The 65,270-nt window shown below is 64.9% G+C and overlaps 1 protein-coding gene across 2 annotated transcripts; it reads right to left on the reverse strand.

Annotated features, from left to right (window-relative positions):
• Positions 1 to 18,344: 18,344 nt before the first annotated feature.
• KIF26A (kinesin family member 26A) lies at positions 18,345 to 60,597 on the reverse strand. Of its 2 annotated transcripts, none has more exons than XM_066342195.1 (16): positions 60,460 to 60,597; positions 57,569 to 57,814; positions 45,023 to 45,475; positions 37,498 to 37,688; positions 29,441 to 29,630; positions 25,599 to 25,811; positions 25,031 to 25,124; positions 24,471 to 24,733; positions 24,192 to 24,375; positions 23,935 to 24,097; positions 23,488 to 23,650; positions 20,141 to 22,889; positions 19,313 to 19,515; positions 19,187 to 19,207; positions 18,754 to 18,904; positions 18,345 to 18,592 (listed from the first exon to the last, which is right to left on the reverse strand). In XM_066342195.1, the coding sequence occupies exons 1-16, from the start codon at positions 60,595 to 60,597 to the stop codon at positions 18,411 to 18,413; spliced, it is 5,604 nt and encodes a 1,867-aa protein (XP_066198292.1). In that variant the 3' UTR covers positions 18,345 to 18,410. The 2 variants fall into 2 exon arrangements, with proteins under 2 accessions (XP_066198292.1, XP_066198293.1); XM_066342196.1 differs by lacking the exon at positions 60,460 to 60,597 and adding an exon at positions 58,171 to 58,356.
• Between the last annotated feature and the right edge of the window lie 4,673 nt (positions 60,598 to 65,270).

Genomic DNA, 65,270 nt, shown 5'->3' on the forward strand with positions numbered 1-65,270 from the left:
AAAGCTTTATAACCGGGCCCCAAGCTCTGCTTACACAGAGCCACAGTCACAGACACACCTTCCTTTGCAGGATGTCCCTGCGTTGACCCCGAGCGTCAGCCGGGGGCTGGGATCCAGAGGGGCCCCCCGCTGGTCAGCAGATGTACCAGGCATCTCAGTTCCTGACAGCTGTCCCTTCCGGCCGCGCCACCACCCTGCTGTGGACAGGGCTCTTCTCCATCCGCCTGCCCACCTGCTGCTTCAGGTCAGGAGCCAGAGAGTGACCTTTGCTGGCAGTGGGTTTACACGAGGCTCTGGGTGCCAGTCCGGGGGACTGAGTGGTCAGGCTGCCCCCGCCAGGGCCCTGGCTAAGGAGCAGTGTTATTGGGCATGAGAAACAAAGCCTGATTTTAAAAATCAAGTATTTAGATGCATCTCTTTACACTTCAATACAGTTCAAGGTCCTTGTGGAAAATCCAACCAATACAGAAAAGACAGCAGACTGTCCATGTCCCCAGACACTCGGAACCCCCTGTGGTCCGTGCACCCCAGGACCCAGGACTGGGAGGGTGGGGCCCCCTCTCCCGTGTCCTTACACAAGGGGCATCGGGGCCATCATTCTGTGCATGAGAAGCACCTAAACCGCCCGGGCCCAGAAACAAAGGACGGGATCCGGCCCGGGCCTCACTCCCTGCGCAGCAGAGGCCGGAGGCCCCCGAGCCTGTGACAGCGGCTCCATGGCAAGCCCCGGGGCCGGAGGCCACCAGACCTCCCGCCCAGCAGTAGGCAGACAACACAAAGGACAGTGTGGGACCCCTCTGTGTCCCTGGTGGGTGAGAGGAAGGCCACACGCACACCCAGCCACACTCTGCACGTGCCCAAAAGGGCCACCCACCTGCACACCCCCCAGCCCCGGGCCAGCGTGCCCCTTGGCTCAGCCCCAGGCTGAGGAGGAAACAGCAGTGTCAGAACAAAGACCCTCCCGGCCCCGGGGTCAGTGCCATGGGGGCTGGGCTCTCTGGGTGGGAAGGGGATCAGGGGAAGCCTCCCAGAAGGGCTGAGGCTCCACTCAGGCACCCTGTGCACCCCCAGCCAGCTCCAGCTCCAGCGCCTGCCTCCCAACCACCTGGGGGTGCTGCCCTCTCTACCACACCCCCCCTCCATGCCCACCAGCACCTTCTGCATCTCGGGGTCCTTCCACGCCCTCCCCTGGCCTTGGAGAACCTTACTACCCTCTCAGGGACAGAAACAGGGGAGACAGCCCTGGGGTGGAGAAGGTTGGGCACCTGGTCCCGGGGGCACATGGCCTCAAGAGAAGAGGAGACTGGGACACAGGGACGCCAAGTCCCAAGTCAGGCGCAGAGTGGAGGTCATTCGAGGACGTGGCGGGAAGGCAACCGTCTACAGGCCACGGAAGAGAAGGCCTCAGGGGACACCCAGCCCGTCCACACCCTGATCTTGGACGTCCAGCCTCCGGAACATTGAGGGAACGTCTGCTGTCCAAGCGGGCCACTCTGGGCAGCGTGACGGCAGCCCGAGCACACTAACGCAGACCCTGGGTGCTGAGAAGCCAGGCGGAGGCAGAGGCCGGGGCACACAGGGTGGCACCTCTCGATGCCCTGGGCCTGAACTGCCCGCTCCCTCTCTCTCCTCCTGAAACCCACCCCGGGTCGGCCCTCACTCTCTCTCCCTGCTCCACGTCCGCCCCCTGCCCACTGCCCGCTGCCCAGGAGCCCCTTGGGGAGGCGGAGCCAGAGGCTGCCCACTGAAGACCCTGCCCAGATCAGCCTCCGAGAGCAGGGGACACCCCACCCCACCCCCTTCCCAGCCCGCCCCAAACCAGCCTCGTGCCAAACACAGTCAATAAATTATTCAGTTTGCAAAATGCCATTATGTGTGAGTTTACTTAATTGAATAGAATAATTTATGGTAAAACCTGGGGAAAGAAAGATCGATGAGGAACGGAGCGGAAGAATGATTGAGTTTCGGCGAAGGCAATTTGATTTTTATCCCTCATTATAATAACGTTAAAGGGGGAAACATCAACTTGGGTCAGAATCAATATTTGCCGAGTGGCCATACCATGAATTTTCACTGGAGGTGGCGAAGGGGGGGGGTGGGCAGCGCGTCAATAATTAATGCCGTGTCTGCCACCGCGCACAACAGCCGGGTTTGGGGACGGGTGCCCCCCCAGCCCACCCACCGGCAGAGTCGCTGGTGATCGTAAAAGATAATTTAGGAACAAGTCTGTTCGAGACACATGTGTGACACCCCGGACATGATTCAAGACCAGTTCCACGGCGGCTTCCCAACAAATCACCCCAGAGACAGATGGCGCTGAGCTCCTGCCCCTTTCCTCAAGGCTCTGCATCGAGGTGGGGGGTCCCAAAGCCAGGGCCAGGCCAGGCTCCCCGGGCCCCAGCCAGCTCAGCCTGTGGTCAGGCCATGCCCCCCTGACCAGCCGGGACCCCTGACACCCAGGACTAGTGCCTCAGGGAGACAGCACAGGCTCAGCCACCTGCTGGCCGTGGGGCCCTGAGCACGTGGCCGCTGGGAGAGACGGCAGCGTCCTCACGGGAAGCAGAGCGGAGGTCTCCGCAGCTCTGGGTTCTGCTGGGGGGGACTCGGGGTCACTGTTTTCCTCTTACTGGAAGGGCTCCTTGATGTGACATGTTCAACCCAGACCCTGGCCCCATCCGTGTCCCCAGACCTGTGTGTGGACACCCACAGCCCGCTCTGCCTGTAGAGAAAATGTCTGGCTCCAATCCTGGAAGTCTGGGGTGGGGGAGGAGACAGCTCCCAAGGCCCCTGGGCAGCTCCTGAGCCTCAGTCCCCAAGTTTCCGGCAGCTCGACTCCAGAGCCGCCCTGAGCCTCCTGTGGCCCCACTGTGGCCCCCAACACACACACAGGGTTCCCTCCAGGGAACCCAGGGCTGTGCACATGGACTCCAGATCGCCAGTCCCATTTGATAGAGAGAAAACTGGAGCTCAGAGAGGTTGAGGGACTTGCCTAAGGTCACACAGCCAGGTGGCAGAGCCAGGTCCAGGGCTGCTTACACTGATTTCCCCCTTCAGACAACCCGGCCACTTCTAGAGTCTGGCCTCTCTGCAGGATAAGGCCCCCTAGGGGCCTGGCAGGGAGCCCAGGGCGCGGCCACCACTTCAGGCCCCTTTGGGGACCAGGGACATCTGTTCTGAATTTAAGTGGCAGCCAGCTATTGGCCTGAGAGGCAGAGGGTGGTACCAAGGACCTGGCTCACTGAGTGACTTTGGGTATGGTCCTCCTGTCTCTGGCCTGACTCCCTATTTCTAAGGGTCTGTCCAAATCCTCAGTGTCCCTGGGCTGAGTGGCAGGGAGGTGGGCTGTGGGCCAGGACCCCCCCACACACACTCTGAAATGCAGAAACCACAGTTACTGCCCCGCTGGGAGCCACGTCCATCACGGCTTCTCCCATGCAGTGCGGGCAGCTTGGCCGGAGCCCAGCCCGGGCTCCATGAACACCCAAGTGGCCTGAACCCCTTCTAGTCCACACAGACCCTGCAAACATACTTCCCACAGATGCCTCTCCTGCAGGCACAGGGGTCTCCAAGGGCAGAGACCATGTCTGCCTCTTCTCTGTGCCCCAACCCCAGCCCTGAGTCCAGCACCAAGCAGCTCTGCCTGCCCTTGGATAAGAGGGTGAATGGGCGGATGGAAGGATGGGTGGGTGGATTAATGGGTGGGTGGATGGTTGGGTGTTATAGATGGATGAGTGGGTGGGTAGATGGATGGGGTGGGTGGATGGATGGATAGATGGATAGATGGATGGATGTGTGAGTCAGCAGGTGGATGAAGGATGGATAGGAGGATGGGTGGTTGGGTGGAAAATAGATGGATGCATGATGGGTGGGTGGGTGGATGGGTGGATGGGTGGATGGGTGGATGGATGGATAGATGGATAGATGGACGGATGGATGTGTGAGTCAGCAGGTGGATGAAGGATGGATAGGAGGATGGGTGGTTGGGTGGAAAATAGATGGATGCATGATGGGTGGGTGGGTGGATGGGTGGATGGGTGGATGGGTGGATGGGTGGGTGGGTGGATGGGTGGATGGGTGGATGGGTGGATGGGTGGATGGGTGGATGGGTGGGTGGGTGGATGGGTGGATGGGTGGATGGGTGGGTGGGTGCATGAGAGAACCAATAGCTGAATAGACAGGTAGGGACAAGGAAAGTAGGCAACAGATAGCTGAACACACAGCTGGGTGTTCAGGAGCTCGGAAACCATAGCGAGACAGGTGGGGTATCAGTGGATGGTGGACAGAATGAGAGGAAAGGAGGGAGGCTGGACAGGTGGGGACACAGGGGACGCGGCCCAGGAGGACAAGGACCACAGCTGTGCTGGTTCCAATGAATGAACGAATGAGGGAACAGGCGGAAAGTGGTCACTGGAAGAGCAAGCCCACCCTCGCTCACTGCACTAAAACAACAGAAGGACCCACAAGGTTCTGACCCCGCTGTTTCTCCCATTTCTCCCAGCATCATGGAGGCAAAGCTGGATGAGACCTCAGGGCCAGCACCCTCAGCCCAGTCACCCGGTGGGACCATGAGCTCCCGACAAGACCGCGGGTCTCTCGGCCGGCCCCGGTCCAGCCCTGCCTCTCTGTCCATCTGCACTCAAGTTCCTCTTGGTGTAACAAACTCCTGGGGCCACGGGCAGTGACCCCTCGCCCACCCTTCTCGCCCCCCGGGTCTCCGGCTCCAGGCAAGCAGAGGTCTGATCCCCAGACCCGCAGTGGTCAGCATTTATGTCCACGAGGAGCACTGCCCGACTCCCCGCCCTGACTGACAACCACGTTCAAGTTTCACCAAGGCTCCGACGCTCTCACACCAGACATCCCACTCATAACGGGGTGCCCAGTGGGGGCCCGTTATCACAGACAGGCAGAGGTGGGCTGGGGGCGGCAGCTGATAAAGGGGACTCTGACAGCCACTGCCTGTCACGCCAAAGGACAAAAGGTGGACAGAAATGGCCTGAAGGGAAATTGGATGGAGCGAGCACTCCCGTTTCATAAGGAAAGGTAAGCTGCTGGACGAGAAGAGTGCCACCGCTGACCAGCTCAGGCCCTGCCCCGCGCCCCCCCAGCCACGACCAAAGCCACCCCTCTGCATCTTGGCCCCTCTCCTTGGCAAGTTCTGTCCTGATCGAGACCCGCCCTCCCCCCACCCCCATCCCTCTGCCTCAGCCCGCCTACAGGTGTGCTGTGTAGAAGTCAACAGCGGCTCAGAGAAAACACGTCTAGGCACAGGCGGTGTGCGGTGACTCTCACGGCTACAGAGGATGCGTCTGCACGGTTCACGCCAGCACACCCCCGGCGCTCTGCCCTGCCACTCTGCCCCGCCCTGGCCACCCACACAGCGGACTGCCCATGCCTCGCCCCCTCGAGTCTCCAGCCACGCCCGCCCCACAGCTGCCATTCCCACGACTGGACGAATGAGCCTGAGCCCCACAGGTGGGCCTTTCCCAGGAAGCTCACTGTCACCAAGTCCGGGCATGGCCCACGCCACAGCTGCACAGTGTCTCACGCTTCCTCATATGAATGTCACTCACTCAACAGAAGCCTCCTCCTCCTCCTCCTTCCCCTCCCCCTCCCCCTCCCCCTCCCCCTTCCCCTTCCCCTCCCCCTCCCCCCTCCCCTTCCCCTCCCTCTCCCCCTCCTTCTCCCCCTCCCCCTCCTCCCCTCCTCCTCCCCCCTCCCCCTCCCCCTCCCCCTCCTCCTCCTCCCCCTCCCCTCCCCCTCCTCCCCCTCCCCCTCCTCCTCTCCCCTCCCCCTCCCCCTCCTCCCCCTCCTCCTCTCCCTTCTCCCCCTCCCCCTCCCCCTTCTCCCCCTCCCCCTCCCTCTCCCCTTCTCCTCCTCCCCCTCCCCCCTCCCCCCTCCTCCCTCCTCCCCCTCCTCCTCTCCCTTCTCCCCCTCCCCCTCCCCCTCTTCCTCCTCCCCCTCCCCCTCCCCCTCCTCCCCCTCCCCCTCCTCCTCTCCCCTCCCCCTCCCCCTCCCCTCCCCCTTCTCCCCCTCCCCCTCCTCCTTCCCCTCCCCTCCTCCTCCTCCTCCTCTTCACCTCCTCCCCCTCCCCCCTCCCCCTCCTCTTCACCTCCTCCCCTCCTCCCCCTCTCCCTCCCCCCTTCTCCTCCCCCTCCCCCCCCTCCTCCTCCTCCCCCTCCTCGCCCTCCTCCCCCTCCTCCTCCTCCCCCTCCCCTCCTCCTCCTCCTCCTCCCCCCTCCCCCTCCCCCTCCTCCTCCTCCTCCTCCTCCTCCTCCTCCTCCCCCTCCTCCTCCTCCTCCTCCTCCTCCCCCTCCTCCTCCTCCTCCTCCCCCTTCTCCCCCTCCCCCTCCTCCCCCTCCTCCTCTCCCTTCTCCCCCTCCCCCTCCCCCTCCTCCCCCTCCTCCTCTCCCTTCTCCCCCTCCCCCTCCCCCTCCTCCCCCTCCTCCTCTCCCCTCCCCCTCCCCCTCCTCCTCCTCCTCCCCCCCTCCTCCTCCTCCTCCTTCTCCCCTCCCCCTCCTCCTCCCTTCTCTCCTCCTCCTCCCCCTCCCCCTCCCCCTCCCCTCCTCCTCCTCCCCCTCCTCCTCCCCCTCCCCCTCCCCTTCTCCTCCTCCCCCTCCCCCTCCCCCCTCCCCCCTCCCCCCCTCCTCCTCCTCCCCTCCCCCTCCTCCCACTCCTCCTCCTCCCCCTCCGCCCTCCTCCTCCCCCTCCTCCCCTTCCTCCTCCTCCCCCTCCTCCCCTTCCTCCTCCTCCTCCCCCTCCTCCCCTCCCCCCTCCTCCCGCTCTTCCTCCTCCCCCTCTCCCTCCCCCTCCTCCCCCTCCTCCCCCTCCCCCTCCCCCTCCTCCTCTTCCTCCTCCTCCTCCTCCTCCTTGGCAGCACCAGCAGCCGGGCTGGCTTTCTCCTTAGCGTCTCCTACCTCTGCAGCAAGAGGGACAGGATGACATGCTACGGTGTTTCAGGACGGACGTGCTGGACAACGGACTCGCTGAAGCCTGGAACCGCGGCCGCCGGCCCTCTCGCTGGCCAGAAGACAGGGCTCCCAGCAGCTCCCCCACCTCGTGGCCCAGATCCAGTCTCAGCCCAGAGCTTCCATCCAGCGCTGCCTGCCCTGCGCCCCTTGGCCCAGTGACAGTGCCTCGGACTGAGCAGGCCCCCCCAACACGGCCGGCGGGCAATCCTGCCTCACGCCTCCTCAGCCCCACCCCCAGGCTCCCCAGGTTGGATGCTGAGCTTGTCCTCTCTGGACCAGTCCTGTCTGGTGGGGGGGGCGGTCCACGCCATGCAGGGAGGGCCATGGAGAGACCCGGGACCACAAAATCCACTCCAGGCTCATGCTGGTCCCCGTCGGGAAGGAACTCAGCAAACAGCAATGACCCAAAGCAAGCTAAAGAGAGCGGCTGGGGCTCGTGGGAAACAGGACTCCTTAGTGATCTCTGAGTGTGAGCACAGGGGACCCTCTGGCCTGAGGGTTGCTGGCAGACACCCCCCCTTTCACAAATTGGCCCCCCCAGGACAGAGAAGCCCGAGAGCCTGGCGGTTGGGACTCTGGGGTTGGACGGAGGCCTGATGTGGGGGGAGCCCACGTCACACCCCGGTTCTGGGATGGGGAGGAGATGTCAGGGTGGGGGCGGCACAAAGAGTGAGAGCAGGTTTTCAGGGAAGTGAGGGGCTTGATTTTGATCCCACAGGTCTACAGAGTCCGCAGGCTAGGTGGGGGTTGCTGGTGGAATCACAGACCTATAGCTTGGGGGCTCCGTGTTTAGAGGGGATGTGAAGCCACCGGTGGGAGGCGGTCCCCAAGGGAGAGTGTGGGGGGAGGAGGGCCACCAGAAGGCAGACCAAAGACCCCCCGGGGTGCTGAGGAGCCTCTAGAAAGAAGAAGAGAGAGGAGGGCCCGCTTCCTGGAGGAGGCGGCTGTGGCCACCCTCACCCGCCGTGGAGAGAGCACAACTGTCAGCCACCTCGGAGAGCGGGGAGGAAGGCTGGGCCACCCTGCAGCCTTGCACTGGGTGACGTCCCTGCCAGCTGGATGGGGGGTCCATTTGCAAGTCTAATCGCCCCGCCCCAGCCCCGTCTTCACACCCCATGCATTGGCACTCACAGCCAGGGGGCCTGCCACCTGGGTGAGCTGCCAGCCCCTCCTGACCCGACTCACAGGACAGGGGGGCGTCCCAGCACCACCCTGGCCCCGGCTCGGGGAAAATCCTCTGGGATCTGAACCAGGGAGGCCCCAAGGGCCAAGCAGGAAGGTGGGGCAGAGGGCCCAGGCCAGGCTGGGGCTCAGGGGACTTCCTGAGCAGGAGGTGGTGGAGTAGAGCTCTCTCCCCCCACTCCACCTCCCACAGCACACAGTGGGACCACATCCCATGACCCCCAGGAGTGGGAACCCCACCCACTCAGAGCACAGCCCTTGCCCTCCCCCTGCATACAGCCCTCCAGCTCCCACTCGCAGCCTTCCTGGCCCCACCCCTCCCTCAGCTCTGGCCCCCACACTGGCCGCTCCCTGCCCCCAGGGCCCAGGTGCTCTGACTGGCCCAGCTGCAGATGCTGAGCTGCTCTGAGGACAAAGGGCCCAGGGATCATGTGAGTGAATGTGCGTGTGTTCATGTGCATCTGTGCATGTGAATGCATGTGCATGTGTGCGCGCACATCCATGTGTGAATATATGTGTGCATGTGTGTGCATGTGAGTGTGTGTGCGAGTGCTGCATGTGTGTGCGCGTCAGTGTGTGTGCATGTGAGTGTGTGTACTTATGCATGTGTGCATGTGTGTGCATGCATGTGTGTGCATGTGTGTGTGCGAGTGTTGCATGTGTGTGCGTCAGTGTGTGTGTATGTGAGTATGTGTACTTGTGCATGTGTGCATGTGTGTGCATGCGTGCATGCGTGTGTGTGCATGTAATAGTCTGGCCTCTGGGGCAGGCGTGCTTCCTGCCAAGGTCTATTCTCCTCAGCAGCTTATTAACAAATTACATGGCCTGACACGTGTTTCCCCCAGGACTAAATCTCGCCACCAGATAAGCATAATGCGAAGTAAGTGAACCCTGGGATGCATTATCTGCCTGCTTGGCCAGCCGACCACTTCCTTGTCCTGACCCCATGCTTCTGAGCCCCCGCCACAGACTGGCTGAGCCGTGACCCTGAGGGCTCAGAGCTATGCCAGGTTCCCAGCCCCCGCTGCCGGGGACCCTGTCAGGGCCTGGGCGCCCCCGGGACTGTGCCCAGGACTGCCTGGCTCTCCTCACCCTGCAGCCCCCCATGGGAAAATGACTGGGGGTGCTCAGGGCCACCGTGGTGTTTGTAAGGAACAATGAACTGTGCGGAAGGGTCCCAGCTCACACAGGGACCCCACCCAGGCCAGGTAGGGTACATGGCTGGTCCCAGACAGTCCTCCACTCTCTCTGCCTCCCGGACTCCTGCTCCTTTCCTCTGTTGGAAGTCTAGATGTTTTCTCTCCAAGGGCCAGCACACAGCAGTCTGCACAGTGACCAGCGGGGACACAAATACCAAGCATGCACCCCGGGCAACCCTCATCTGAGAGGACCCCAGGTGGGTCCGTCTCCCTCCCCAGGGCGACTTCTTCTCAGCTGCGTGGGCTGCACTGCCTGACCCTTCGGGTCACCCCCGGGACCCTCGTAAGAGGCTGCCCTGGACCACCCCCCCCCAGCCCTGCCTCTAGCCACCCGCCCCATCCGGCCTCTCCCCTCCCCCTGTATGAGCAACTGCCTGGCGGCACCTTGTTAGAATTGTGCCCACTGCTGTGCACACCAAATAGCCGATGATGGGCCACCAGAGAGTGGAGCCAGGACCTTTGCCTCCGGGAAGGAAGCAGCAGGTTCCCGGGGGACTACAGTCACACGGAGCAGCTCCCCGCACCCTAGCCTCAGGCGGGGTGCCGAGGCAGCCCTGGTGTTAGCACAGAACTGGCGCTCGCTAAACACACGACACACACTTGCAACGTGCTGGAGAGTTGAACGTACAGCCCTCAGACCCTCGGCACCCCGTGTGCCCCGGTTCGGAGCTGGTGACCCCAGGGCCAGAGCTGGGATTTGAACCCAGGCCTTTCAGGGCCAGTGCCCAGGTTTCTGCTGTGGCTACTCTCAGAAGCACAGTGTGATATGAGGTGTGCACCTTCAGGGCCAGGACCCCGGATCCCTCCTGCCATAGCTGACAGGTGTCACCTCCCGTGACACCTGTCTCCCTCATCTGTCCTCATTGGCTCAGCCCAGGCAAAGGCTGGACACAGGGGCTCAGGATGTCCCCACTGATGACTGTGTCCCATGAAAACCCCTTCCTGAAGCTAAATTTCAAGGCTCCTGGGGCAGCAGAAGCCTGGTCCCCTGAGTCAGGGGCCTGGGTCACAGTGAGAGCTGTGGACGGGCAGGTGGGGTGCTCGGGAGCCCTGGGCATGAGTGGAGGACGGGCAGGCAGGGTGGGGGGGCGCTCAGGGGACCCGGGCATGACTGCTGCATGAGCGGGTGGGCGGCCCAGCCATACATCACCCCCATCCCCTCCCAGGTTCCCAGCCGAAGCTCATCCCGCCTCATAAAGATGCCAGCGCATCCGAGCCAGCTCAGGCAGGCCCACCCATCAGTGCCAGGGGCTGGATTTAGAGCCGTCACCTCTCCGCCTGGTGGGGCAGCTTTCCGTCTCCCAGATGGCCGGGGCGGCTGCGAGAAATACGGCCCGCCATCTGCGTGGTCAGGGGAACCGGAGAGATTTATTCCAGGCCAGAAAGACCTGTGTCCGACGTCTGGGACCCACTCAGACACGGCCCGGCCGCGCCTGCTTCTACAGAAGGGGACATCGAGGTGCAGGACGAGGGCCTCTCGGGACCCCCCGTGCAGTGGCTGCTCCGGGGTACAGGCTGCACGTACCCCAGGGTCCCTGGTCCCTGCAGGGCTCCCTGGGTGGTGGCGGTGGCGGTGGTGGTGGTGGGCGTGCTGCAGGGGCAGGTGTATCACTGCCTGGACCATGTTTTCCCAAATGGCTGGACAAAGCAGAAGCTAGGAGTGGCACCTCCCTGCTGGACGGGGGTGGGGGCAGACAGCTGTCACTGGAGGGGGCTGGGAGGCCGGCGGAGCAGGACGGAGGGCTGAGGGCCAACAGAAAGAAAGCAGGAGGGAGGCCTGGCTCCCTAGGGGCAGTGACATGTCCCAGCTGACCCAACGTTCCCCAAGTGATGACAGTGTGAAGGCAGGTATGGAGTGACCTCATCCCGGACCCGCCCTGTGGGTTCTCAGCAACATCCCTGTCTGCCCCTTCTTCAGCCCGGGGGCCGGGCCGGGTCACCCCGGCAATTACCGTGACATCATCAGCACCGTGGCCACAGCGCTCTGCTTGTGGGGGGCCGACAGGCCTCCTCCCGCACACCCACCCCTCACAGGCTGCCACTGAGCCCTGTGACTGCAGAAGAGACCCACCCAGCCTTGGGCAGCCCCCAAGGGCCCCCTGACCACTCCAGTCTCTCTCCCAGTCTCCAGGGCTACCCAGAGATGGGGAGGGGTCCCCTGCCCGCGGGCCCTGGGCTGCCTCCTGGGCACGAGCCCTGCTCCGGAGGAAGCTCTGGTCCCTTACGGAGCCCCAGGAGAGGCCTAGTCCACTGTCACTCTGAGCCCGCACCCCCCAGTGCTGGAGGCCCAGGCCCAGGGGCGCGGGCCATCAGGTGGGAGCCCAGAGAGGACAGGGCAAGGCCACTGACGTGGCAGAAAGGCCGGGCCGGGCCGGCGGGGATGGCGTCTGCCATGGAAGGGCGGTAGCACGCCCATCCCAGACGGGGCCACCCTGGCAGGGCTCGAGGAGGAGGGGGCTCCATGCAACCATGGACTTAAAATGACTGGCCAAGTGCAAGAGCTGTCCAGTGGCCAACGCTGGACCAATTATTGTAACAAAATCAGTAGCACTGGATTATAACCCCCCCTCCACCCCCTTGGGACAGCCGCCCTGAGGCCACGCTGCTGGTGACAGCAGTGACGCAGTCACACGGGAGAGGGGAGCGGGCCTCCCTCCCGAGTAGGGGCCCCCTCCATGCGGGGCCCGGGTGAGAGCCTGGGCCAGGAAAAGGACACCAGGGGGAATCTGAGTCAGGCAGAGGCTTTGGCCGATAACAAGGTGCGGACGCTGGCTCGCTCGCTCGCTCTGACCTGTGACCTGTGACCTGTGACCTGTGAGGAAGGTGCCCCCTGCCCACACTCACCCGAGCTGCCCTGTGAGGGCCACGGGCTGTGAGGACCCGGGAACCCTCTGCACTCTCTCCACAAGCTCTCTATTTAAAGGCGGTTTGTCTTTCAAGGGTGGCTCTGAACTACAGACCAGCAAAAGGGTGCCGCTGGGTGGTGGGTGCCAAAGAAATTCTGCTTCTCTCTGGGGGGAGGGCATTTCAGAAGGGGAGGGAGAGGGAGGGAGGGGAAGGGGAAGAGGGAGAGGGAAGGAAGACAGAGGCCTGAGGACCTCCGGGGCTGGGCTGAGAGCTGGCTTTTGTCTAGATTCTAGACTGAGGAGGATGTCTGTTGGGTTTTATCCTGGGAGGAGTGGCCTCATCAGAAGGGCATTTCAGGGGGACCCTCGGGCTGCCCCCAGCCGGTTCCCAGCTTGCCTCACCCTCAGCTCCCACCCTTCCCAGAAGGCCCTCTCCACCTGATCTCAATGACTCTGTGCTTTCTCCCTGCACCCCTGTGCCAGACCACACTGGACTCCGGGGGGACCCTGTCCTGTCTGGTGGGGAGATGGTCCCCAGGCCTGGGCTTCAGTGTCCCCAGGCACAACATGGGATAGGGACACAAGGACTTCTAGGACAGCCCAGTCCTGAGCTTGGGGGCCCGCTGGGCTCTTGGCTGCCCCTACCCACCCCCTGCTCCGGCCCCCCTCGGCCGGCCTGACCCACAGGAAGCGGCTTCTTGGCCAGCCTGGGGAACTCCTCCCTGCCCCCTCCCAGCCTCCCAGGTTTCCTGTGTGGAAGTGAGGCCTGGAGCTCGCCTTGGTAAACACAATGTCAGGAGGGAGAAATCACCCTTCCAGCTTCCTGTTTGCTGGGAGCAACTCCAGGGCCAAGCCCCAGCCCCCCCCCCCAGGGCTCCTAGGCCCCCAGTTGGGGTCCGGCAGGATGGGTCCGCTGTCCCCCGAGAGAGCCCTGCCCCAACCCAGGGCTGCGGGGATGTCTGACGAGGCGGGGGAGGGGGCTCAGACTCCCCTGGGGCCACAAAGCTGGGGACCCTGTGGCCTTTTAGATGACTCCAGGTACCCAACTGCTGGCCAAGGGTGGGCACAGGAGGGAGACAGGTGGGACAGATGCCCAGCCGTGAACACAACAGCATGGACAGAGAAGGAAGCTGAGGCCCACCGCACTCCACAGTCCCTCAGGAAAGCCCGGGGCCCAGAGGGCAGGGTCACTGGTGCTGAGCCCTGCTGTTGATTCCGGACCCCTCACCTCAGGCTCCCCCGGCCACCCCCTTCCCTGACACCTACCCGCAGGGCTCAGGCCTGGTGGGAGCCCCACAGAGGGTCTGCTGTGACCTCACCCCCAGGTCTGCTGAGCACGGGGACAGGAGAGGACAAGGCCCCACATCTGACTCCCCGGGGGGCAGAGCCCAGGAAACAGACACCGGGCGGAGCAGGGCCACAGGCCCGCAGGACGCGTGAAGAGGGGACATCGGGCTGTCTGCCAGGCTCACCCGTCCCTGTGCCCCTGTCCCCAGGGTCACAGCCACCCCCGTCTCCATCACCCTCTCCACAGCCACTGCTGCGGGTCACTTTCGCCACCTGTGTGACCGTGACCACAAGAGGAGGCTCAGAGCCAAACCCACCCTCAGAAAGCTCCATGCCATTGTTCCCCTGGCCCCTGATAGGCCAGGACAGTGATTGCCACGCCCCTTCCCCCAGATGGGGCCCAGGAAGGAGGAGCCGGGACTCTGGACCCAGGGAGAGGTGGGCCCCTGGGAGCCAGGCGGGTGGGGCAGCTCCAGACCTGCAGGACAGGCACTCAGCTCCTGCCCACCACCCCCCTGGCTCCAGCCTGTTCCTAGCCACCCACCGGCTGGGCCCTACCCCTGGTCACCCAGCCCAGCCGGACCCCCACCTGGCCCTGCCTCCCCACATGGCCTGCCAGTGCCCAGGGCTGGGGTGGACAGAGCGGCAGAGCAGGTCTGGACACGCAGAGTGAGTCAGGCGGGCACCTCGCCTGGTGAGCCGGCAGCCGTGAGAGACAGCGCCTGGGCCAGCCCATGTCCTTGTCCCCGCACGGCCCGGGCAGGCGCCCCGGCCTCTTCCTACCCGCTCCCCCGGGGGCTTGGCTGATCCCCAGCACTGGGAGCCCCGTGAGTTCTGAAACTGTCCCTCCTCCTAGGAGAAGGGACACCAGGGTGGCCTCTTTGGGTCTCAGGTTCCCCAAACGTTCGCTACCAGGAGGCCCACAGACCCGTGCCGGGGCTACTGCACGGGACTGCCTGGGCTTTGGCCACCAGCCGGCTGCCGGCACCTTGCCCATCCATAAAATGGGCATCTGGTCCTGGAAGCTGCTCCCCGCCGGCTCCCAGGCTGTAATGACAGGGCCGAGGGCTTTGATGCCCCAGATGAAAGGCAGCCAGGCTCCAGGCTGGCCCTGGAACAGGGGCTCCCTACAAAAAAGGTGTCGCCCTCCTGGGCCTGCCCCAGACCACGGGAAGGGAACTCCACTGGGCAGTTCTGCTCCAGAGAGGTCCGCAGCCAGGAAGGACAGTGCTGGGGTGGGCGGTCTGGTGACCACCAAGGACAGGAGGCATCCCCCTTCAGCCAGATGCAGGCTCTGGGCCTTTCCAGTGATTGACTCAGGGGCCAGAAGGGAGCAGGAGTGTTCCGAGCAGGAGGCAGGGCCTCGCCCAGCAAGCCCCATGCAGCACCCTGTCCACCTGCCTCGCCCAGCAAGCCCCATGCAGCACCCTGTCCACCTGCCTCGCCCAGCAAGCCCCATGCAGCACCCTGCCCACCACACAGCCCAGGTGAGACTCCACTGGGCATGCCGGGAGCTGACGTGCAGACCTCGCAGGGGAGCCAGGCTCGCTGGCGGGCTGCCACTAACTCCTGCAAGGCCCCTGCCTTCCCCCAGCACCCCCTGGCCCCTCAGGATGGAGGGGTACCCCTAGGCCAGGCAAGGTCCCTGCCTTCCCCCAGCACCCCCTGGCCCCTCAGGATGGAGGGGTACCCCTAGGCCAGGCAAGGTCCCTGCCTTCCCCCAGCACCCCCTGGCCCCTCAGGATGGAGGGGTACCCCTAGGCCAGGCAAGACCCCTGCCTTCCCCCAGCACCCCCTGGCCCCTCAGGATGGAGGGGTACCCCTAGGCCAGGCAAGGCCCCTGCCTTCCCCCAGCACCCCCTGGCCCCTCAGGATGGAGGGGTACCCCTAGGCCAGGCAAGGTCCCTGCCTTCCCCCAGCACCCCCTGGCCCCTCAGGATGGAGGGGTACCCCTAGGCCAGGCAAGGTCAGACACTGGGTCACGGGCAGCTGGAGAAGGTGGGTCTCCCAGCTGGTCCCCTCAGAGAGCAGGTCCCCCTCGCACCCCAAGGCCCATCACACCCACTCACCCTCCCCCAACCCCTAACTCCAATGACAGAGAAGCAGGGATGAGCTGCATCTGCCGGGGAACCACGTCGGACCTCAGAACAGAAGGGCGGGAGAGGGTGGGAGGGAGGGGTCCGGCTCCCTGGTGCCTCCTCGCGGACCCGTGACCCAGCCCCCAGGCCGGGGACCCAGTGCCATCGGCAGCAGCGTGAGGGGGCAGAGGGCTTGGCACAGATGGCTCCGCGGCCTCGCCCACGAGGCCACGTGGCCACACAGAGGACCAGGCCTCTTTCAGGCCCAGGCCAACAAGGAGGGTCCAAAAGGGCCCTTTGCAAGCTGTGGAGCACTGTGGGTCTCAGCCCTGCTTCTGCCCCAGTGGGGCCTCTTTGAGAACCCTCCTTGTTCCTTCCTCCTTCCTCCCATCACCTAGCCCGAGCCACTGCGGGGGCCCAGCCCTGCACCCCATGTGGGGCTGCAGTGATGACTCAGCCCCCGCCCCACCCGAGTGCCCCACTGAGGTGGGAGACAGGCCAGACCACACAAGCTGTGCACTCACCACCTGGAGGGTGAGTCCCAGGCCCAGGGCTGGGGGTGGGGAGGAGCACTGAGGTGCCTGGAGCCGAGGGACCAGGACCCAGATGAGGTGCGGGCAGCCCTGGGGTGGCCAGGGCCAGGCCCACAGCTAGAGCGGCCTGTGGCCAGCATGTAGGGCAGGGAGGGTGCCCAGGTGCAGGCTGCAGAGGATGGGGGTGTGGGCAGAGACACGGGCTTGGGGGGGAAGCTCAGCAGTGCAGCTGGGACACAAGGTCCCACAGGAGCTCCACAGAGACCAGGGGGCCACCAACGCCAGGCGACAGATGCTGGGGACAGTGACCCCTGTGGGCCCTGTCTCCCCCCAAAGGGCCCAGGAGCTCTGTAGTCAACACAGAGCAAGGGCTCGGTCCTCCAGGGAGGAGCCCCGCTAGTCCTAACAGGGGCCAGCTGTGCTGGGTAGGGGTTCTAACAGGGGCCAGCTGTGCTGGGTAGCGGTCCTAACAGGGGCCAGCTGTGCTGGGTAGGGGTCCTAATGGGCCAGCTGTGCTGGGTAGGGGTCCTAATGGGCCAGCTGTGCTGGGTAGGGGTCCTAACAGGGGCCAGCTGTGCAGGGTAGGGGTCATAATGGGCCAGCTGTGCTGGGTAGGGGTCCTAACAGGGGCCAACTGTGCTGGGTAGGGGTCCTAATGGGCCAGCTGTGCTGGGTAGGGGTCCTAACAGGGGCCAACTGTGCTGGGTAGGGGTCCTAACAGGGGCCAGCTGTGCTGGGTAGGGGTCCTAATGGGCCAGCTGTGCTGGGTAGGGGTCCTAACAGGGGCCAGCTGTGCTGGGTAGCGGTCCTAACAGGGGCCAGCTGTGCTGGGTAGGGGTCCTAACAGGGGCCAGCTGTGCTGGGTAGGGGTCCTAACAGGGGCCAGCTGTGCTGGGTAGGGGTTCTCGCCCTTCCAGGGTCCTACGCCTTGATGTGCCCCCAATGTGCCTGCTGAGAAGGCAGTCAGGGGCAATGGGAAGAAACCAAGAGTCTCCAAGGGTGTCCCACCACCCCTACCTCGAGTTCCCCTAGGGTGGGAGCCAGCCTCAGCCTCATGAGTCCAGGAGTGGCTGGGGAAGGGGCACAGAGAGGAACCCTGGCCCTGCAGAAGGGTCCCTCTGACCTGCCAGGCTGGTCCAGCTCGGTGCTGCAGGGTCTGTAGGCCGAGGACGTGTGCCCTGCTGTCCGGAAGCCCCCAGACCCCCAGGCACATCCGCCCACCACTCCGAGGCCCTCGCTGCCTAGGACCCTTGGAAGAGGGCAAGGCGCCCAGGAAATCAGGAGCCTTGCGAACAATCAGTCTCTTTTATTCACAAATAAAAGTCATGGCCAGATGTTATCTACACATGTGTACAAAAGGTGCGGACACCCCCGGAAAAACACACAGTGGTCAGTAAACAGCCCGTCATGACCGGACACTGCACGTCGGTAGGCTCACCCCCAGCCCCCGGCCCTGCCCAGGGCACCCCGTCCCCCCAGAAAGAGCCCGGCCTGAGAGACACCTCCCATAGAAAAACCATAAAAACATAGATCATCTTGTCTTCAAATTCCCACTGCAAAGACTGCATTTATAGGCAAAATGATATAAAAATACAAACCCAACGGAACCTTTACAAAAACCCTCATCCCCTTCCCCCATCAGGCATGTGTGCTGGTTTTTTATTTTTTTTGCTTGTGGTTTTGGTAAGAATTCCTGCCGTGGAAGAAGACGCCGTGTGATGTGACTTGGGCTCAGGCCTGGGCACCGCCCTCCCATGTCCGGGACAGAACAGGTCCTCGGGGCAGGAAAGGCCAGCTGACAGGACCTGCCCGGGGACCTGCACACAGACCGCAGGGCCGGAGACCCCCAGGCACTGCCCGGAGCAAACGGCCGTGAAGGGACAGCGACCCTGAGCCCTGCAAGGAGCTGGGGGGGCCCGGGCTGCAGCCACGTGAACCTGCTGCAGAGAGGAGGCCCCAGCAGACGAGGCCGCTCCCACAGCCCTACCCCTAGGCCACGGCCGCCCCAGGCCCAGGGGCCCAGCGCAGCGGCTGCTGGTGTCTCAAGTCCTTAGCACCAAACGTACAAGGAAGAGAAGTCCGTTTCCAGGTTAAAGGCACTTGCGTTGCTGTCCGGGCGGCGACAGTCCCCGTCCCACGCGCCCTCGCCCTTCCGTCCGCGCCTCTCCTCCTGCTCCCTCGCCTCCCACCCAGTCCCACTCCTGACCAGGCCTCTGCTCCGTGCCCCCACCCCCGCCACACATCCCCCGTCCCTCTCACGTCCCGTCCTCACGCACTCTCCGCCCGTCCTCTTCCCCGGCCCCGGGGCCGCCCGGTCTCAGACGTCCACCTCCTGCGGCCCCGGGGTGGTGGCCGGGGTGGTGACGCTGATGTCGAAGCAGGTGACCATCATGACGTGGGCCTTGCACAGGTTGACGTACTGCTCCAGGGCGGCCGTGGTGCGCTCCAGGGCCGCCAGGTACTCGGCCGACTCGGGCTCCAGCTCAGGGTCCACCTCAACTGGGGAGGGACCACAGACCGCTGGTCAGGCCCGGGATGCCTGGAGCTTGGGAGGCCTGGGGCTGGGGCGCACGGAGAGCTCAGGGGAGCCAGGGCAGGGATGCAAGCCTGTGCCCCCAGGCAGGGGTCTCCCTGCAGGGGTCGGGCTGGGGGGGACTCACACTGGGCCAGCCAGCGGCTGGGCTGCACCATCAGCCGGCCCTGCGTCTCGGCCAGCTCCGCGCAGAGGAGCTCGCGCTTGGTCTGCACGTCCCACAGCCTCTGCCGCCTGTGCTCCGCCAGCCGCAGCTTTGCACCAGTGCACGCCGGGGCCTGGGGGTGGGGGAGGGTGGCAGGGTGGGCTCAGCAGGAAGGGCTCCCAGGGGCTCCCTCCGCCTGCCAGGCCTGGGCAGGTGCTCAGTGGGACCTAAAAGCTGGGCAGAGGGAGAACTCAGGGCCATGTCTGGAACCTTGGCCCAGACCGGGCTGGGCATGTGGGAGCCCACTACTGAGTGTGACTCCAGGGAACAGAGGTGGCCTCAGGACCCCTCCGGCCACCCACGCGTCACCCAAGGCGGGCACTGGGGTCCCTGTGGGCTCAGGGCCAGTTCCTACCTTCTCTGTGTCCTGGCAAGGCTGTGGACAAGACGGGAAGGGGAAGTCAGACGTCTGCCCAGCCACACCGCCAGGACCCCACCGACCCCCCACCGGGGCCTCCCGCCACCCATCCCAACCCCTGACCTCCAGGTCCTCCCGAGGGGGCGGGCGGTGCCGCTGCAGACGAGCCACGTCATCGATCTCGTACACCTTGATCTCGAAGGGCTCCTTCAGCGAGGCGCCCAGGGGCGGGGGCAGGTCCACCCACTGCCCAGGAAGGCTGGGCTTGCGGCCCAGGGCAGCGGCATCAGGCAGCGGGGCTGGGATCAGCCGTCTCCTCTGCAGACCTGGAACAGACCCGGGCGCTGGGTGAGCGGAGGCCGGAGCCAGCCGAGTGCCTGGTCGGGGTCCTGCAGGGGGTGGGGCGGGGGCACAGGCTCCCAAACCAGAAACGCCCGGCCCTCCACCCTGTGGAACACAGACCCCTATTCTCCAGCCCCTAACAACTGCCCTAACTGGCCACGCTGTGCATCGCTCACCACCCTGCCTGGCTCTGCTGCCCGGGGACAGCGACCGGGTCCCCCAACCACACGCAGCATGAGGAACGGGCCTATCCCCCACTCAGGTCCCTAGAGACAAAGGGTCCGGGGGACAGAGGTAGGGAGCTTACAGGCAAATGGGCACTGGCCCAGAACCCAAGTCCTCTCCCGGGTCCCCATGCCCTTCAGAGGGGTGACTGGCGCGACCCATCCTTGCCAGGCAGCCCACTCGGGCAGAGCAGGGCACACCCTAGGAGGGTTTCTAACTGTAGAGAGCTGTGCCCGTCAGCGCACTGAGAAGCCCCCACGTGCCTGTGAAACTGTCACAGGCTGTGCCCGTCTGGGGCCGACGCGGGGCGCCCGGCCGCCGAGCGCCCACCCCACCCCACCCCACTCCCAGCTTCCCACCCGGCGAGGGCAGGCCCGCGCCCACCTGTGGCCCTCCTCTTGGGGGACTTGAGGCTGCGGGCGCGGGAGCCCGGGGAGGCGGCCCCACTGTCGCTCATGGAGTCGGGGGCGGAGGAGGCGCTGCCCGTGGCCTCGCTGTCACGCATCATGCTCTCGTAGCCGCTGCTGCCACCGCTGTGGTAGAACAGCGCCGTGCGGCCCATGGCGGGCGGCAGCTCCCCGCTCAGCACACTGCTGTTGTCGCTGCCGTGGCCGCTGCTGTAGCGCTGGGGCCGCCGGGGGGCCGTCACCTTGCTGTAGGGGGAGGGCAGCGAGGGCCCCGCGGGCGGCCGCTCCTCGGCCACGTTCACGCCGCTGTCGTTGCCGCTGTCGGAGTCGGCCGAGCCCTGGGAGGGGCCGGCGCGGCTGGGGGCCCCGCTGGCCGCCAGTTCGTTCACGCGGCTGTGGGCGGCCCGGAGTGCCTGCTTGGTGCCCATGATGGTGCCCCGGCTGGCCTTGGGCCCAAGGCTGGGAGTCGCGCGTGGCACCGCTCTGGGGCCCGCCACAGGGGCCAGCGGCTTCCCAGAAGCACCCAGAGCCCTCGACCCGCTGGCGGCCGGGCTGCGGCCCTTGCCCCCAGCAGCTGGGGACTTGGGGGTTCCCGCACCCTTGGAGGGGCTGCCCTTACAGGCAGGAGCGGACCCGAGCGTGGGGCTGGTGAGTGGCACACCCAGCCTGGGCACAGCTCGAGCAGGCCGGCCAGCAGCATCCCGGGCCTTGCCGCTCCCGTGTGCCAGCCCCTCACCCCGCTCCAGAGACCCGTGGGCAGCGGGACGGTGTGCAGCCTCTGCCTTGCCAGCGCGGACCTTCAGACTGGACGTAGCCCTGGAGACGGAGTGGTCAGCGCGGCCGCCGAGCCTGGCCTCCTCTTCCCCCCGGAAGAGGGCCGCAGCCCCTGTCAGGGCCAGGCTCCCCGCTGGGAGGGGAGCAGAGGCCGGGCTGGTTCTGTGCTCCAGGCTGGACTTGCGCACGGGAGGGGCTGGGGGCGCGGACCCACCGGGCCTCGGGGACGGGCCCCCCTTGGGAGCCACACTCTTCTTGCTGCTGGGGGCAGCCTTCAGGCTGCCTGAGCCGGCCGCTGTCTCGGCCGGGGGGTTCCCCCAGTGTGTGGCCGGCGTGGTCACTCCCAGCGTGGTGGCCCCCCTGCGCAGCGGTGGGATCTGAGCCGCAGCCGCCGGTCTGTGGGCCGCCCTGGCTGCCGCCTCGCCGCCGTCCACCACCCTGCGGGCACCAGCCAGCACTGGGACCGGGCTGGGCGTTCTGCCGGCAGAGCCGGCCTGGAGCGGGTCACACGCCTCTCCTCGGAGCAGCCAGGGGTCCTCAAATAGGCTTCCGGGGCCAGGCGGGCTCAGGGCCAGGCGGGGGCAGCCCGCGTGACTGGCCGCTGAGGTAGTCCTGGGTTTCCGGGGAAGGCTGGAGTGGATGGTCTGTGCTGGGGCTGCCCCAGGAGGGGACGTGGCCTGGGGCTCCCTGCCAGGCCGGGTGGGGGCTGCTGCAGCCATGGGGACAGGACTGCCCAGCCTGTGGCACTCTGGGAATCCTAGGCTGTGGTCCTCCGGGGAGCTGTCCGGGACTGGGGGACGCAGGAGGTCGAGCCCTGCCGGGGGGTCGGAGCCGAAAGGGTCCGCGCTGGCCCGCGAGGCCGGCCTCGGTGCCGGCCCAAGGCTGCTGTCGCTGAGCCAGGGACAGGAGGCGTGGGGGGCCTGCAAGGAGCACGAGTCCCAGGAGCTGGCAGAGGAGCCGGCGGCCGGCACGCTGCAGGCATCGAACTCGTCGTTCATGCTGCTGATGATGCTCACGGGCCTCGAACCTGAGGCCAGGGCCTGCAGGGAGCAGTCGCTGCTGAAGCTGGCCAGGCTGGCGGGGCGCCCGCCCAGGGACAGCTCCTCCACCACCGTAAACACCAGCTCGTCCTCGCCGTTCAGCTCCACGGGCTGCTGCAGGGTCACCGTGGTGGTCAGCAGGCCCCGAGTGGACGGGCGGGAGGGGCCCCCCTGCCCGCTTAGGCCTGCCGGGGGCGTGCGGCCCCCACTGTCAGCGCCCCCGCCTCCGGGCTCATCGGGGACGCGGACGGCCTCCAGCTGCCCGGGCGGTGGCGGGGCTGGACTGGGCAGTGGCCTCCTGCCTCCGCCCCCCGTGCCTCTGTCTGGCACGAGCAGCTCAGGTTTGGTGCTGCCATCCTCCCTCGGGTCCCTGGGGGCCTTGGGGGGCTCCGGGACGCCCCGCTGGGTCTCTGGGCCGGGGCTGCCACGAGGTGTGCTGGCAGCCAGCGGGGCGCCAACAGCCATCCTGGGGGCCGCGGCCTCGGGCAGCACGGGCTTCCTGGCCCCCCGGGCTGGGCTGGCCGGGGCCCCAGAGGGGCCCTCCCTGCCGTCGATGTCCCCCAGCCGCTCCTGCAGCTCCGCGAAGGTGCTACAGCGGAAGTGGTCGGCGTCCCGCGGGCCCCCCGAGAACCGGCGACGGCTCAGCGCAGGGATGATGGGCACGAAGTCAGGCGGGCCCTCGTTGTCCGTGAGCTCGCGGTCAGACAGCGCCGCCCCGCCGGGCCCCACATAAATGACCGTGTCACAGGACTGCTCGCTGCTGGAGGAGTAGTCGGGATCGCCGGGCGAGCTGGAGGCCAGGCGGTTCGGGTCTGGGGCCCCCAGGCGCGGGTAGAAGGGCGGCAGGACCAGGGGGCGGCGGGCGCGGCCTTCCTCACAGGAGCTGTCCCCACCCGAGGAGCTGGAGGCGTACTGGGGGCAGAGCAAGCCTGCGTGTGAGCACTGGGCCCGCCCACGCACCCCTGCAGCACGCGTGCGCACACACACACACACACACACACACACACACGGCACTCCGGGAGGGAATGTCAGCACCAGCCACCAGCCTGTCCCTCCCACCTAGCAGTGGGAAGAGGCACTAACGGGCTCAGGCACAAGCACAGCCAAGCCCTCTCCGCACTTCCAAGAAAACAGCAAGAACCAGTCACGGGGAGGCGGGAATGCATGCCCAGGGCCGTGTGCCCAAAACTGGATCCAGGACCCAGACCCGTGTCCTTCTGACCCAGGGAGCCCAACTCCACCCTGCTGGTCGGTGAAACGGGTGGTGGGAGGCCATGGGGATCCACGAGGCAGCACTGACCACCCAGTGACTCCGGGCCAGGCCGACAGAGGCCAGGCAGGCAGAGTCCCCCTGCAAGCAGCTCCAATTCTTCTGGGACGTAGGGTGACTTCAGACATGGCTCTGCCTGCCTCCTCTGGGCAGGGCCAGGTGGCAGCCCCATGACTCAGGGCACAGAGGAGGCCCGGGCCCTCGGAGGGTGGGGAGAGGTAGGCGGGGGAGAGAACCAACCTTGACCTTCCTCCTGCGCAGACGGTGGATGCGGGCGGCCAGCTGGGCAGTGCTGAGCGTCTCGGCGTGGCGGGCCGGTGCATCCGAGATGTGGGCGATCATGGTGGTGTGGCAGTTGGTAGTGGCCAGGGCTTCCCGCAGCAGCAGGGTGAGCCTGTGCTCCCTGGGGGTGGGGAGTGTCAGAGTGCGAAGCTGGTCGTCAGGGAAGGAGGCAGCTGTCGCCAGACCGGGGCGTGCCCGCATCACCGGGACCTGGTCTGCCATTCACCTCTGTCCCCTGGGTGCCAGGGCCCCCACCCAACCTTGGGTCGTGCGGCCCCCATCAGGCGGCGGGAAAATACAGAACTAAAGAGCTCAGAGGCCAAATACACTGGACCTGCCCAACCTGCTCCAGGCTGGTTCCTCAAGGGCTACCCGGCCACTGCCCACTGAGGACCCACCGCTCACCTGTAGGGCACGTGCTTGGCTCCACTGACCAGGGCCAAGATGACACTGCCCAAGGCCGACAGGGACAGACAGAGGGGGCCCCCGGGTGCTTCCCCGCCCCTACTGGGCGCCCCCTCGCAGCTGCCCAGGTCGATGAGGTGCAGGCGGCTGCGGCCTCCGGACACTGAAACCACAAGGCAGGCAGGTGAGACGTGGCCCCGGGCAGCGGCCCCGCCTCCGGCCCCAGCCTGTGGGCGCCAGCCGCAGTGGACACCTACTTCCGCCCCGGCCGCACTTCTCCACGCGGTACTGGTAGACGTGCAGCGTGAACAGCATGTGGGAGCCGCCCCGGGCGCCTCTGGGGTCTCCGGCCCGGCTGGCGCTGCGGGCAGCAAGAGCCGCGTCCAGGTAGAAGGCCGCCTTCTCAGCCGTGGGCGCCCGCAGCTCGCTCTGGTTCTGGAGCTGGGCCAGGCAGGGGAGACGGAGCCTCAGTGGCCTGGGGTGCAGACGCAGCCCCCGCCCCCCACAAGGACCAGCGAGTGGAGGTGCCGGGGTACCTGCGCCCCACAGACTGGGTCCTCCCGCAAGTACACGCCTGGAGCTGGGGTGTCCTGGAGGGTGCCCGAGGCCACCTCGGACAGCAAGTCGCGCAGGCTCTGGTCCTGGCCGCACACCTCCACGGCGGAGACGCGGACGGAGAAGCGGGTGCCCGTCCTCTCCTTGCGCTCCTCAATGAGCCGGAAGAGCCAGGAGATGGCGCAGGGCACCACGCCCAGGCTTTGCGGTGAGCTGTCCTTCCCAATCATGGTGTACGATTTGCCTGAGGGCCACCGGGAGGCATCAGGGCCCAGACCATGCTCCGTGTGACCACCCGTCAGAGCCCACCTGACCCGGCAGCCGCCTCCCACGCCCTGCCCAGTGTTCTCAGAGCCAACCTGGGGCCACTGAGACCCCAAGGGCCTCCTCGGACCTGCTCCAAGGCCCCACCTTCCAGGCCTGCAGGGTTTTGGCTTCCTCTCCCCGAGCCCCCCGCCCCATGCGCCCACCCACTGCCCATGTGGTTACGCCCACATCCCCCTCCCCATCCGGGGACTCAGTGGATGACAGGGGCCCTCACCGAGGCTCGTGTGGCCGAAGGAAAAAATGCAACCGTCAGCCCCACTGACCACAGACTGGAGCACATCCGCCACCGTCCCTGAGCAGACCTCCGCCTGCGGGAGGGACAGAGAGTCGGGCATTTGTCTCCCGGCATCCCGACGTGTCCATTGTCCCCATCACACGCAGGCAGCCAGTTCGCGAGGTGGCCAGGCTGGCACACTCAGATCTCCATGTGCCCCCAGGACACGGCACACGCAGCATGAACCGACTAGACACGCAGCTAACAGGCAAGCACACGTGTGCGTGCACAAGTCACTACCAGCGTGGACACGGCCAGGACAGACTCCAGTGCACGTGGCCCAGCACGCAGGGGACGCACAGACCATTCCCGGAGCTCACACACACATCCGGGGTCGGCTCTCGCAGCAGGTGGGCTCTTCCGGGGGGAACCTCGGCCTGAAAACCAGGCCAGGCACCGGGTGCAGACACCCCAGGGGCCGAGGGGGGCGCACAGCGGCACAGGTGTGACCTCGGGGTCCTGAGCCGGCAGCTGTCCCCAGGCCCTCAACCCACACGCATTCCCTCACCTGCTCCGAGTCCTGGGGGAAGACGGCATCGAAGGCAAACATCTTAGGGACCGCGGTGGTGGAGGCCCGTCGGGGACCTGTGCTGCCCGGGAGCCCGGCAGCCGGGTCATAAAGGGTCACCTGCTTCTTCCGCGAATCCACCTTCAGGAAGGAAGTGGACTCGGCCGAGCGCTGGGCCCCCTGGGCCGGCCAGACCCGCAGCATGACCTTTACCTGGAGGCAGGCAGGAGCAGGGGCCTGAGCAGCCGGCCACCCACCCTGCCAGCTGCTCATCACGGGGCAGCGGAGCCCAGGCAGGAGCTGGGGCGGCGGGCCTCCGCACGGATCCCTCCGCAGGAATGTGGGGCCCGCGCCCCTGCTCTGGGCCAGAGTGGGTCCCGGATGAGGTCAGCGGGGCAGAAGGAACGCGAGCCCAGAGGAAGGCTGGCCAGCGTGGGGCAAGTCAGCACAGGGCAGGCGGGCCACCGAGCAGAGGGAGGGCGGGCAGAGAGACGGAAGTGCGGGGGCGGCACCGAGGGATCCCGCCTGCCCTCGATGTGGGGTTCACCACACCCCCTTGCGGACTGGACACAGAACCAGGCGACCCCGGGGGGTGCTGACCCCAGAGGTACAGACCGTTTGAGAGCCAGTCACCCTCCGTGTGCACCCACAGCTCTGCCAGCTTCCAGGGTGGAACACCTGCATGCTGACACCTCCCCACCAGGCCCCATACCCGAGAGGAGGGAGGAAACGTGCTCAGAGAGGTCAACTGCCTCACCGGCACCACACAGCCTGAGAGCAGCCTCCTGAAACCCCAAACCCCGAGTCTGAGGGCAGTGAGAGAGGGAGAGAGGCCAGCAGAGGCAAGCACCAAGACGCCCCCACAGGAAGATGCTGGCCCAAGCCCCTCCCAGCAGGGCCCTCCTTGGGCCCCACCCGATGGTGGGGGGCTGCCCAGCACACCCTGGGCCCCTCCAACGCCGGAGGACAGGCAGCCAGATCAGCCGTCCCTGGACTGGGCCGGTGCCCGCAGAGCAGCTCACTGCCGGCTGAGAGGGAGGCAGTCCCCACACCCAGTCCCCCGCCCTCTACCCTGGGGGCCCTTCCTTCCCCCCAGCCCCTGAACCTGAGTTCCTCAGGGCTCTGAGTGCAGCTGCCACCACAGGAGGGCTGGAAACAGATGCCCCACTGCGGGGACAGGCCTGGGCCCTAATGCCCCAGGAGAGAAACTCGAAATCCCACTTACGGGCAGGATGCTGGTCTGTAGAGAGCCTCACAACGGGCAAGGGGAAGGAAATGGTGGCCCTGCTGAGAAGACAATCCTTTTTTTTTTTTTAATTTTTATTTATTCATTCATTTTCGAGTTAAGAGGAGAGAGAGAGAGAGAGAGAGAAGGGGGGGAGGAGCAGGAAGCATCAACTCCCATATGTGCCTTGACCAAGGAAGCCCAGGGTTTCAAACCAGCGACCTCAGCGTTCCAGGTTGACTGACACTTTACTGTGCCAGGAAGGGGGGGGGGGGGCTGAGAGGCCTCAGGTGGGGGCCAAGGAGGGAGAGGACAGAGCAGAGGGGCAGGGGTCTGAGCTCAGCCGGCAGGTGACCAGGCAATCTCCGCTCTTGTGTCCACAAAACACAAAAATGCACAAAACTGTGTCCACCTTGCACAAGACTCGGCTTCCTGGACACTGGTCCAGCCCCGAGAAGCCCTCACCCTCCAGGGAGCAGAAGGCTGAGGAGAGGAGGGGCTGGGAAACAAGATGCCCCAAACCTGTACCAGAAAGACCCCCTCCCCAGAGAGTGCCTCCTGTCCGGGGTCCACTGGAGGAGCCGCCCTGAACCGGGAAACACCCCCCCTGCCGCCCGAGGAAAAGGCACCAGACTACTGTCAGGGGAGGTCACCTCCATCGTCCTGCGCCACGACAGCGTAAGCCAGATCGCGCGCACCTCACAGCCAATATTTCTCACGGACTTAATAGTAAGTGACAGATACATAACGCCCACAAAATTGGTTTACCGGGGGCAGCTCGCAATGGCGCCACCTCCCCTTCCCTGAGCGCGCAGGGATATGCAAAGCCCGCCCAGGAAGGCGCGTGCGTCCGGTCCTCGACCCTCAGTCCTCGGGGACGCGCGGGGAGCACTTTCCTACGGCTCCTGCCGCACTCCTGCGCCTGGCTCCATTAGCCCGGAATCAATTCTTTTATTCCCCAACGACCGAACAAAACTATTTCATTTCCAAATGCCGCTGCCAAGCGGACCACGCGCGCGTGCACACTGCCCAGTCACGTTGGGCAATTTTTTTCCAGCGTGAACCCCCCCCCCGCCACTTCAGGAGCCAAATGGGTTCTGCAGAGGAGAGAGCTCCTGGTGCGCACGGACTGGACACGGGCAGTGCCTGCCCCGGGCGCCCTGGCCCTGCTAAGTGCACAGGCCATTGTCTGCAAGAATCCTGTCTTCCAAGACAAGTGCACGAGGCTGCCTCTGTCCTAAACGTTCAGAGTACAAAGCCCCACTGAATAGCTGCTGGTTAGGAAAAAAAAAAAAAAAAAAAAGAACACTTTGCATGAAAAAGAAAGGCTTTCTGCTCCTCAGAGGTGGCCCAGGCGCGGGGGGAGGGGCGCTCCGCACCCACACAACAAGGATGTCTCTCTTAACAGGGTGAGATGATGGATTATTTCGAGCAGCATGTTCATGTCAGAAATTGAGCGTAATCTAACTTCTTTTCTGTGGCAATATTAAATGCCTCTCAGAAGGCATTTCTGACTGTGACGTTGTTGATGCAAGTAACAGGCAGGGAGGCAGGGAGGGTCTGGGGTGGGCAGTGATAGGACGGACCAGTGACCAAGGGGACAGAAGAGAGTCACCCACAGAGAAGGGAGGACCGGGCCCTGGTGGAAACCTGGCCCCAGGAGGCAGTGGGGGGGGGGCCTTCAGGCACCCCAAGTAAACGGGGTGTGTGCAACCTTCTGGCTGTCCACCCAAGACACCAGTCACTTGACCCACTCGGCCACAGACGAAGCCCAGATACTGTGGATAGGCCACGTGACCAGGCCGAGGTCAAAGCCAGGCCCAGAGGTGTTGAAGGTCCCTCCCCAATGCCAGTGCACTCTCTCCAGTTCCCACTGTCCTCCCACTGGCCCAGGCAGAGCGGACATCCCCATCCAGCGAGCTCCCGAGTCACCAACGCCATCCCTCCACGGGCACAGAGCCCTCCTCACTAACCGTGCCCACGAGCCTGGGTGTGCTCGCAGATCCGACACAGGCAGCGCCCCGGGCAGGGCTCCACTGCAGTGACCAGTGACCCAGGCAGGGCCAGGAGGAAGCCCAGTCTCGGCAAAAGGCCATGGGAGCCAGAGGACAACGTCCGGCGTGGCCAGGGCCCAGCTGGCCGGTTCCCTGACTGGGTAAGGCCCTTCTCCCCTGTGGGCCTCAGTTTCCCCCTTTTCTCGTGGCCGGCTGTAGCTGGGATCTGCCTGGACACAGAGAGCCAAGGGTCCCACGCCTGCCCCTGGCCCCACCTGGGGGGCAGCATGCCAACAGAGGTGAGGCCAAAGGGTTCCTGGGGTCAGACCCCAACTCCTAGTCCCAGGAAGGCCTGGCTGTCCTGCCCCGCACCGAGACCAGCACGTGATGCTGGAGCCCTCGCCCATTTCCTCCACCCTATCCCGTCTCCCAGGGTCCCCGCGGCCACCTTGAGCCCACAGAGTTGGCCTGGGCCTCCGTCTCCCCATCTGTACCCCCCAACTGACCACCTTGTCCAGCCAAGGGGAAGGAAGCAGGGGTCTTCTATCTCCTGCACCCCCTTCCCCACACCTGCTCAAACACCCCCCCCAGGTGGGTCATCCCCAAATCAGGGCCGGGTCTACCTTTCCGACACTACTGGGGTTGTCCTTGGTCTTGGAGGCAGCCCTGAGCAGGCAGGGGGGTGCAGGGGGCGGCCACAGCTGCAGGACCCCGCTGAAGTCCGTGGGGTAGACGGAAGCGCCTCGGGCCGCGGGCGCCGGCGGTGGGTGGGGCTTCTTGCGCTTGGAGGCCAGGCTGAGCTTCTGGGCGGCCCTGGGGGAGGGGGGCAGGCAGTGGGGGTTCAGGAGCATCCCTGTCACCAGCCTTGCCCTGAATGCAGCTGCAGGGCCCCAGTTGGGACCCCAGGGCTGGGGCTGCCGAGTCTATCCCCAGCAGCTCAGGCCGGCGCAGGCCTGGCCAGGTGACAGGCAGGCAGACCCGGGAGCCCGGGAGCCCGGGTACCTCCCACACCTGCCCCTCTGCCTGCCCTGTGTCCCCAGCCCTGCAGCAGCCATGGGGAGCAGGCCGCACCAGCCCCTCACAGGCTGGGTGACAGTCTCTGCGCGCCTGTTTCCCCATCTCTCCCACGGGCCTGACGTGCCGCCAGAGGCCCTTGCGTGTGGCCCCCACAAGCTGATCTTCAAGGCGCCGTCCACCCAGGGGAGCCCCCGCCCCCACGGAAGGGCTGGAGGGGGTTCAGCCCGTCTTGTCCTCCCGCAAGGGCCGTGGAGGAGCCTGACCCGCAGGCGACAGCGCAGCCCCTCGCCAGCCGCCCGCTCGGGGAGACGGATCCACAGCTGGTGTCTCGCTTGACTCCTCTCATCTTTAACAGGACTTGTCTGTTAAGAGACCCCAGGGATGACTTTCGTCCTAGTGAGGTGTCATCATCGAAAATAAAAGTAATCTATGACTCATGGCGGATCCCTAGCTGGGCGGGGGCTGGGCAGGAGTGGGGGGGGGGGGGGCGTCCCAGGATCCGGAGCCCATGGCTTCCAGCTGAGTCCCATAAGCACCCAGGCGGGGCCCAAAGTGGGGTGCGCTCCAGGACAAGCAGATAGTAACCTAAGTCCCGTCTGAGACTCCACATGAAAGAGGCCCTCGTCCCCCTCTGCCCGAAGACCACCCACAGGTCAGGGGCAGAACGGGCTCTCAGCATCACCTGGGCACAGGGTGAGAGTCAGGACAGGGGCCACAGCCTCACTGCAGTGACGATGGGGGAGACAGGAAGTCCAGGCCTAGCCTGGGAGCTTCAGCTTGTGGGCACGCCCTGCCCCACCCAACGCACAGCCCCAACCACCTGGGTCTCTCTGCAGCGTCCGCCAACAACCAGGGGGGGAGCTGTAGTCCGATGTGGAGGACACCAGTGTCCAGCAGGCAGCCCCGCCCCACCAGCCTGGCACTGCCCCAGCAGGACACCAGGCAGGAAGGAGCTTGCAGGTGCACAGGGAGGCCCTCCCTCACCAGGCTGGACGGGGCGGGGCAGGCTGCAGAAGGGACGCAGGGCCTGGACCTGACCTTGGCCCTCAAAGGTCAGGGAGACCCACGGCACTCCATGAACACGGCCGTGGTGCCCGCCCCGTGCTCGGGGGGAAAGGCAGCACACGGGGCCCGTCGGGCACCAGCCTGAGCTGAAGCCATTGACTCAGCCTCCAGGCTGAGAGGACAGGTCAGCAAACTGCCATGGTGGAGGCATGCCCCCCAACTCCAAAGCTGGCTCCTGCCTCCCCCCAAGGTTGGACAGGGTCAGCTAGGGACCCGAACCTGTGTGTCTGGGGGTGGTGGGACAGAGCATCCTATACCCATACCCCTAAGCCTCAGAGGACAGAGAAGGCCAAGTGACACTGTTTGGAGCCTCTCGTCTGCAGAGGCCAAGACCAGAGGGCAGGGCTGTGCCCTGTGGGCACACGTGAGGCCACAGAGGGCTCGGCACCCTCTGTGACCCTCTCAGGGGCCAGGAGTGGGCAGCACAGGCCTCAGCCCCACCCCGGCCACCCTCGGGCCCAGCCGTGGAGCACGGCAGACGTCCTTCCCCACCGGACACACCCAGGTCCCGCCTGCACAGACGCGAGGTTCCGTCCTCTGAGGCCCTGCCAGCCCCAGGAGTCTGGAATGTTACTGGCCAAGCATCTCCGCCCCGTGGTCTGACCTAACTCAAGGTGCCCTCTCCTCCAGACCCTGGCCCAGCCCCGGCCAAGGGCCTGGCCCCGGCCGAGCCTGAGAGCCTGGGAACTGGGGAGCTGCAGCCCCCACTTGGCCCCGGGCCCCTGCTTCGCGGGTGTGACTCAAGGCGCGTCACTACATTAATGAGGCCCCAGGACGGGCAGCTCTCCTTTGATGAAATCCAGGCCCTCGTAAACTGGGACAAGCCCGTCAGCCACTGGGCGAGTGCACTTCAGCCGGCACGGCCTGGGGGGGCCTGCGGGAGGGGGAGGGGGGCGCTGGTTGGGTCAGGCCCGCTCTGCCCTCTGGGCCCCAGCCTCTGGGGGGCACGCCTGGTTTCTGAGCAGCAGGGGTGAAGATGGGGGGTTGCGATGAGACTGAGAGAACGAACAGTGTCCCTCGTGGGACCACGCATGACTGCTGCACAGCTGGGGGGTGGGGAGCCCACGGTGGGACCTGCCAGGGAGAGGCATGCTGGGAGGAGAGACAAGCAGGGGGAGTATGGGCAAGTTTGGTTCGTTTCTGAAAGGAAGACTTGGAAAAACAGGAACTTGGCCTGCATACAGAACCCTCCTCATCCTCCGAGGACACCTCCTCCAAGAAGCCTGCCCTGATGCTGGGCTTTCCCAGACCATGTGACTCCTGCTACTATAGGAACACCACCACCACCCCGCCCATCTTGAGCCTTCGGTTTACAGGGCTGTGTCCTCCACCACCACCCCTAGGCAGGGGCTCTGGAGGACAGGTGTCTGTCAAGCCATTCCCGGGACACGGGGGAAGTTCAGGACATGGCCATGAGTGAGTGAGTGCATAGGTGGGCTCCTGGAACCCTCACTCCAATCCCAGAGGCCTTTCCTGGGCTCACCAGCCCAGGACATTGATTCAGGTAAATGTGTAAACAGAAAGAGGACTATTTTGCCTTTTCACAAAGACAAGTGGCCTCTCCCAAATGAGAAGGTAATTCAGAGGCAGCCAGCCTTGAGGGCAAGGCCCTCAGTCACCCACGGAGACACACAGGCCTGCGCAGACGTGTGCGGGTCCTTTACAGCCACTCAGGGCTTCCTAACTGGGCGGCGATGAGGCTGGCAGACCTGGCCATGCCCAATGCACCCACCTGTCTGCGTCCACTCTGGGAGCCGCCACTTACAGGCTCTGAAAGCTTTAGGATCTGCCCATCGGGAACCCAAGGGGTACAGGCTGCTATGGGGCCCTAGACCCCTGAAGCCAGGGACCAAGGTCCCAGCATCCCTGACCCCTGGCCCTTGCCATGGCTGGCTCTTTCCACGTCACCCAGAGGCTGTGAGGCCTCCTCAGCCCCACCCTGTGGGTGAGGGGCACCTCTCCGCAGAGCCCTCCTGTGGGTGCCCAGCGAGAGCTGCCCGTGTGTCCCTGGGCGGCACCCACTCTGGTTCTGGACCCCGCTGGGCGCCACGCCTACTGTTGCAGGGGCTGTGCATCCAGGCAGACACCAGGGAGGGGACCTGGGGAAGCGTCCCCCCCCCACACCTGCTGAGGCATCTAGACTCAGGGAGGTGCCCCCTAGAAAAGCCCAGAAGGCACGGGGGAGGGGGGTGGCGTGCTAATGGAGGCATCTGGGAGGAAGTCTGCACAGGCAGGAAGGACGGGGACACTGCAGGCAGGAGAGGGAGTCAAGGTCACCAGAGCCGCCCGAGAAAATGTAATTATGGTTGCCTGGCCCACGAGGCCCAGCCTCTCCAGGACTCTGGTGGGGGCTGGCGCACTGAGCGCTCGGTTACAGCTGCGGCGCTATGCCCAGGCCTAGCCCAGGAGTGCAGGGCACCGGGCCTCACTCCTGGGCTCTGCGCCCCCAGGTGCTGATGAAACCCTGGGTCTCGGGGCACCCATGGAACACCCCTCACTCAGCCTCCCCGCGTGGAGGCGGGCAGCTCAGAGGTCCCGCAGAGGACCCGGGCCATGCAACACCCCTCACCCAGCCTCCCCGCGTGGAGGCGGGCAGCTCAGAGGTCCCGCAGAGGACCCGGGCCATGCAACACCCCTCACCCAGCCTCCCCGCGTGGAGGTGAGCAGCTCAGAGGTCCCGCAGAGGACCCGGGCCATGCAACACCCCTCACCCAGCCTCCCCGCGTGGAGGCGGGCAGCTCAGAGGTCCCGCAGAGGACCCGGGCCATGCAACACCCCTCACCCAGCCTCCCCACGTGGAGGCGGGCAGCTCAGAGGTCCCGCAGAGGACCCGGGCCATGCAACACCCCTCACCCAGCCTCCCCGCGTGGAGGCGGGCAGCTCAGAGGTCCCGCAGAGGACCCGGGCCATGCAACACCCCTCACCCAGCCTCCCCGCGTGGAGGCGGGCAGCTCAGAGGTCCCGCAGAGGACCCGGGCCATGGAACACCCCTCACCCAGCCTCCCCGCGTGGAGGCGGGCAGCTCAGAGGTCCCGCAGAGGACCCGGGCCATGCAACACTCCTCACCCAGCCTCCCCGCGTGGAGGCGGGCAGCTCAGAGGTCCCGCAGAGGACCCGGGCCATGCAACACCCCTCACTCAGCCTCCCCGCGTGGAGGCGGGCAGCTCAGAGGTCCCGCAGAGGACCCGGGCCATGCAACACCCCTCACCCAGCCTCCCCGCGTGGAGGCGGGCAGCTCAGAGGTCCCGCAGAGGACCCGGGCCATGCAACACTCCTCACCCAGCCTCCCCGCGTGGAGGCGGGCAGCTCAGAGGTCCCGCAGAGGACCCGGGCCATGCAACACCCCTCACCCAGCCTCCCCGCGTGGAGGCGGGCAGCTCAGAGGTCCCGCAGAGGACCCGGGCCATGCAACACCCCTCACCCAGCCTCCCCGCGTGGAGGCGGGCAGCTCAGAGGTCCCGCAGAGGACCCGGGCCATGCAACACCCCTCACCCAGCCTCCCCGCGTGGAGGCGGGAGGCTCAGAGGTCCTGGAGAGGACCCGGGCCATGCAACACCCCTCACTCAGCCTCCCCGCGTGGAGGCGGGCAGCTCAGAGGTCCCGCAGAGGACCCGTGCCATGGACACCCCTCACTCAGCCTCCCCGCGTGGAGGCGGGCAGCTCAGAGGTCCCGCAGAGGACCCGGGCCATGGAACACCCCTCACTCAGCCTCCCCGCGTGGAGGTGAGCAGCTCAGAGGTCCCGCAGAGGACCCGTGCCATGGACACCCCTCACCCAGCCTCCCCGCGTGGAGGCGGGCAGCTCAGAGGTCCCGCAGAGGACCCGGGCCATGGAACACCCCTCACTCAGCCTCCCCGCGTGGAGGCGGGCAGCTCAGAGGTCCCGCAGAGGACCCGGGCCATGCAACACCCCTCACCCAGCCTCCCCGCGTGGAGGCGGGCAGCTCAGAGGTCCCGCAGAGGACCCGGGCCATGCAACACCCCTCACCCAGCCTCCCCGCGTGGAGGTGAGCAGCTCAGAGGTCCTGGAGAGGACCCGGGCCATGCAACACCCCTCACCCAGCCTCCCCGCGTGGAGGTGAGCAGCTCAGAGGTCCCGCAGAGGACCCGGGCCATGCAACACCCCTCACCCAGCCTCCCGCGTGGAGGCGGGCAGCTCAGAGGTCCCGCAGAGGACCCGGGCCATGGAACAGACCCTCACTCAGCCTCCCCGCGTGGAGGCGGGCAGCTCAGAGGTCCTGGAGAGGACCCGGGCCATGCAACACCCCTCACCCAGCCTCCCGCGTGGAGGCGGGCAGCTCAGAGGTCCCGCAGAGGACCCGGGCCATGCAACACCCCTCACCCAGCCTCCCCACGTGGAGGCGGGAGGCTCAGAGGTCCCGCAGAGGACCCGGGCCATGCAACACCCCTCACCCAGCCTCCCCGCGTGGAGGTGAGCAGCTCAGAGGTCCCGCAGAGGACCCGGGCCATGGAACACCCCTTACCCAGCCTCCCCGCGTGGAGGCGGGCAGCTCAGAGGTCCCGCAGAGGACCCGGGCCATGCAACACCCCTCACTCAGTCTCCCTGCGTGGAGGCGGGCAGCTCAGAGGTCCCGCAGAGGACCCGGGCCATGCAACACTCCTCACCCAGCCTCCCCGCGTGGAGGCGGGCAGCTCAGAGGTCCTGGAGAGGACCCGTGGAGAATGCCCGGGGACCAAGAGAGAACCTAAACTCCTAACCGCAGACCATTCTGCCTCCTCTCGGCAAACAGCAGACTCCTACTCAACCCTCAAAGCCCATCTCCTGGTACACAGCATTCCCTGCAAAGACTCCATGCTGTCTAGTCAGAAACTTACAGGGGGCAGAGCATGGGCTGGGTCAGCATTGCCCCTCCAGTCCCCGGGAGCACAGTGCCTAGCTCAGGTCTGCCAGCCCCTCGTCCCCTAGGGACCTGAACAAGCCCCTTCCCTCTAAGCCACAGCCCCCATAGAATAAGGGAGGGCGGACAGCTGAGAAGCACCCGCTTCTCCTAACGGCGAAGGGAGCTGCAGCCCCAGAGAGCTGGTCTTGGGCCCAAGTCAGGAAGGCGCTGGGGACAGCGTGCCTGGCCAGGGTGCACCCCCACACTGGGCCCACAACCCTGCGAGAAGCTGTTGGGCTGAGGGGCGTCCAACAGGCTGGAAGTAATGGCACTGGGCAGCCCTCCCCGCGGGTCCCCGGAAACCCTGCCTTGCCGTTCCAACCCGGGTGCCTGTTTCTATGGCAACTTCCCAAGGTCAGCAGCAGCCTTGGCAGGCTCCAGACAAAAGGCAGTGTGCTCGCTCCGCAGGGTCGCTGATGAGCCAGTGTGGCCCCAGAGCCTGGGACCGCTGGGGCCGTGCGGCTTCCCTTTCAGAGGGTCTCAGGAGTGGACTCGTCAGCAACAGAGGCTTGAAGGACTGTGGCCGCTGCCCCCAGCCAGGGCAGAGACTAACAGCGAGGGGTGTTCTCAGCTGCTGGGTCCCTCCCATCCCCTACCTGGGGCACCAGAGCCCCCTGGGCAGGCCCTCCACCCACCCCGCTGCCAGAGAATACCAGCTGAACCTCAGCACCCCGGTACCTGGCTGGGACACGGCCACTTGCTCACCAACCCCGTCACACACCTGCCCACCACCCCCGGTCAGGTCCATCGGACCCCTGGAAAGACACCAGTCCTGCCACCATGCACGATGCATAGCCAAGCTCACCGGCGCCACGGGGCCGCTAGTGGGGCACTGACCCACGGCAGGGCCTGACGTCACGGCTCATTATGGGAGCCAGCCCCGCTGCTCCCCACACTGCTTCTTCCACCCCCATAACCTCAGCGCCCAACAGGCCTCCCCAGCTGACATCGCAAGGGCCCGGTGCCTGTGGGGCACAGCCAGACCCTGGGGACCCGAAGAGGAAAGCATGGGATCCGGCATCCCACACAGCAGAGCCTGGGCCTGGGACAAGGACAGGGACCCACCGGCTCCTGGCTGACTGTGGAGCTGGAACTGACCACGGTCAGCACGGCTAGCTGCGGGAGGGGGGGGGCATGGCGGGGTCTGAGTGAAGCCCACCCTCCAGGACCCTCCTCAGTTCATCCAACCTCCTCCATCGCCCAGAGAAGCTCCCTCGGGCCCTGGCCCATCGCCCACCCTCAGCCCCCCATGCCCCGACTGCAGGCGAACTGCCCTGAGCCTGTGTCAGCCTCCCTCGGTGGCCTTGGCCACGCTGGCCCAGGACAGGCCCCAGGACACCTGGTGGTGAGCCTCTAGACACTGGCTGGCCCGTTCTCAGGGCTGCACAGACATCAGCTCCCTGCACCTCACAGCAGTTCTGAAGAAAGCGCCTTCTGATGGGTGAGGAGGCCGAGACACAGAGAGGTTAGGTCACCTGCCCAAGGTTGCACAGCTTAGAAGGGACAGAGACATGGTTCGAACCCGGTCTCTTGGCTGCAACCTATTCTTGGGATGTGAGGCCTCTGCCAGATCCCCCCGTCAACGGGATGCAGAGGCTGGCGGGGCATGGGAGCCGAGGTCCTCCCCACCCCAAATTTTCTTGTCCACGTGGCCCCAAGCCAGGCCCAAGCCCCACACAAAGGCTCAGGAGGACATACCTGACAAAGAACGAGGCTGCAGCTGACGGGCCCGTGGAGCCCCCGGCCGGGGTGCCTGGGACTGGGGAGACCAGGGCTGCCGTGCAGGCCCCACCACGGCCCCACACCTCTGGCCCACTGTCAGCGCCCACGGCGGGCGGGCCGTCTCGGACCGTGTCTGCCACCGCCACCGCGGCCACCGCTGCTTCTGCCTGCAGAAGGGAGGAAGGGAGCCATGAAGGGTCAGGTGCCCGCTGCTCCAGCGCCTGCCCACCCAGAGCTGAGTTCGCCCCACACGCAGGGCCCTGCCAGCTCGCTGCGCGGGGTGCTGCTCTGCCCCGGAGGGAGGGAGATGCCCCTCAGAGGCCTCTCCTCTACCAGGTCCCAGAAATGCAATGGCCTCGGTGGTCAGGACAGATGGACAGGGACCTGTACCCCTCACCCCTGGGCTGTCCATCTGGGAGCGCCCAGAGGCATAATTAGAGAAGAAACCACAATAAACATTTGTCACCAGCGCTAATTGCCCCGCGTATGATAATGTATGACGTTCCCATGTCTGAAACACTACCCTGGCGCTCTCCACTAATTAGCTAAAATAAATCCCAGAGCGGGGACAGCCACGTAATGAAGCACAAATGGGATTACGTGCTCCGGGGACGGCGCCGGCAACCTGCAGACCCAGCCGCCACGCACCACGCTCACGGGCACACACAGACCCAGCCGCCATGCACCACGCTCACGGGCACACGCAGACCCAGTCGCCATGCACCACGCTCACGGGCACACGCAGACCCAGCTGCCATGCACCACGCTCACGGGCACACGCAGACCCAGCCGCCCTGCACCACGCTCACGGGCACACGCAGACCCAGCCGCCCTGCACCACGCTCACGGGCACACGCAGACCCAGCCGCCATGCACCACGCTCACGGGCACACGCAGACCCAGCCATGCACCACGCTCACGGGCACACGCAGACCCAGCCGCCATGCACCACGCTCACGGGCACACGCAGACCCAGCCGCCATGCACCACGCTCACGGGCACACGCAGACCCAGCCATGCACCACGCTCACGGGCACACGCAGACCCAGCCGCCATGCACCACGCTCACGGGCACACGCAGACCCAGCCGCCATGCATCACGCTCACGGGCACACGCAGACCCAGCCGCCATGCACCACGCTCACGGGCACACGCAGACCCAGCCGCCATGCATCACGCTCACGGGCACACGCAGACCCAGCCGCCATGCACCACGCTCACGGGCACACGCAGACCCAGCCGCCATGCATCACGCTCACGGGCACACGCAGACCCAGCCGCCATGCACCACGCTCACGGGCACACGCAGACCCAGCCATGCACCACGCTCACGGGCACACGCAGACCCAGCCGCCATGCACCACGCTCACGGGCACACGCAGACCCAGCCGCCATGCACCACGCTCACGGGCACACGCAGACCCAGCCGCCATGCACCACGCTCACGGGCACACGCAGACCCAGCCATGCACCACGCTCACGGGCACACGCAGACCCAGCCGCCATGCACCACGCTCACGGGCACACGCAGACCCAGCCGCCATGCACCACGCTCACGGGCACACGCAGACCCAGCCGCCATGCACCACGCTCACGGGCACACGCAGACCCAGCCATGCACCACGCTCACGGGCACACGCAGACCCAGCCGCCATGCACCACGCTCACGGGCACACGCAGACCCAGCCATGCACCACGCTCACGTCCGGCCCGGCACCCCAGGCCTCAGCCTCCCAGGCTCCTGGGCACCACGGCCCAGCCCCAGGGGCGGGCAATGTCCTCTGTAAGGGCCCAGGGGGACCCTGCGGGGGGCGGAGCCCAGGCAGCGGCCACGCCAACTGCATCCTCGGGGTCTACCAAGTGACAGAGCCAGAGGCCAGGCAGGCGTATCAGCAGAGTAAGACACACGGGCCCCCAGGGGGAACGTTCTGGAAGGAGGTCCTGCTGCCTCAGGGCAGTGCTGCTCCTTGCCATGGTGGAGGGTCACACCCCACCCAGCCTGTGGTCAGCATCGGCTCCCGAAACCCTCTTGGGTCACAGAAAAAAACACATGTCTGCAAAGGAAGTTCAGAGACAGCCCACCAAACCGTAGACTGGATGGACACCAAGCACCCCACCTGGATCCCAGGGCACCGGCCACGCCCCAGGGCACAGAGAAGGTTGTGACAGAGAGGGGTAGGCCTGGAGCAGCGCAGGCCCTTCTGGGCCCTGTGCCCGCACACCGCGCCCTGCCACCTGCCTTGCCTCTGCCGACAGGGCAGGGACTCCAGGCCATTCCCTGTGCCCGCCCCAGAGCCCTCTGACCCCTCCTCAGCCTCCCCCAGTCTGCCTAGTACTCCCCACCTAGAGAAGCGGCCATGCTCCACCCATCAGCCCCTCATTCCCCCATTCTACCCACTTTCGGGGGCACCTAGAGCATACTGGGAACAGGATGCCCGAGAGGTGCTGGCCCCTTGCCTGGGACACAGCAGGTGTTCCACACACCTGTCCTCAGGGAGCACACAGCCTGGTGGGGACACAGACCAGAGACAGACCCAACCCACAGCTGGGAGGTGGGCCCCACACCAGAGGGAGTAGAGGGGGCCCAGCTCATGGAGAACTTTCCAGAAGGAGGTCAGCCAGGCCTCGACCCAGGCAGTGAGAACAGAAGCTGAGCATCTGCCTCATCACTCAACACAGGTGCTGCCCACAAAACCTCTCGGCCCCTGGTCCTACAGACGGTGCAGGCAGCAATGTCGGAGTCCCTTCACATCAGTGTCCCCACCGGGCCCGTGGTGCTCCAGGCTGAGTTGGGCTGAGCTGAGACCCACGGCAACAGCCTGCAGCCCTCGGCCTGGGCCCTGGTGCCCGCCCTGGCTCCAGCCACCCCCACCAGGCGGCCCGGCCCGGCCCAACTGGCATTCAATGAGGTGTCCTGACAGCAGGGCAGAGGGCCACACTCCGCCCTCCACGGTCCCCACGCCCCCAACGGGCCCCGGCCGTCCCACTGGCTCCCGCGGGCACTCCTGCCCCCGGCCGGAGACAGTGCAGGCCGCCCAGCATGCCTGGGCAGCTGAGCCCCACACTGACCTGTCTCGGACGTCCCGCACGCATCTTGGCTCCATGGTCCCACGAGCCGCCAAGACACGGCTGCGGCCACCGGGCCGGCCGCTGCCGCCTCCTGCCAGAAGCAGAGCCCGAGCAGGGCATGCCAAAAGAAGCCGGGTGGGGGCAGGAGGGAAGACCACAACACGGGGACGGAGGGGAGGGGGCAGGTGGCGGGTGGCGGCCAAACAGAAAACGTGATGGAGATGCCAGGGCAGCAACAAAAGAAAAGCAAGAGGAGAGGGTGAGGCCCTGCCCGGAGAGGCCTGCCCGGCACAGGGCTCCCGCCGCGGACGTGCCCACAGGTCTCTGCAGGGCGCCTACGGGGAGGGGGGGGGGGAGGGTTGGGGTGCCACGGAACACAGTTCGGGAAACACCACAACCACACCAACTCATTTCCCAGGTACCCTCCAGGCCTGACGCCCACACGGGTCAAATTCTGGCGCAAGACAGGCAGCCCGTGCCAGCCCCTCAGGACAAATACCTCCCTGGGGGCTGTTTTGTGCCAAGAGCGGGGAGAGGGCAGGGGGCAGGGGCTAAGGGGCAGCCCGGCTGCACCTTGTAGGCACAGCCGCCACCCTGCAGGGGGCATGGGTGGCAACGCTGGGTGGGGGCGTGCCGGATACCAGGGCCCCAGGAGGCAGGCCGGGCAGCTCCCTCCAAGCCCCGCCGGGTCACCGCGGGCCCCCTCGCTGGGAGTGCCCCCCCCCCGTCACAGAAGTGGCCACCCTGCCCAACCTCCACTCCACGATGGGTAAACTGAGGCCTGGAGAGGCACGCCCACAGTGGGTCCCATCAGAGAGACAGGCCAGAGCCCAAACAAAGCTCCAGCCACCCCCACCATCCCGGCCATATGCCTGCGGGCAGGTGGGCAGCTCCCCACCAGGGCTCACAGAGAAGCGGGGCCACAAGCAGGCTAGCGTGGGGGGCAGGAGGGGGGGCACAGGCGGCCACCAAACCTGTGCCACCCACCCGAGCTCTGAGGATAAAGGAAAGCCCTAGGTCTTCCTGGGCCTCCACCAAAATGACCCATCTCCCACACTGCACGCCAGAGTAGCATGCAGCACCTCCTCCAGGAAGTCCTCCATGCTCCCCCATCCAGGCTAAGCCTCCACTGGCCCAGCCCCCATGGTCAGCCAAAAACCCTCTGCTCCAGTCCTCCCTGGACTGTGAGCCCTGGAACCCCAGGTAGGACTCGACCTGTGCCCACAGGAGTCGGAAAGATGTGCACAGGCCCCACTGGCCTGGCCTGGCAACAGCACCTTGCACCATGTCACTCAGCCCCACCCCTGCCACCCCAGCCAGTGCTCCCTCAAGCCCACTGTGGGGTCAGGAGGCAAAAGCTTCAGTCTCGTGGCATCTGTCAAATGAGCACAGCGTCCTGTGAGCGTCTGACCAGCACTCTGTCGGTCGGCATGGGGCTCAGAGCCGTGTCCCAGGGGGGCGGGCCAGGGCAGGGCATGTGGGACAGCCCCATGGCCGTTGCCCAGCACTCTCAGGGCAGCTGTGTGGGCAACAGGCCAGAGCCCAGCCCCCACTGGCACCTGGTTCCAGTCTGGAAAGCGAGGCTGGTCTGTCCGCTGGGCGGCCTCACAACCCAGAAGCCTCGCCTGACCTTCGGGAGGTCCGAACAGCCCAGAAAGGGCCGAGCCCCGTGCCACCTGCACGGGAAGTGGGCTGCGGCTTGACCACAGCCGTGGTCAGCTCAGGGCTGCCTCACCACCCAGACATAGGGCTCTCCAGGTGGCCACGCCCACAGCGTGACCCCGGCAGCACCCAGAACGTTCCGGGCCCCTGCAACTCTGAGTCCCACTTCCAGAGGCCGTCCCTCCGGCCAGGGCGCCGGCATCCTCCTCCAGCATCCCCTGCCCCGTCCTGCCCACCATGCCCCTGCCTCTCGGGCCCTAGAACAGGAGGGCTACAGAGGGGGCCACCCTGCTGGCCCACATCCTTGTAGGCCTGCAAACAATGTGCCCGGGTGGAGGGCGTTGGAGATTCACAGCACGTCCCTCCAGAAGTGTTTAATTCTACAACCTAACACGCAGCATTTTAACATTCCAGGGCCACCGCTAATGATCAATGCCCCGGTTCCGGGGAAATTACCTCACCTGAGTCCTCAAGTTCTATTTATGGTTCTAATAATCTCCCTATTGATCTCCAGCCCTGTTGTCTAATTATAAATCCATTCCCACACACCCGCACACAATCAATGCGCCCATAAAACAGAGAAGGAGCCTTAAATGCCCACGTTTTATGGTGTCTGGGCCACCGGCAACAGGCCCGTGACCCTAGCGGGGCGCAGACTCCACTGCACCGAGCTCGCCGCCCCCTGCCCCCCACTCTGCTCACATTCCTCCTCCGCTCAGGGCACCCTCAGAGCACAGCCACCCCCTTTCCGCCTGGCAGCTGAGGCCCCTCAGGGACATGCTGTGAGGAGCCCTTGGCCTGCTTCCAGTGGCGGCTGCTGTCCCCACCACACCTTGCACTGGGCCTGCCATCTCTGACACTTTCCTCTGGGCCCAGATCAATGCCACCTCCTCCAGGAAGCTGTCCAGCTTGCTTCCCCACCTCGGTGCTGTGCCCCTGCACATTCCTCTGGAGCAACCAGCTCTCAGGCCAGGAAGCACCAGGGTCGCTGTAAGGGGGTGGCCATCCCCCTTCTTGGCCTCATCTCAGGGATAATAAGGACAAGTAGGAAGCCGTTAGGCCAGGCTCGTGGTGTGATGCGTCGTCACATCAAACAGAGACTAGTTCGGGTCCAGAGTTCTTCCCCAGAGCTCTCTCAAGCCCAGCCCCAAGCCACCGAGCGGCCAGGAGGCCCCAGAGAGAGCAGCAAGTCATGGGGTCCATTGCCTCGCAAGGGCAAGATCTCAGCCAAGGCCACGCTGGAAGTGGCGACATCCAGCCCCATCCCACTGACCTCAGAGGGGCCAGTGAGCCCGGAGTGGGGGGGCGGGCCAAGAGTCTGTCTCCCACTGAGATATTACAGGACCCTGTCCCAGCAGCCAGGGGCTGCACTGAGGCCCCACCGGGCGCAGAGACTGTGGCAGACTTCTGTCTGTCACTTGACTTCCCAGATACTTGTTGGGCAAGCCCATGCAGCTGGATGGGTAGTGCCTAAGAAGCATACAAGCAGAAACGCCTTCACTGCCACCCACCGATCTCTCTGTCCCCTGGGGCTTCATGGAGTTGGGTGACATGCAGGAGGTGGGGGCTTCTCCGTGTACCTACACACACCTATGCAGCATCACCTCCTGGTCCCACCTGGTCTGGTCCACGCCCCCACATCAACACCCCCCCACACAAAGCCCTAGCTCCTGATAAGGCCTAATGCTTCACAGCTCCAGGCCCCACACTGACCGTTCCCTCTGCTTGGCGGACTCCTACCCTGGACATGGCTGGATTCCCCCTCCCAGTCCTCAACCAGGCAGTTGGCTGCATCTGAAGGCCCGCTACCCCAGGAGAAGGTCCCCCCCACATTGAGCCAGACTCAGGTAGGGTGGCCAGACGCCCTCTGGGAAAAGGCCCTCCTGAGATAGCCCCCGGCCCCAGCCCCAAACGAACTCTTCCCAGTGTCCGAGGAAACCCCGATCCAACAACCTACCCTCTCCTCCTGACACCCCTTCTTCTACACGGAAAACTGGAGGGATACACAGGATACTTGGGAGAGACTCCCCACCAGCAAAAATCTGTGGCCGATGGAAAGCGGCCGGACCCCCAGCCCGCTGCTCCAGAGCTTTGTCGGACTGCAGGGTGGACGCCGGCTCAGAGCCCCCCGCCCAGGACACCCAGGTCCGTGGTGCCCGCAGCACTCACTAGTGCCCAGAGCCGGTTCCACAGAGGTTGTGCCCGCTGCTCTGGTGGCAATCTGGTGGGCCAGAGGAGGGGGAGCATTCTGCAGCCAATTGAAAAGAGGGGGTTCCCGAAAACTGACCCACTGAGGGAGTGGGCACAGGCCTCCCAGCACACCAGGCTCTACGTCCCCCAACAGCGCCCCTGGGGGCAGCCTGGCCTGGCAGAGCTCAGAGGGAGAGGGACCACGGGGGACCCCTCCTCATGAGGACCCCCAACCCCCGAGGATGAAGATCTCACCTCGTCTCAGGAGCCCACGGGACCCTCCCATCAGCCCACACGGCCCCACGTGGTCTAAGAAGGAAGAGAGGCCACCCCCCGACCACGTGTGCCGATGCTGTGTGGACTCGATGCTCCAGGGGACATAAGAGGGCCCTGCCCAGCAGTGTGACCTTGTGGTGGACTTGACCCGGGCCTTATGACTGTCTGGGGCTCCCTCCAATGCCCACAGCCCACACTGCCAGCAAGTGGACATGGACCCCCGGAGGGAACCCAGCTCGGACACAGCTGGCAACACCCTGCTGGTGGTCCCAGAGGCCGCAGCCCACTCCACCAGGGCACTCACCAGGCACGAGGGCGGCAGGAAGCTGTTGACTCTCGAGACACTCCACATGCCCTCCAGGCACTGCTGGGCCTGGATAGTGACCGTGCTCAGCGCCCCGCCCAGACCGGCCGGGGCCACGGACACCTGGACACTGGGCCCAGATGGCCAGGCCAGCCCCTTCCTCCTGGCCGGCCCTGTTCGGCCTGGCGGCCTCCCCGCTGGGCCGGCCACCCCGGGTCCGTCCCTCGGGCCGGTCATGGCAGCCGGGCTGGACGGTATGAGGCCAGGGCCTCGGTGAGGGGCGTCAAGGTCCTCGCAGCCGGCGGGTGCCTGCAGCAGCTGCAGGGCCTCCCGTGTGAGCTGGTTCAGGTGGGTGGCACAGACGTCACAGCGGCGCTCGGCCTCCGGGCGGCAGGACGACAGGGCCCCCGGTGACGAGAGCTTGTCGAGGAGCAGAGCGGAGAGGCAAGGGTCCTGCGGGGAGTAAGCGACAGAGGTGGTGGTCAGGTCCGGGCACCAGAACCCCAACACCCATTCCGTCCCCGCCCCGGTGCCTGCAGCCGCCGCATAACCCATAACTGGTTAATAAGCCTGGACAGTTGGTTCCTTCCGCGTGCAGCCAGCAGGAAAACAATTATCGGAGCCGAACAGTGAGGCCCGCGACACCCGTGACAGCAACCACCCTCCCGCCGCCGTCACCGGGCTCGCTCGCGGCTAACGAGGCACCTGTGCTCCCTGACCACCGGGCCGCAAGTAGCTGAGGCCACGGGCTGAGGGGCAGCAGGGAGGCTGCACGGGGGGCCTGTCCCCCACCCGGCCCAGGGCCTTCCATGAGACTAAGTGCGGTCAGCAGCCTCGGACCCTGGTTGACAGAAACATCCGTTCCAGAGCCGCGACGACCTCCCCGGTTCAACCCCGGCCGAGGGGACACTGGGCGGCTGGAGACCCTCTCCCAGCTCCTGCGAGGTCTCCAGCCCTGGCCGGGCGCGGGGGAAGATGGAATGTGGTCCTGCTGTCCATGCACGTGATGCCTCTGCAGGGGCGGGCCAGGAAGTCCCGGGGCTCCGAGTACCAGCCAGCAGGGAGGCAGGAGGCAAGGCTCGATGCCCACCACGCTCCGTAACGGGCATGGACTTGGCCCCAGAGGTCATGCTGATTGGTGGCGGCCCCTGCAGCCCAGTGCCCCCTACCATACACTGGGGGGACATACAGTTCTCCACAACCACGAGCCTGGTGTCCAGAGATGGCTAAGAATAGGAGCCAGGGGAGTCTAGAGGAGACCCTTGCCTAGTCTGGAAATCAGAGTGGGCTTCCTGGAGGAAGTGATAGCTCTAGAAAGAGAAGGAGGAGGAGGAAGAGATGGAGGGCACAAATTTCCACAAGGAACCTCACTGAAGAGTCTGTCCCCTGTCCCTCTACCGCCCCACCTGACTCCGCCTGGCCAAGAGCCCTGCAGTCCAGGGGGCCCCTCAGCACCCTCACCCCTTCCCCAAGACGTGGGCTCCAACCACAGAGGCCTGGACAGGGCAGCCCGCCTCGACGGAGCACCGGCCCAGCCAGGGTATAGCTGTGACCACCCAGGACCCCCCCAGTGCCGCCCCAACAGAGCAGAACCCGAATGCAGGCCTGCACCCCCACCCCGGCCAGCTGGTCGCCCGCCTGGCCGCCTGTACACCCCACACCTGACTGTGCTGCACATGTGCAGAGCCAGTTCCTTCCTCCTCCTCCCCGGCCACAGGCTGCCCTGCTCACCGCCGACCAGAGCCCCACGTCACCGAGATGGCCTGCTCCGGTCTAACGGCCCTGTGGACCACAGACAGGACCGGGCCCCCCCAAACGCAAACATTCCTCAGAGTAAGAGGCAGAGCACATTCCCCCACCCAGGCTCCCCGAGCCTGACACGTGGCGGCCCGGCCCATGTCTACACAGGTGCCCGGAAAGGCCCCAGTGAGTGACAGCTGTGGCCGGTGGCGGGCCAGCACGCGCAGGGGGTCCCTCTGCACCTACGTCCCCAGGACCAGCTCCGCTCCAGGCAGCCCAAGCCATGGAGCTGACCCCACACACCCCAAGCAGACCAGGCTGAATGAAAGGGTGACCCCGGGCACATCAAGTCCAGTGCCTGACCCAGGCCCTGCAGGAAGGGAAGGTCCAGGTTTTCCCCAGCCGGGCCGGAGGGCCCCAGAGCCTGTCCTGGGTCTCTGGGTCTGGTGAGCCTGGTTCCCATCAGCTAACACCCCTCCCTCCTGCAGCCCTGCGGGAACTTCACCGAGGCGGCCAGAGGCGGCCTGTAGAGGGGAGGGGGCTGTGGAAACACTGCAGGAACCCCCCCCTTGGGTTGGCATGCGGGCCACAGATGGAATCCAGACGCCCGGTGCCCCCAGCCTGCCCCCCCCTCCCGTTTTCCAGGTCTGGCTCTGATTAGTCCGGTTTTTCCACTCAGCAGGAGGCCACTAATGGTGGACAGGGGTAAGGGGAGGAAGTGCCTGCTAGAGCCATTAACCCAACTTGAAAGGCGGCCCAGGCCCTAGCCGGCCCCCAGGCCACAGCAGCCCATTGTTCCAGGGCTTCTGCCTGGCTTACAGACCTCAGGCCTCTCGGGGAGCCCTCTGCCCCCCCTCCACGGGCTGCACAGGAGGAGGTGGGAAAGGGGGGACTGACCGGGGCATGCACCAGGACCCCGGCAGAGGCCATGGGGGTGGGGAAGCCAGAGCAGCAACCCCCCCCCCAGTTACTCCAGCCCAGTCCCCCCCCCCCCAGTGTGTCATCAGGAATTCAGACAGCAGCTGTCAGAGAGGTCCTGGCCCACCCAGGCCCGAGGCACTCTGATCATCAAAGTCCCTGGGGGGGGAGCACCCCCTGTCACAGGAAGGCAAGCCCAGGGCTGCCTCGTGACCTGCTCGGTGAGCCCACAGCCTCCCAGGCCCCATGCCCGGCCCCCCTTCCCTAACAGCTACCCATGTACCCTGATCCACCTTCACAAGCTGCAGGCAGCCCCACCCAGACGCACCAGGCCCCGCCCACACTCAGCCCAGGCAGCACTGGCAGCCAAGGCCACCTCCCAGGGGACCCTCGCCACCATGGCTGCACAGAGCCTTGGATGGGGGGCACTCCGGCATGGGGCAGGGGTCCTCTCTGTAACGTTCGTCTCAGGTCACGTACTGGAGATGGCAGAGGCCACACAGGAGAGGCCTGCCTGGGGCAGCCATGTGTGCCCGCAGCAGGGCTCAGAGCCCCGCCTGAGTCTCCCGTGCGGGCCAGGCAGCACGCGCTGGAGCGCGGGCCCCAGCAGCGCAGAACATGCACCGTGTGCGGTCACTCAGAGTCACACACCTGCACTGGAAGGACCAGAGACCTCTCCAATCCGCCTGACCAGCATGGGGACCAGCAAGCTTTGGGCAGGATAGACCCAAACCTGGGCTCTCCACCCCAGCCCATGAGTCCAGCATTCAGGACTCCAGGGAGGGGGTGGTTTTCTCCCAGGGGCTGGCACTGGCCATGCCCAGGATGGGCACGAGGCAGACAGCATCTTCCACACCTCCCACTGCCCTGGGGGGCCCTCTCTGCGCCTCCACACCTCCCACTGCCCTGGGGGCCCTCTCTGCGCCTCCACCCCTCCCACTGCCCTGGGGGGCCCTCTCTGCGCCTCCACACCTCCCACTGCCCTGGGGGGCCCCCTCTGTGCCTCCACACCTCCCACTGCCCTGGGGGGCCCTCTCTGTGCCTCCACACCTCCCACTGCCCTGGGGGCCCCCTCTGCGCCTCCACACCTCCCACTGCCCTGGGGGGCCCCCTCTGTGCCTCCACACCTCCCACTCCCCTGGGGGGCCCCCTCTGCGCCTCCACAGTGGGCCGACAGTGTCAGACCTCAGCATGCAGGCTGGGGGGGGCCCGAGAGGCCGGGGACAAGGCGGCAGCAGTCCCTTCCTCAACCCTTCCCAAAGGCCAGGCCTCTCCCAGCCAGGGGGGTCCACAGGCCCCAGCCCCTGAGGGGTCAGAGCCTTGATCCCAGGAATGTTAGGCCCTGAGAGCCCAGCCCCTACACTGTCCCCCCACCCCCCCCTCCCCTGGGAGCCCGGCACCTTCAGAAAGACCCTAATTAGACCTGCTGCAAGATACTACTTTTCATTTCCTCTTTACAGTCTAAGTAAACAGGTATTTTAGGTGCCTTTGGAAAATGTTTTTCTTAATTTGATTCAATTTAGCATTGCACAGCACCTACCTGCCCGTCACACCACCCGGGCTTTAGAGAGCCACCCCTCCTGACAATGACTCTCCATTATTGTCGCGTTTCTGGGGTCTCCGAGTTGCCCTAAGTAATCCTGCCGTTTCCCCAGAGCTGGGGGCCGGGATGGAGTTTGCTGGGGGCGAGCCGCCCATCACTCACTACTTACCGCCCAGGCCCATCAGGCCCACCCACAGGGCCAGACAGGAGCCGAACAGACCCTCAGCGGAGGCCACATCGGAAGGAGGATAGAGGGGTCTGCTCCCCAACTAGAGAAGCCCCAGGACCTCAGGGCGTTGAGACGACCCTCTCCAAGCCCGTCACCCCAGCTCTAGAAAGGGGACCCCTAGCACCACGCGGGCAGGGACACTGGGAGGGCAAATCGGGCCAGGTGCCCAGACTGGAGGAGAGCCGAGCCCGGGGCTCCCCTCCCTGGCCGCCGCACTGTGGGGTGTGCGTGTGCACGCAGGCCAGCAAGTGGGGGGCTGGGGTCCTCACAGGCAGCAGCCCCCCACCTCACGTCCCTCCCCTCCGCAAACAGAGCTGCAGGCAGTGACCCCGTGCAGCTGCCATTTCCGGAGTTGACAACAGGTCCAGGAAGGGACCCCTGGCTGCTGGGCCAGGCTCCGCCTCTCTGGCTCGGCCATCCAGAACATTCCAATGTCGCGTGCAGCCCGGCGGGACTAGGGGCAGGTCAGGACTCAGGAATCAGTTTTCCAGCCTGGAAACTGTCAGTCTGTGGCCAGCCGCACTCGGCTGTCCAGGGCCCCTCCCTCCCACCAGGAGCCTCACCAAGGGCCCAACCCCAGCCCGAGGTCCTGCCCACCAAGTCTGACGGTTCCAGGGAAGACCTAGCAGCCCGACCTCTCTTGTCCTCCAGCCAGGATCCTGGAGATTATTCCAGCCCCATCGGTCGGCGGTTCTGAAGGCCCAGAGTCGACCCGGGCTCCCTTCTCTGCCAGGGGGAGGGGTAGGGGACCAGGGGCACGGCCCAGCACGCCCAGCACTGACCAGCACCCGTCCCCAAGGCCTCGTGCCAGGCGCCAGGCAGCTGGGCAGCTCAGGGCACACACTAGCTCATTGAGACCCCCTCTCCTCAATGGCCTCCCCTGTCCCCTGCCCGGTGTCCCCGAAGCGGGCCCCTGGGAGGCTAGCCTTAGGTGGGTGGGGGTGGTGGGGAGGCGGCTTCCTCAAGTCACCCGCCGCACGAGGGGCAGGCTCAGCACGCGTCGGGGAGGGACCTGGACTCACCCCGACACGCTTCGATCTGGCTCTCCGGTTGCAGGCTGTGGCCCCGGGACCTCAGTCTCTTCACCTGAATGTGGGATACCGCAGACTTTCCCCGCCAGGGTTGGGGGCACCACCTGGCAGGCCGTCCTCACCAATCACCCAGCAGAGCAGACAGACACCTGGCACGACTGGCCCCTGGCACCATCTCAAGACCTGACACCCAGACTCACCACCGCCTGGGCATCCCCGGGCTCCTGCAGACGCCCTGTGCTGGCTGGACAAGGCCCCTCAGAGTGCCAGGGCAGCCGCTGCCACAGACACCCACCCCGCTGGGAACTGCCACTGCCTTTCTTGCTGGCTACCGTGAGCATGCTCACTTTATAGACTGAGGCTCAGAGAAGCTGAGGCACTTGGCTTGGGCCGCACAGCTTGGGCAGCTGAGCTGGGGCTCAACATGTGGAAGGGGTGGGGGCCGAGGAGAGGGGGGGTCCAGGGACAAGACCAGGAGGTTCCGTGCCTGAGCCAAGGGCAGCCGTCAAGCAGGCCAAGCCGAGATGGCTGCCGACACGCCCTCAGGGTTTGGACAGGCCAAGTTTGCGGGGCTGGTGGGGGGCTGCAGGAGGCAGAGTTGGGCTGTGGCCCTTGCACCGAGGGGGGGCGGCTGGGAGAGGGGAACCCAGGACAGGACACTTAGGGAGGGGCGGACTCTGCATCCCACGCCCCCGTGCAGGACGCGAGGCAGGGCCAGTGCCTGGCACGCTCCACCTGGAAACACGGGGTCAGAGGTGAACACGGGCGGCTGTGTAAGGACAACCATCTGAGACCGGACACGGCGGGTGTGGAGTCACCGGCCCAGTGCCCAGCTGAGCCCACACACCCTGCCCCACAGCCGAAGCCTGGGAGGCTGCCAGGGGGACAGAGCCAGGGAGCCCTCCCACGGAGCACCGGGAACGCGCAGCCAGCCCTCAGGCTGCCAAGCCCCAGGGGATCCCCCAGACACAACATGGGGCTCCAGACATCTGAGTGCCCTTGAGCTGGGGGAGCAAAAAGCGACTCAATCCGTGCAAGGTCCCAGTTTACAAATGGGGAGGCCGAGACCCCACAAAGAAGGGACCGCGCCACACCATGGGGATGACGCCCAGCCCTCACCCAACCCCACCCGCCCAGCAGAGAAGTCTGTCAGCCCCCTGTTCACCCGGAGGGGACGCAGAACCCAGAGCGCAGAGCTCAGGGGCACACAAGGAGGAAGTGGTTCCCAGAGGCCCGGCCACCCAGCCTGGCTGCAACCAGGAACCTGACCCGGGACCACCGGCCTCAACGGCCCCTCCCCTCCACTGCACAGAGCAGCCGGACAGACAGAGGCCGGACACGCCGCGGGGACACTCGACCAACTTCTATTCCATTTATTTACTGCATGCCACACCTTTTTGCACAAAGCCTGTGTGTGGCTCCCACGAACACGCAGCATAAATTAGAGACAGAACCACCTGACCGGAGGCGGTCCCATTAGAGCCAACAAGAGTGAGCCGTTGGCTATAAGACAGGTGAGAAAGGGCCCATGTGCTCGGTGGAAGCTGAAAAGCTGTGAGCTTCCTGGCAGGCAAAGGAAAATGGAAACTAGACTTTCCTTGCTATTTAAGAGAAGACCCCAGGCCCCAGCCATCACACACCTCCCAGGCCAGACTCTGAGCAGCCTGAGAGGTTCAGGGCTGACCAGTAGCCTCCCTCTCCTCCTGACCCTCCACCCCTTTAACAGAGGGCAGCAAGGCCAGTCACAACCTAGGCCCCTGCTCAGCCCAACCCCCGACAGCAGCTGGACTGATCCGTCAAGCAAAAACCCAAAGCTCCTGCACCCTGGCCGGCTCCCGACTCCCCACCTCTGCTCTGGCCGGTGTCCAGAGGGCATCAATCCTGCTCAATCCCACCCTCACTGCCCACTCTCATCCCTGAAACCCTGGAACTAGCAGAGACACGACACGCACAAGGAGCTCGTCACTCTATCACTGGACATGGGGGACCAACGAGACCCCCTCTATCTAGGGAGCAGGGAGCCAGCCCAGGGGCCGGTGGAGGTCTCAGAGAGGCTGGATGGGAAGCCAGGCCAGAGCAGCCTCCTCTCTGCCCTGCCAGGCTTGGGCCCTCAGAGTGGCCGGGAGCCTCGGAGCCCACAGACCCATCCCTTCCCAGCTGAGTCATCGGGTCCCCTGCCAGCTGGGAGACTGCCCAGCAGCCAGCCCCAGGCGCTGCCCGCCCCTTTCACACCTCCCTGGCTGCCTCTGGAGCCTGCCAACACCTGGCTCAGCTGGAGAACACTGCTGAGGGCCGCAGCCCCGCCCTCGGGCACCCCGGGAAGACATCACAGCCCTGCGCAGGGGTGGTCCCAGGAGCTGGTGCAGCTCAGGCCCGACTCCAAACAGTGTTGGGGGTTGGAGCCAGGGATTCAGAGCCCAAGGAGCAAACAGCCAACACCAACCAGCTCAGCTCAGCCCCTGCCCACCCAGGACCCCACCATCACACACCAGTACGATCCACAGCAAGAGATGCGGAGACAGAGGGCCAGGAAGGCTTCCTGGGGGAAGAATGACCAGGGGACGGACAGTGGGCAGGACAGCCATCTCCAAGCCAGGCCCCAGAGACAGGCGGAAGGTCTCCAGGCCTCCAGCCCTAGAGCAGGGTCATGTCACGGAGCTGCGTCCTGGACGAGAGCCCCACCGCCTCCCAGCAGCCTTCAGACCCTTTGTCCAGCCTGTGGGGGGAATGCTTGGGCCACACAATGGACAGAGGCCATTGGCAAGGGCAGGGAGGACGAGATCCAGGCCTGGGTGAGAGAGAGAGATCTGGAAGAACTAAATGAGAATCAAGCCCCTTCCCCCAGGGGGACGCTAATCAATTCAACACCTATATTGACACCTCTGTCAAATGTCATGGGTCTCTGGAGGAGTCGTCATCTCTGTCACGATGCATCTGGTGGCAGCTGGACCAGATCCCCAAGCGGGATCCCTGCCCCCACTGCTACCAGAAGGCAGGGACAACCGCCACTCCCTGTGGGGGCAGGCACCTCCATAGGGGGTGGGGGAGAGGGCTAGGGTCAGCCCAGCAGTCCCGGGGCAAACGCAGCCGGCATACAAGGAAAAGCCTGATCACTCAGTCGTTCAACAAACATTGCTCAGTAACCTGGGCCCTTCAACTGCCCTGGCAGAGCTCCCGCCCGGGCTAGTACACTGGACACAGAGTCCACACAGTGGCCACGGAGTGCAGAAGAGGCTGAGACAGGCTGAGGCCAAGGGGCAGCCTCCTGAGCAGGGTGGGAGCGGAGGGTGGTGAGCCTGATGCACGCAGGGGCGCTGCCAGAGCTCCGTGCTGAACTCAAAGTGAGGCAGGTCAGCAGGGTCTGAGCCCCCGCCACCGTCAGCTGCCAAGGTGCCCGTCCCCAGGACATCAGGTGACCCTGGCTGGGGTCTGCCAATGAGCATGGGAGGGGCAGGGGACTGGGGGTCTGCCAGGGGGTGCTGGTGATAACCCACCGCGGGACAGAGGGAGAGCATGAGCCCTCGGTCTGGCAGGGAGACCCCTCCCCCCTCTGCTGGGTCCACAGTTTGGCCAGTCCCCTCTGGCTGCCCTGAGGCTGGCCAGGTAGGGATGGGCAGGCACTGGGGGTCTGGGCCAGAGGCACAATAAGAGAGGTCTGCAAGAACGTGGTGACCAGTTCACCGTGGTGGGTGAGGACGCAGGATGGGAAGGGCTGAGAGGCTGCAGGCTCCAGCTCAGGGACAGAAGGACAGAGCGGCCAGTTCCAGGCTGGGCACTCCGGTGTGACTGGAGAGGAAGGCCTGGCTCTGGGCCCCTTGTGGGGGGCACTCCGGTGTGACTGAAGAGGAAGGCCTGGCTCTGGGCCCCTTGTGGGGGGCAGTCTGAGCCCAAGAACAGATGTCCCATGATGCCCCCCACTCCAGGGCATCAGGACCCAGAAAGGCTGCAGGGCATGGCCCTTTCGTGATAGAGTCTTGGATGGGGACCCTGGTCACCCTCACTGTCCAGACAGGGAACCAAGGCAGGCAGAGGGAGAGGACAGTACAGGCAGGGTCACACCCAGGCTGACCAATGGCTAGGCAGACTCGAATCGGCACCCCCAACACCCCGCACCCCCCCAGCCTCCAAAGACCAGCAAAAACAACAAGGCCTAAGGTGGGCAAGCTGCCCTGTGCTGGACACTGCCTGACGTACCTGCAAAATGGGTACAAAAGCAGTCCCAGGTATGAAGGGGGAAACTGAGGCCCAAAATCTCAGCAGCCTTGCCCAAGATCTCAAAGCAGGTACCTGTCTGTTGTTCTGTACCTGAGACCAGGCATGGACCTCACAGGTCACCAGCGCCCCACCCGCACCCCCACCCCAGCCATGGGAACCCAGCAAGCCCCCAGAACTAAGTGAGAAAGAGCAGGCCACCTGCTCTGTAAACTGTGAAGTGCTGTCCTCATGAAGCTCATCTCACGGTGAGAAACAATAAAAAAGGCCCCCAGGGGAATCTGAGAACAGCAGGTTCACTCCCAGGGCCTTGCAGGCCCCCAGCTCCTGCTGCCCCACAGAGCTCTCCCACCCAAACCGAAAGCAAGAGCAGCTACATGTGTGAGTCCAGCCACCGCCTCCCAGCCTGCCCCGAAGGAAGCTCTGGGCAGGCCGGGCCAGACTGCAGGCCGCAAGTCAGCCGGGATACTGGGAGGAGCCTGGGTCCTACTGACAGAGACACTTGCCAAGGTCCCAGGGTTGGCGGCCCAACCCCCCACATCCCGCGGCTGGGGACAGCCCCCCACAGCCCTGTTTCCATTCTCTAGACAAACAGTGGATAATGGGCCCTCCCTCCACAGACACAGAACCCTACAGGTTGGACAGCACTCCCAGACCAGCCCCTGAAGGCTGCCTGCAGCTGACAAAGGAGGAGACACGGGGGGGGGGGGGGGGGGGGTGCAGAGCAGGAACAGAGCTTGGGACCCTGGTCTGTGGGGTGCGCTGGCCTCTGGGTGCCAGGGGAGGCAGGGGACAAGAGGAGCACCTGGCACAGAGGGACTCAGTGTCAAACAGCAAACTTGGGGAAGGCCAGGGCAGGTGGGAGCTGAGTGGGGGGGGGGGGCTTCCCTGATGAGCTGTCTGCAGAAAGAGAGCCCTAAGACCCCCTACAGCAGTGGTCCCCAACCTTTTTTGGGCCACAGACCAGTTTAATGTCAGAAAATATTTTCACGGACCGGCCTTTAGGGTGGGATGGATAAATGTATCACGTGACCAAGACAAGCGTCAAGAGTGAGTCTTACAGATGGATTTAACAGCGGGAATCTGGTCATTTTTTAAAAATTAAACATCGTTCAGACTTAAATATAAATAAAATGGAAATAATGTAAGTTATTTATTCTTTCTCTGCGGACCGGTACCGGTCCGCAGCCCGGGGGTTGGGGACCACCGCCCTAGAGTAGAGGTGGTCAACCTGGTCCCTACCACCCACTAGTGGGCATTCCAGCTTTCATGGTGGGCGGTAGCGGAGCAACCAAAGTATAAATAAAAAGATTTAACTATAGTAAGTTGTTTTATAAAGATTTATTCTGCCAAATTTAGCAAAAATCCGACATAAAGTACTTGGTAAGTAATTATTATTATATGCTTTAACTTGCTGTAACTCTGCTGTATAAATTTTATGAAGTAAAGTTACTTTCCTACTTTATAAATCACCATTACTGTGGAACCAGTGGGCGGTTAGAAAATGTTACTACTAACAGAGATACAGAAGTGGGCGGCAGGTATAAAGAGGTTGACTGCCCCTGCCTTAGAGGGACCCTCGAATCCACCAGCAGCTGGTGGGACCTGCAGCTCTCCCCATCAGGGCTCTCCAACAACCAGCAACCAGCTGCCACCCAGCTCAGCCATCAAAGCCCTGCCTCTCTCTGGCCTCAGTCTCCCCGGAAAGGGTTAGCAAGATGGCGCTGCAGCTCTGACAGGCCCCTCTGAGTCTATGCCAAACCACACCCTCCTAGGAGCCTGAGGTCCATTGGTGTCTCTAAAACCACACTCAGACCATCTGGGGCACAGAGCTGGGAAGGCTGACCCTGCTCACAGCAGAAGGGGGAGGGTGCAGCCCCATCCCAGGACAGGCCACAGGTCCCCTCCCTTTGCCACAGAGAGTGCCCAGGAGCAGAAACCAGACTCACGCTACCCTGCCTGCCCTGGACAGGGAGCACGCAGGGAGCACATGGGACCCCAGGAGCCCAGAGTCCCACCCCCACTTCCAGACCACATGGCCTCCTTGGAGAACTATATTTAGACTCAATAGGGATTATTCGGACTTCCCAGGAACGCCTTCAAAAAGACTGAAGGTCAGGCGGGAAGGGCTTCCTCTGGAGACCCCCACCTTCCCAGGCTTTGCAAACTTCCAGGGTGCATTGTTCCTTGAACAATGGTCCCAGCTCCTTCCAAGACCCGGCCAAGCCCATTGGCTGGAGGATGCCCCCACCCCTGGCAAACACCTTGGCAGCTAAGACAGAGAAGCCTGGGGAACCCAGAGGCCCAGTTACTCAATTCCCAGATGGGTGGCAACTGCCTAAGGTGGCAAGGCCCTGGCTGCGTCCCATACACAATTCTTACCCACCACGCTAGGAAGGGGCAGACAGGGCCACCCCTCTCCCTACAGCAGCATGTCCACCCTCTGGTCTTCCAAGCTCTTCTGCCCCAGGTGTACACTTTCCAGACACCTGGCTGGGGGTCCAGGTGCCCCAAGGGTAACAACGCACCAAGTAACCTCCTGCTGCTGGCAGGGCAGGAACTGTCCTGCCCTGGGTGGAGTCCCCGCCATCTACCTCCCTCTCTCCCCTCCCCCTCCCAGACACAGACTGTGGTTCCAGCTGTGGGGCATCTGCTGCTCCGGCAGAAACGCCCACCCAATCCCACCTCCAACCCCAGCACCTCAATTCATACGGGCTGTGACAGACCCGGAAACTGAAGCTCAGAGAGGAAAGCCCAGAGACTGGCCAAAACCACTAGGTGAAATGTGGCCGCTATCCTGGATCCAAGGTCTCCCAAGTTACAGCATGGGCCCTGCCTGCTTGGAGGGGCAGGCCTAAGGAGAGGTCACTTACCCGGTGAGGTGTCCCGGGCCCGCTGACTAGCTTCCACGCCTGTCGCTTGAGCTCGGCGAGCTTCGTGTGGCAGTGGCGGCACCAGCCACCTCCACCAGCCGAGTGGCCCTGCTCTGCCCCTGCCCCGGCGCCCTCAGGCACAGGGCGGCTGCCACATGGGTCCTGCTCTGGCCCGACTGGCAGCCTCTTGCGGGGGGTCACCTCCACCAGCTGCAGCGGCTCCCGGGCCGGGCCGCCCTCGGCCACCTACAGGAAGTGGGTTCGGAAGAAGACAGTGAGCCTTGGCCGCTGCGGCACCATCCCGGGGCCCAGCACCGGTGACTCCATACTTCAGCGCGTCCCGGCCCCACTGAGTGATGCACTCGACAAACTTAGGAGCGCTGGACACGAACCTGCCACCCACCCTCTCCTTACATCCCGGGAGGTCCGGATAGAGTCCCTCCCAGCAAGGGGCCTGGCAGCCCCAGCGCTTCCTCCAGGCCCGGCCCGTAGGGGGCGCCCCACACCCCGCGACCATCCTCGGTGTCTAGGACTCTGTCCCGCGGCGCCCGCCGGGGCCCCCAGCCGCCCGACTCTCCCTCTCGGGGCCCGGCCGCGCGTACCACGGGCTGAGCTGCGCACAAGGGGACGCCGCGGCCGCCCATGGCCCGGACGCAGGAAGGGCCAGGCGGGAGCTTCGGGGCCGTGCGAGCTGTCCCGGGGTTCCACGGCTACGTGATACGGCCCACGGGCGTCCCCATGGCCCCACGGGCCGCTCCGAAGTTGGCGGCGCGAGCAGACGAATGGCAGAGAGCGTTCACTGGTGGCCGCGAGCGCGTTCGGGAGGGGCGGGGCCCAGGCCGGTGGGGGCGGGGCTCCAGGAAGACGGCCCCGCCCCGCCCCAGCCCTCTGCACGGGAGTGCGTGGGGGAGGGGATCCTGCCCCGCTGCGCTGCCCCTCCCACTCCAAGGACCCCAACTTGTTCGGCTAGTAGTCCCAGCCGGAGGAGGAGGGAGGGGCGCTGGAGGCCGCTTTCAAACACACGGTACGCGCTCGCGCATGCGCCTTCCTGCTCCTTTTGCCGGGACACGGGTCCGCGCGTCCCCTGGGAAGCACCAACCCACTCCTCATTTTACAGGCGAGAAACTGAGGCTCCTGCCGGGAAGGTCTTGCCCAACGTCGCATAATAAAGTGGGACAAGGAAGGGGCCGCACCCCGGCCCCCAGACGCCCATTCGCTTTTTCCTGAAAATCCAGTGCACTCCGCGTGTCGCTGGCCACCCTTTGGGTCTAACTGTCGCGCGTGGATGAGTGACTCCGCGGTCTGCGCCTCGGAACATGCAGTGCCCCTGGCAGTGTATCTATGCCTAGGTGTGTCTGCGAGCGGCACGCGTATCTTTGCAGGCTCGCGTGTGCACGAAGGTGGGTGTGCGCGCTATGAGCTCAGGAAGCGGGAGGAGGTGGCGCGGCTGGCCCTGGGGTTGTGCGCAGGACCTGTTGTCAGCCGGCCTGGCAGATGGGAACTTAGCTCCGGAATTAATTGCCTGTTTGTCTCCGGCTGGGAGGTCGTCCCCCACCCTCACCCCACCCCACCTCCTCCGGCGACCAGTTGCTCCCGCTCCAGCCCGGCCCTAAGAGTCGCCGCTATCCGAGGCAGCAGGCGGTTCTGTATCCCCGTTTCGGGTCAGTCCCGAAACCCGAGACAGGCTAGGCGGGCGCGGCCACCCGCCTTGCCATGACGCGAGCGACCCCTGCTGGCCACTGTGCACCCTTCGCCCCGAGCCTGGAGAGAGACCCGGCGCCACGCGTCCCGAGCTAGGAGGCGCGCCGGGGGAACCAGAAGGAGCCAAGCCAGAGAAAGGCGGGCTGGCAGATGTGGTCCAGGCGCGCGGCTCTCCACGCGCACAGTGAAATCCTCAGACATATTCAAGCCTCTCTCCGCCTCTCCTGAACCCTTCAAAGCTACCTTCGTTACGTTTTGCCCACCACCCTTGGAAAGTCCTCCCCCACCCATGCACGCACTCCCCCCAAAAGAGGGGTGGGTGATTTCCTCCTGGCTTCCCGAGTCTTTTCTGACGCAACGTGGCGGAGATAGGGAGAATAAAGTGGGCAGGGGCTCCGCACTCTCACTCTGAGATCCCACAGCCTCCAGTCCCTTTCCGCCCGGTCCGAGGCCAGAAGAATTTCCCAACATCTATCTCATCGCAGCATCCCGAAGGAAAACGGGCGTCAGCCCCCATCTGGACCTGGGTACCCCAGGCCACCATCGATGCCCCCCAACACACACACCCATTGCCTGCAGACAGCACTGCCCCCACCCCTCAACTGCTCCGGGCCATCCACACACTGGGTCCGGGAAGCGCGACTGTCTATCACACACTCACTCACTACCCACATAAGATCCCAGAAACATATCAACGCGGAGCCCTGGTCTTAAACACCCGGGCCGGCCACACCCGAAACTTCGGTCGTCCGCACCATTGCGGCGCTTTGGAAAGCACACACTCACACCCCACACACGGGTCCCCAGAGGAGGCCAGGACACAGCCCCGCAGATTCTGTAGATACACGCGGAACCTAGAGTCACCTCAGGGACTCAAGCCCAGCCACAAGACCTCGACTCCTTGCCTCGCCCACCCCAGCAAGGCGCGCGCGATGTCACCCGGAGTCGCTGTGCTGCGTTCTCCTCCCTGGCTGACTGCCTCCAGCTCGCGACTCAGCCTTAAGGGGAGAGAGAGATGAGGCAGCACTAATAGGGGAAAGTGAGCCAGCGAGTCCCCGGCCCTGGCTGCGGAACCCTACTCAGGACCTGCGCCTCCTTCCCGGAGCGACACCCTGAGCCACAGGAGCCGCGCCGCAAAGTGGCGGGACAGAGCCTCTGCCGCCAGCCGGGTCCTGCCGCCCGGCCCTCACCTTGGCTCGCCGCCGCAAGAGGTGACTAGTGAAGCCCAGGATGATCTCCGAGTCCAGGCAGAGCGCCCCCATCTCCAGCAGGCTGGGCGCCTTGCGGGGCGCGCCGCGGGGCGGCTCGGGCGGCCCGGGCAGCGCCATGGAGGAGCGGAGCGCGGGGAGCCGCTCCGAGCTCCTCCCGCCGCCGCCTCCCCGCCCGCGCGCTCACTGGCCGCGTGCCCGCCGCTGCCGCGCCCCGCACCGCGCAGGGCCGCCCGCCAGGTCCCCAGTCCTCCGCGGCCCGCGCCCACGGCACCTGCGCTCGCCTCGCGCCGCGCGACCCCGCTCTCCGGCCCCGCCCGTCGGAGCCGACAGCGCCCCCTCCGCCGCGGCGGCGAGCCAGACACCCCGACACGAGGCCGGGAGGAGGAGGGGCGGGAGGGGACCAGGGCCCCACTCTGTGAGTCTGCACACCCCTCGCGTGCTCCTGCCTGGTGCCCTGCCCAGAGGCACAGGGAGGGGGCCGCGCCGCTGAGCTGGGCTCCGGGAAAGCTCTGCCGACAGGGGGAATATCGCAGTGCCCCCCTCCAAAAGGTTCCGGGGACTCCTTGCCTTGGGGTTCCAGTCCCTGGAAACGTGTACCGAGCACAGTGACCTTGAGCTCCCCACTCTACCTGTGTTCCAGGGTGTCCCTTTGCGGAGCAGCTCCTCATTAGCTCCCATCCCACGCTCCAGCCTCGGTCTGTAAACCACCAAGGCCCACCCCGCTAGGGCCCCAGAGCATCGCAGTGTGCCTCCACTCGAAAACCCCGATTCCACCGCCACCTGCAGCCTTCCCTGCCTCTGACCCACACCCCCTCCGGCCACTCCACTAACTCCCCAGCTGGGGATTAGGGCAGTCTCCTGGCGCGGCCAAATCGCGCCGTCGGAATCTGACGCTCGGCCCTGGCACAAATTCAGACCCGGATCCCCCAAGTGTCGCGTGCTGGTGGGCGCCCCCTGCAGGTAGAGTGGAGAGGAGAAACAGGGTCACCTAATAACCTGGGACCGTGGGGAAGGTTTTGGGAGTTAAGGGGGTGACGGGGAACACTGCCTAGGGGAGATGGGCCTTGAACCGGACCTGCAAGGTAAACCGCAAGGCAGAAAGAAGATTGAAGAGGGGAGGCCTGGAGGTCAGCGCGCTGGGCCCTTTCAGAGGCGCAGTGAGCAGATGGCAGGACAAGACAGCTAGGCTGAGGTGCTAAAGCGGGCCAGCCCTGCTCCCTCTCTGGTGCCTGGGAAAGACCATTGATCCTCCCCACCCCACCCCCACTCACGGGGTTCCTCCCCTGACTCCCCAAGCGGCAGCTGGAAGAATTGTCTCCACCCACCTGCACGGGTGGTCTCATCATAAACACAATTGTTGGCTACAGGGTCTTCACCCAGGCCTCAGGTCAGGAGACAGACTCCCACGGCCAAGCCACAAGGGGAGGAGGGGCAAAGTCCACTCCCACTCTCCCTTCTCCCTGTCTGTCCCAGTTCAGCCCCTTCCTCTGGGGTTCTGTGTTCTGAATTGCAAGGAGCTGGGCCCCGGAGGCCAACCCGGACACCTCCCACCTTCCACCCTCCTCTACCGGCCGCACCCCTCCAGCCCTGTCCTGAGGACGCCTTCCTCTCTTCCAAGACCCCGAGCCTGAGGGAGGGGGCTCCCTCCAGTGGACCAGGCTCTTCTGGGAGGAGGCTGCCCACCATCTCAGCGGATTGATTAAAGTCATCATGGGGATTTTTTGAACATTTAATTTACCAGGCACACGGCAGCGGTCAGAGCTGTCCCTGGGGAAATCTAGGCCAAGGGAGCACAGCAGAAAGCCCTCTGCACTGAGTGCAGCTCAGATGGGATTAATTGCCGGACTCGGCTTCCAATCAAACCAGGCGGCAACATTTAAGGAAGGTAGGGGGACACTGGGCTGGAGTCATCAGATTCCTGCCCAGGTGTGGGGAGACCAGAGTCTTCATACCACCATCTCACCCCCACCTGCTGGGGACAGTGGGACCCCTCCCATGCACACACACTCCACATGCAGACTCCACTCCAGCCCCTCCTGCCCCCCCCCCAGCCAGCCTTTCCAAGAAGGGACCACTCCTTTCAGCCATCACCTGGAGAGCTGGGAAGGAGACCACACACCACCCACAGTGCATGCGGGTGATGAGCCCCCTGGCAGCAGTCATCGCTGGGACTGGTAGGGAAATGGACACAAATCCTCATACTTCATCCTTGGCGACAGTAGAACACAGGTCAAAAACCGGGGGTTCTTGGAAAGTCACCGAGGTATAATGTACTCAGCATGGTTGTAGTAAACACCTATGCCCCAAAGGGGCCTGGACCCTTCCTGGGAGCCACACAGACACAGGTGAGAGTTACTGCCTCTGAGGAGGGGGGAGGGTGTGCTCAGTGAGAAGCTTTACTTGCCCTTTTGGGTGATTTTAACTGTTGTGGGATTTTAACCATAACCTAAGTATTTAATACGGAGATAAGGAAGACTTGGAGTGCCTACAACTGCCAGAGATGAATACTCTGAGGTCCACTCACTGGGACCACACTCAGTATAGAACAGACCCACCATCCCCTCTAAGACGGGACCATCTCCCTCTCCTTAAAGGGGCTTTGGAACCCACCCACACGTCCCCAGGTCTGAACAGCTCGCCAGACTACCCTGTCACACCACTCCCAGAGGCTGTGCATTTGTTTGGGGGTGAGGGAAGGGTGCCTAGGAGAACAGTCAGTAGTGACAGCCCTTCCGTGTCTAGGAGGCAAGCCGATTTTTTTTCCTATTTTTCTGAAGTAAAAAGCAGGGAGGCAGAGAGACAGACTCCTGCATGCACCCGACCTGGACCCACCCGGCATGCCCACCATGGGGCAATGCTCTGCCTGTCTAAGGCATTGCTCCATTGCAGCTGGAGCCATTCTAGTGCCTGAGGTGGAGGCCATGGAGCCGTCCTCAGTGCCCAGGCCAACTTTGTTCCAATGGAGCCTTGGCTGCAGGAGGGGAAGAGAGAGACAGAGAGGAAGGAGAGGGGAGAGGGGGAAGCAGATGGGCGCTTCTCCTGTGTGCCCTGACTAGGAATTGAACCCAGCACTTCCACATGCCAGGCTGACACTCTACCACTGAGCCAGCCAGCCAGGACTGACAAGCCAATCCTGATTCAGGGCAGGGCCTTCCGCTCAGGCTGCGCCCCTCCCCCAAACTCTGAGGGCAGGCGTCAGGTGGGAGGCAGTTGCTGTCACCACACCAAGCCTCCTTCAGGGGTGTCTGCTGATGAAGGAAGCTCCATCCATTAGCAAATACAGGTGTTTATTACGAGCCAGTCTTTGTTTTACTCACTTAACAGAATTCACTTAACCCTCACAACAACACCAGGAGGGGTGTTACCACGATCCTCATTTTACAGATGAGGAATCTGAGGCACAAAGTGGTGAAGCAACTTGCCAGAATTCATCCCAGGCATCTGCTTTGAGTCTGCGGGTCGCCCCTCCCTATGTTTTGCTGCGTCCCCCTCCCCTCGGCCCCAGGGCCTGGCTGCGGATGTGTGCTGCTGTGGAGGATAAAGTGAGCTTTGACCTGGGAGCTCCCTGCTGGGGGCAGAAGCAGGTGCAGAGGATGATCAGTCACACAGCCGGCTGTGGGGTAACGGTTCGTCAAGTGAAGAGAGAGAGACCAGTAGGATGAGGCCAGGCCTCTGCAGGCCGGTCACTCAGTCCCACCGCCGCTCCTGCCCTTTCCCACCCTAGGCGGCACCTTATTACCAGCAGCTCTCAGAGCGCCGCGGGCACCGTGGTTTCAGCACCTCGGCCAGCGCCCGTGGCCCCGCCTCCCTCCAGCCGGTGGGATGGGCTCTGGGAAGGGATGTTGGCTGATCCATCATCCATCTTTCATTTCGCTCAATTCGGTCACCCCGGAGTCGGCTTCGACTCCTGCTTGCTCTCATCACCCCCGCACTCTGTCCATCAGGACCCCCTGTCCCCGGTCCCTCGCAGGTATGTCCCGAGTCAGAACTCTTTTCGCAGCCTGCGCTGCTCACGCCCCGTCTCAGCCGCCAACCTACTTACTGCAGTAGCCCCTACCTGGCGGCTGTGGCGTCCACTGCCGCCCCCTTGGTTCTGATCTCAACACTGCAGCCCAGGGGAGCATTTAAGAAGGCCGTGAGATTGCTCCGCCGCTCGGCTGTGCACCCGTGCTCCCCACGCAGGCGCAAGCCAGGTGAGCACCAGTGCCACGTGAGGCCTCACTGACCTCCTCCCTGGGCTCCAGCCACACGGCCTCCTCGCTGTCCGTAAACCTGCCCGGCACCCCCTGTGGGGACTGCTGCCGCTGTCCCTGCTCTCTGCAGCGGGTGCTTTAGCTCAGACATCCACGAGGCTCTCTTCTCTTCTCAATGCCTTGCCTCTGTACCCACCCGACCTAAACTTTCCACCGGTCCCAATGTTTCCCAGCCCTCCAACACTTTAGTCTTCCTCCCCGGTACCCTATTATGAACTTACATACATGGTCCTTCTTCCTCTTATTTATTGTCCATCATCCCTGTCATAATATCAGTTCCCAGCACAGAGTAGGCACTGGTAACTTGTCCAAAAAGTAAAGGCACAGCGGGCCCAAGCACGTGCTTTCTTGTTCATTTCTGTGGGATTCCCATTTCAGGGGCTCCTGCCCTCCATTCCCCTCCCTGCCCCCACCCCCAGAGCCTGCATCTCTGTATTGGCCCCTCCCTCCTGTCCCGCCCAGAGCAAGGCCAAAGTGCCAGACACTGGACCCAGGACGATTTGACCAGGACACCCAGCCCAGCCCAGGTCAGTCGGG

The sequence above is a fragment of the Saccopteryx leptura genome, chromosome 6 (genome assembly GCF_036850995.1).
Source record: "Saccopteryx leptura isolate mSacLep1 chromosome 6, mSacLep1_pri_phased_curated, whole genome shotgun sequence".
Lineage (NCBI taxonomy): Eukaryota > Metazoa > Chordata > Mammalia > Chiroptera > Emballonuridae > Saccopteryx > Saccopteryx leptura.

Coding starts and splice junctions, on each gene's coding strand:
- KIF26A (XM_066342195.1), bottom strand. CDS start 60,597: ATGGCGCTGCCCGGGCCGCCCGAGCCGCCCCGCGGCGCGCCCCGCAAG. Junction 22,890..23,487: donor TGCGCAGGAGGAAGGTCAAG/GTTGGTTCTCTC, acceptor CTCTGCCCCCAG/TACGCCTCCAGCTCCTCGGG. Junction 18,905..19,186: donor CTTGCCAGGACACAGAGAAG/GTAGGAACTGGC, acceptor CCCCACCCCCAG/GCCCCGGCGTGCACTGGTGC.